Source organism: Gossypium raimondii, chromosome 12, assembly GCF_025698545.1.
Source record: "Gossypium raimondii isolate GPD5lz chromosome 12, ASM2569854v1, whole genome shotgun sequence".
Lineage (NCBI taxonomy): Eukaryota > Viridiplantae > Streptophyta > Magnoliopsida > Malvales > Malvaceae > Gossypium > Gossypium raimondii.
Window position 1 is genome coordinate 5,848,424 of NC_068576.1, and position 72,089 is coordinate 5,920,512.

General features: G+C 31.9%; 5 protein-coding genes, 1 long non-coding RNA gene and 1 pseudogene across 7 annotated transcripts; 1 reads left to right on the top strand and 6 right to left on the bottom strand.

The window, feature by feature from the left end:
• Positions 1-2,170: 2,170 nt before the first annotated feature.
• LOC105763014 (uncharacterized) lies at positions 2,171-7,489 on the bottom strand. Of its 2 annotated transcripts, none has more exons than XR_001124069.2 (4): positions 7,077-7,489; positions 4,215-4,315; positions 2,998-3,369; positions 2,171-2,922 (listed from the first exon to the last, which is right to left on the bottom strand). It is a non-coding gene; the product is annotated as an uncharacterized LOC105763014 (long non-coding RNA). The 2 variants fall into 2 exon arrangements; XR_001124070.2 differs by having other exon boundaries at positions 4,240-4,315; positions 7,077-7,485.
• Positions 7,490-12,743: 5,254 nt separating this feature from the next.
• On the top strand, positions 12,744-13,402 carry LOC105763013 (pathogenesis-related protein 1). Its single transcript, XM_052624928.1, has one exon. It carries the CDS (start codon positions 12,799-12,801, stop codon positions 13,285-13,287), a length of 489 nt encoding a protein of 162 aa, XP_052480888.1. The 5' UTR covers positions 12,744-12,798; the 3' UTR covers positions 13,288-13,402.
• A 3,638-nt stretch (positions 13,403-17,040) lies between these two features.
• On the bottom strand, positions 17,041-17,836 carry LOC105763017 (uncharacterized). The gene has a single exon (XM_012581038.2). The coding sequence runs from the start codon at positions 17,827-17,829 to the stop codon at positions 17,209-17,211; it is 621 nt and encodes a 206-aa protein (XP_012436492.2). The 5' UTR covers positions 17,830-17,836; the 3' UTR covers positions 17,041-17,208.
• An 8,188-nt stretch (positions 17,837-26,024) lies between these two features.
• Positions 26,025-26,931, bottom strand: LOC105763015 (uncharacterized). The gene has a single exon (XM_012581037.2). It carries the CDS (start codon positions 26,856-26,858, stop codon positions 26,139-26,141), a length of 720 nt encoding a protein of 239 aa, XP_012436491.1. The 5' UTR covers positions 26,859-26,931; the 3' UTR covers positions 26,025-26,138.
• A 1,327-nt stretch (positions 26,932-28,258) lies between these two features.
• On the bottom strand, positions 28,259-29,872 carry LOC105763016 (cold-regulated 413 plasma membrane protein 1-like). The gene is made up of 4 exons (XM_052624927.1): positions 29,577-29,872; positions 29,041-29,148; positions 28,889-28,959; positions 28,259-28,759 (listed from the first exon to the last, which is right to left on the bottom strand). Exons 1-4 carry the CDS (start codon positions 29,753-29,755, stop codon positions 28,506-28,508), a joined length of 612 nt encoding a protein of 203 aa, XP_052480887.1. The 5' UTR covers positions 29,756-29,872; the 3' UTR covers positions 28,259-28,505.
• Positions 29,873-41,434: 11,562 nt separating this feature from the next.
• On the bottom strand, positions 41,435-43,090 carry LOC105761933 (allene oxide synthase 3). Its single transcript, XM_052624926.1, has one exon. It carries the CDS (start codon positions 43,049-43,051, stop codon positions 41,558-41,560), a length of 1,494 nt encoding a protein of 497 aa, XP_052480886.1. The 5' UTR covers positions 43,052-43,090; the 3' UTR covers positions 41,435-41,557.
• Positions 43,091-51,967: 8,877 nt separating this feature from the next.
• On the bottom strand, positions 51,968-53,638 carry LOC105761934 (allene oxide synthase 3-like; annotated as a pseudogene).
• Between the last annotated feature and the right edge of the window lie 18,451 nt (positions 53,639-72,089).

Consider the following 72,089-nt stretch of genomic DNA (forward strand, 5'->3'; position numbering starts at 1 on the left):
TTCAATCCCACGACTTAAAAATCTTTTATTAGAAAAATCAAAACTTCTAGATTTCGTAATTGGAATCTGGAAAATGTTGTTTACAACTCACTCCTTTTTCATCTTATCAAATCTAGACTCTAATAAAGAAGGAAAGAATGAGTTTTGATTATAATAAAGAAAGAAACCAAAGGTGAGAAGAATGAGAGACTTGTTAACTTCTCATCTAAATTTTGGGTCACTTTTGATAAATCTACACAACGAGATGATAGTTTAACATCCTTAAATCTTAGGCCGATTTCACGACTGAAAATGGAGATAGGAGAGGGAGAGTTTGAAATTTTGGTTGTAGATGTAAGAAAATCGAGGCTTAATTTGGCAAAGATTTGGAATGTTAAGGTGGAATTTTGGTGTTGATTGACCTTTGGAGAGTGGTAATCAATTTCTCTGACACTTGATGGTGGTGGAGGACGGTCTTTTTTGGCAATAGTTTTTAGTATACTAAAATTTATCTAGTTAGAATTATTTATATTTATTAAAAGTTTTGAAAACTTATAGAAATGTGGGATTATACAATTTTTTTTATTTAAAAACTTATGAAAATGTATATTAAAAAGCGTGGGGTAAAATATTGGAGCTTTAAAAATATTCTGGTTTTAGAAGGAAAAAGTTAAAACCGAGGGGAAGAAACGTGTAAGTTGCTAACCAATGACTAAAAATGAGAAGTCATTCAAGTGGAAGAAACGTGTAAGTTGCTAACCAATGGCTAAAAATGAAGGAGAAAAGTCATTTCACCTTTCAAACCAATGGGTTTGAGTCTTGGTCTTGGTCTCGGTCTCTACCACATTACTTTCATTTCTTTTTCATATTACCCTTCTTAGATGATACACCACGTTAACTTTGCTTAATTTTATTTTAAATTTGACTAAATTTTAAAAACTTATAAAATATATAAGATTATAAAACATTTGGGTGAAAAATAAATTTATGTAGCAAATATATTTATAAAAAATAATATAAATAACAAATGAGACTTTGATCGAGTCAAAAAAATAATTATAGAATTTAAGTGTACATTAGTGTTAAACCCTACTGGTGGTGCAGTTAAAATAGATTTAGGTAAAGCTGCTTCAAGAGGTGTCTTGCAAGATTGGAAAGGTAAATGGATTTCTGGTTATAATAGATGTTTGGGTAAGTGTTCAGTTTTTTATGCTGAACTATGGAGAATTCTGGATGGTTTAAATATTATGTTGAGTAGGAACTTTGAGAATGTTTTGATTCAAACTCATAGTATAGAAGCAAAAAAGGCTATTAATGATTGTTTCTTGTCATCCTCGAATTATGCATTGATCAGGCGAATATGAAAAATGTTGAAGGAGGTTGGAAATTGATTTTTACAATATATTCCCAGAGAAAATAATAAGGATATTGATTGTATAGCTAAAATGGCCTTTGATAGAGAAGAAGGTTTGGAAATCCTTAGGGATCCACCTAGGGGATTCCTAGTGTCTTGATGTATTCACCAAAAAAAATCACACAAAATTTGAATAAATGTATTAAAATAAGGCCACGTTTTGTTCGCTGTAATAGAATAGAGGCGTAATAGGTAATTCTTTTGTTTGGTTGAATGGATTGGAATAGAGGCGTAATGGTATTCTTGTGTTTGGTTGAATGGAATAAAGGTATAATAGCATAAGGAAAAAAGCTAAAATGACTAGAATACCCTTAGCGAATTTTTTTAGGTAGATGATTATTGTTATTGTTATTAAATTTTAATAAGATTATTAATATAAATAATAAATAATTTAATCATATTTTAACATAATTGTTATTAAATATAATTTAATAAAAATCATAATATATAATACTATAAAATATAATTTAAAATAATTATTATTAAATATAATTTAATAATAATATATAATTTAATAAAATTCTTATTCTTATATGAATATACTAAAATCATAATATATAATACTATAAAATATAATTTAATTAATTATTATTAAATATAATTTATAATCCACTTTATTATTTTTAAACGCAATACATATTTAATGTGCTAAAATATCATTTGTGGAACAAATAATTTAATTATTCTACAATAAAAAATATTAGCAGTAATAAATAACTTTAGAATTATATTTTGCATAAACATAATTTTCATATATTAACAAAATGTTAAATGAAATTCATGAAATTCTATGTCACAATCCATATGTTATACAGTTTTGCCACACCAAAAAGTTAGAACATTGTAATGACATACCATCCCAAATATTACAAACAGAAAAAGTTACGAAAATGTCATCAACAAAACCATAATTTTTAATGGTCAGCAAGAAATCTTCTAACCCATTCCAACCGTACATCAGAAGGTAAACTAAAGAAAACGAGCATTTGAGTTGGATGATCTGGAATTTTACTCAATGCTCGAAACCGCTCATCCACAGTTAAACCTTCTATTTCACATAAGGTTGGATATAAATTTGTAGCTTTTTCTTAGATGGTCTGGAATTCTTCTGACCTTTGTTGAGCTACCACATCGGAGGCAATACTCCTACTGATTTGTTCGCCAATGGCCCGCATGTTTTCAGCCAATAAAGTGGCAGCATCATTAACTGAAGAAGAAAAATGACCACTTGCATCAGAATTCTTTTTTTTCCTCTTTGAAGATGAGGAACCAACTTGGTTTCTATCTGGTTGCGGCTCCATAGCAGAAACATCCATGTCATCCAAAGAGACATTAGCATCGCAGTCATAGTATTCGTTTCTTTCTTCATTAATATACACAGTAGGTACATCCTCAGCATCTATTTCTTCAAGAACGTCAACGGCTGTTTAAACATCTTTCCCAGTCGCTCAATCTTTTGCGTATATGGCAGTAAGTTGGTCGTAGTAAGGGAAACTACGATGTCTGAACTGACCGGCTTCTTTATGACTCTATAAAAATGAGGAAATCATATTAGTTATAAGTTTGGTAAAAATAAGATAATAAAGAGTTGAACTCATTCTTACCTTTAAATAAGAGTCCCAAACCGCATCTTCAGTAACAACGACCTGCCTATGATCGTCCCAACCAAAACCGCTATTGTTTTGGCCATTAAGCATGTCATACACGATTGACCAATCCTTTTTTAATAACCTAATCCTTGACTATATATTAGGTCTAGCCTTCAACATTGTATTGGGTAAAGCCTTTTCTAACATTTTTTCCAACTCGTTTAAGTAACCGGCTTTGAACCCCGTATCAGTGTTAAATGTTCCAACATTGTGCAAGTCCACCATGCAGGAAACCAATGCTGCATCTTCTTCTGGAACCCATTTCCTTTTGGTTCCTTGAGATGATTGGGAAGGAACATTTGATTCTAAAACACCTGACATAATTATCTTAAGAAAAAAAAACAAATTAAAATTAAGTTTAATATCATGAATCAAAAGGTGAACACTTTATAAAATTAAAATTGAGTTCAATATCACGAATCAAAAACTCAATACTGTATAAAATTATAGCACATGATGAATGAAAAGAAATCAAATTATAAAATTATAGCACATGAAGGAACTTAACTGTATTTTTTGACAATGTTACTGAATTTAACATTAACAAACCACATTTTTCTTTAAAGAATTTTTAGAAGCACTTTCAATCATAATAACAATGAATATTTGTTTTTCTTTAAACAATTTTACAAGCACTTTCAATCATAATAACAATGAATATTTGTTTTTAATCAAGTTGTTTACTTGATTATATCTAATGATCCAATTTTAATATATTATCCATATGCTTTTTAATCAATTTGTTTACTTGATTATATCTAATGATCCAATTTTTATTTTATTTTATTTACTCATGATTGGATTAGGTTTAATTTATAATGGTTCAAAAGTTGATATATATGTAATATTATTAAAATAATATTTTAATTTTAATTATTTAAAATATTTTTAATTAATGCGTTGTATATGAATATACACATTTAATTAATGCGTTGTATATGAATATATACTAGTGCAAGAAATCCTATAATTTCGTACAGGTCTCGTAATTGCTCGATTAAAATTTTCGAACTACCTCAACTTAAGAAATTCGATCCCAAATTCAAATTATTCAATACCAATAAAAATCAACTTATTATATCACCACTTGCAAAATATAACTATAAGAACATTACTATGGAGTACACCATAAAAAAACAATCCAATTTACTGGAATTGCAACTATAAAATACCTCTTGAATTGCAACTATAAAATACCTCTTGAAATTCAACTAGAGCTTCAGCTTGCCAACGATTTATGTCTGGAGCAAATCCGTAGCTAACAGTCCAATACCTACAAAAGTTCATATAGAACATCAATTTACTGGAACAACAGTGCTCAGATACACCAGGCGCAAGAAATTTAACAATGGTGCTAATATACAAAAGAGTTTACACTTCTAAGCATTCAGAAATCAAATTAAAACCTCACTTGTAAGTCACTTCCAAATTCTATAAAGCTTAAAAAAGAGATAGTATCCAATTAAAGCCTCACTTGTAAGTCAAAGAACATACTTACAATTATTGCAATATAATTTAATCAATAACAATTAACGAAGGTACTCAAACAACTAACTAAACCAATTTCGCAAGTTATTCATAATTACATGTAAACAAATTGCCAATCTCCTAGTTTTCCATGCTCATGGTCGTGCGGTAAGATGATAATTATCATGATTTATCATTTACATATACCCATAAAAAAAATCAAGCTAAGGTAACAGCAAAGGAATCACAGTCAATCAGCCAATCAACCTAGTGACAGACAGCCGCATTTTAAGTAGGCTATTGAGTGAAAAATTGGTTCCAACAAAAGAGAAGAACCCCATTAAAAGATGGGGAAGGGGTCTTGCCTATTTTTCAGAGGACAATTGGAAGAGAATATGGGTGTTGGCTCTTTGGTTCTCAATCTGTGCAGGCTTGTTCAACTGGAAATTCAAATCCTTTAGCACTATACCAATTCAAACGTACTTACATAAAATGTACATTTTTCAATTATAACATTCAATTTAACTATCATTATGATCGAATAACTATCAATCAAATAACTTATTAACCTTATTTATGTGGTTAAAAGTTCAAAATTTAACATCAAGTTAAAAGCATAGTAAGTAAGTGCTGGGAGGAAAAGAACAAGCAAAAGAAAAGAAAGAACAAATAACAAGGGCAGAAGCATGAAATTCATTCAACAATATGAGGTCTATATCTATAGGTTCTGTAAAATACAAACAACAGGTTGCCATTCAAATGCCATAAGGATTTGGTTAAAAAAAACTTAGACCTAAATCGTAGACGCATTAAGCATCTTGTGAACCTTGAAAATATTGACAGGAACAAATATAGCAATAAAGAAACTTGTATGTCACTAGAATAACTCATCTTCTTAAGATCACAACCAAGACAAAACAATGGCGGTAGAGTCCACCCAGTAAATTTGAGGCAACCGATAACTTCCAATTAAACAACCGGTAAAATTCTAAGTTAAAAAATTTGGCAACCTGAAACAACCAGAAATTTGTTTAAATCTTCTATTTAAAACCTTTAAGCCTATCTAGAATGTGGTTTTTTTGCAGCTAATATCAATGACAAAAACCTGCAGCTAGAAAATTAACAGTATATTTCACCGCTGCAGAACTATTGGGTTAAAATAATGGATAAATAACATTGGTCCTTAATTCATACACTAAAAAGGTGAAATCCCCTGCTCTGACTAAAAAAAGCTTAGATCAGTGTTTCTAGACCGAATTGTGCATTTTCAAGTTCCTGTTTACTTTGATATGCATTTTCTATTCAAAGCTAATGTCGAATCATTTCCAGAACTCAGATCAAAGGAAAAATAAAGGCCAAGAGATGTATTTCCAGTATTAGAAACAAAGTTAAATATTTTTCATCATGAAAATCACGATTGAAAATGACCCAAAAGAAGTTTAGAAAAGATATTTCCTTGGGTATATATATAGCATTATCAACTAAGAAAACATAGCCTGCAGAAAGAATCACAAAAGGTCAGTTTGAGTACATAAAACGTGTATAAAATTTAATTAGTTTTACACCATTTTTTCCCATATATGCAGCGGAGAAACTAAGCTAACTTTACTTTTTTAGTCACAATCTCTTTTTTCTGACCCATGGCGGAGCTTTCAAGTTTTTTGCCCCCTACCAATCAGAAGCGTCAAGTTTTATTATTGAAAACGACATAGTTTTCTCTCATTACAAATCTAATCATAAACGAATATAGAACCCAAACCACATGAATGTTGATCGAAATTCAGCACCTCCAACTTTTCTTTTTATACTTTTCATTCGTTTGAGAAAGAAAATGATAATCACAGGAACTTAGCCACCACTTGGAAAAGGTTCAAGCATCTAAAGATGGACAAAGAATTCAAATATATACAAGGAAGAACAAACCCGAAAGTGGAACTCAAAGAGAGCAAACTGAAAACCCACAGCAGATTAGAGATCAAAGAAGATAAAATCACTGGATGATGAAAAAATCAAAACAGAGAAAGAGCATATCGAAATGGAAGTATTCAAACCATTTCTCGATGCAAAAAAAAATGCAGTAATTTTATCTCAAGCTAGTAACAGAAATATATATATGGAAGAACAAAAAGTAATAATAAAACAAAACAGCAAACGTAAAAGAAAAAAAAGAAAAATGCCAACCAAAGAAAAGCCGTAATGCAGTCCCCAAAACATAAAATGAAATTGAAGGTAAAAGCTTGAATATTAGATTGTGAAATAGGAGGGAGATCCTCGAGTGTCAAATAAAAGAATAGGAGGATTATACAAAATTAGCTACCATTGTTCGCATGCAATGGCGCCGAAGATCCTTATGTAACAGCTTATAATGAGCCTTTCTGATTTTTCAAGATTTGAAAATATTTGTCGACAGGATTTGGATTTCACATTTGAGCAAATATAATTAGCACAGAGAAATACCATTCAATTTCCATGAAAATCAATCAAGAAACCAATGCAGTCGGTAATTTCCATGAAAAGCAAACATTGTTTTTTACAAGTTTCAGACAAAAAAGGAATTCAAAACATACCCAGAAAGGATGGAAATCAACGCAACCTTGTCAGAATTTGGAGATCAATAACCTTGACAGAGCCCTAGTTCCTGCTCGAAAACGATGAGGCCAGAAGAAATCGAGAGGGAGAGGGTAGAGGTGGAGGTGGCTTTCAGGTTTTGAGGGTAAAACAAGGAAGAAGGAATCGGGACAACCTAAAACGCATGGAAACTGACCTTTCCGTCTGGAATAGAAAGCATCAAATATGACGAATAGGGCATAATGTAATCATCCCGTAATAGGGCATTACATCCAACCAAACGTCGGAATAGGTAGGGCCTACCGAATCGGGCTGTAATGGTATCCCCATTACAGCGAACCAAACAGGGTGTAAATCTGGAAAAACCCAACCTTAACTTTTCTACAACATTTTTTGGCGTGCAAAGAAATGTCTTTTTTTTTGTTTATTCACCATTTTGGAAAGACTCTTTGAGTTAAATAAAATTAAAGGTGGGTTTGAATGGGCAATGCGTTTACTTGCTGTTAGTGTAAAAAAATGGTGGTGGTTATCAGCAGTTACTACTTAAGCAGATTAACTACTCTAAGTTAATCAATTCATTCTTCTATTAGTTAGTTATCTTCTATTAGTTAAATATTCTCTTGATATTGTAATTAGTGTATAAATGCACTCTCATTGGACCTACAATGTTATGAATCAAAGATTATTTCTTCTCTATTTCTTGTTCTATTATGGATGTTACAGTCATGTAATATTAGTGTGCCTTGTACTAATGAGTTTACTTCCATTTGTAATGCGTGCACTCTTGAAAAGAGTCACAAATTGTCATTCTCTTCAACTACATCTGTATATTCTGCTCCACTTAACCTTGTTATTACTGATCTATGGGCCCCTACTTCTTATTTTTCAACTGGTTTTCAGTATTATATCTCATTTGTCAATGCTTACTCAAGACATTCTTGGATATATTTTCTAAAAAATAAAGCTAAAGATTTGTCTACATTTCTCTCCTTCAAAAAACATGTCGAGTTACAGTTAGAGACTAAAATTAAACAACTTCAAAATGATGGGGGTGGTGAATTTTGAAGCTTTGATCCAGTTCTTCAAAAATTTAGCATCAGGCATCGCTACTCGTGTCCTCATACTTCTAAATAAAATGGTATAGTGGAACGTCGTCATAGACAGATAGTAGAGGTTGAATTGGTGTTGTTTGCTCAGACATCATTACCATTGTCATTCTGGATTGATGCTTTACTTCAATAGTTTATCTAATAAATGTTTTACCTACCAAGTCCCTAAATGGCCTATCACTTGTAGAGAAATTATTCAATCAGAAACTATATTACAAGTTTCTCAAAGTTTTTGGGTGTTTATGTTACCTTCTCACACGATCTTACAACCATCATAAACTCCAGTTTAGATCTACACCATGTACATTTCTTGGTTATGCAACAAATTACAAAGGCTATAAGTGTCTTGCCAAGAATGGTCGTGTTTACATCTCAAGGCATATGCAATTTGGGTGTGTTCCCTTATGCCAAATACTCCTCTCAAGATACAACCAGTCTTTTGTTGTCAACAACTGATAAAGTACCAATTTCTTTCCTACCCGTCATTATGCTACCGTCTCCTATTGTGTCAATTGTCCCACTAGCATCAGTAATTCCTCCAAACATATGTGCTACTAGTCAACCCTCATTGCAACCTCGCATTGAGGGCCCCTTGAGCTCAGCTTCTTCAAGCACTCATTCTAACAACTTTCATCCTATGGTTACTGGAGCAAGGCTGGCATATTTAAACTGAAAGTATACATTGTGACTACCACCGTTAGTCTCATTGAACCCTTTAACATCCATGAAGCCATGAGTATTCCATCTTGGAAAAATTCAGTGTATGATGAATTGCATACATGCCTTAGCTCGTAATGGCATATGGGACTTAGAGTCTCCCCCTTCTGATAGGTCACTCGTTGGGTGTAAATAGATTTTCAAGAGTAAAAAGAATCCAGACGGTAGTGTGGCTTGAAACAAGGTACGTCTTGTAGCTCAAGGTTTCTCACAAGGTACAAGTATAGACTATCATGAAACTTTTAGCCCAGTGGTAAAAGAAAACACTATCCGAACAATTCTAGCTTTGGCTGTATACAACAAATGGTGGCTTCGGCAGGTGGATGTCAATAATGCCTTTTTAAACTTGGATTTCATTGAAGAAATTCATATAAAACAGCCTCCTAGGTTCGAACCTGTTGATGAAAAGGGTAATTTACTGACTTGCAAACTTAAAAAGGCACTCTATGACCTTAAACAAGCTCCTAGAGCTTAGTTCCAGAAGCTCCATGACTTCTTAATTCAACAGTTACTTTTCCATTCATCCAAAGCAGATTCCTTTTTATTTGTTAAACGGACCCCTTCTGGTAACAATGTGTTTCTACTTGTGTAAGTGGATGATATTATTCTCATAAGAGATTCCAACACGGACACCGAAGTAGTCATTCAGTCTCTACATAATCAGTTTTCACTAAAGGACCTGGGAGATCTTAGTTATTTTCTCGATCTAGAAGTAACATAACACGATGATAATGTGCATATTTCTCAACACAAGTATGTATGAGATCTGTTAGACAAGGCAGCAATGGGACAAGCGAAGTCAATGGCCGCGCCTATGGTAAGTTCACCTACTTTATCTTCTCTAGTTGGTTCACCTTTTCAAGATGGCACTCAATATAGATAGATAATTGGAGGGCTTCAATACTTGTGCTTGATGAGACCTAACATATCTTTTACTGTTAATAAGGTGAGTCAATACATGCACTTGTTATATGATGTGCACTAGACAGAAGTAAAATGAATTCTGAGACATATACGAGGGATACTGGATCATGGATTGATATTTCAACCATCAATGGTCACTTTGACAAGGTTTTCTAACACTGACTATGTAAGTTCTCTTGAAGATCGGAAGTCAACGTCTGGTTTTTGTGTCTATCTTATAAACAACTTGGTTGGCTAGTCAAAAAAAAAACAAAAAACAAGGGGTTGTTTCTCGATCAACAATAGAGGCTGAGTACAGGAGTTTAGCAAATGCCACTACAGAGGTTACATGGTTTCAATTGTTGCTAAATGAAATAAGGATACCATTAAAGCGTGTTCCAGTTATTTGTTGTGATAACTCGAGCACTGTCTCACTTATTGCAAATCCAGTAATGCATGCCCGGGTCAAGCATGTGGAGCTTGATTTACATTTTGTTCGAGATAAGGTATTAAGTGAGAAGCTTCAGGTAAATCATGTCCGTGAAAATGATCAGGTGGTTGATGTGTTAACAAAGCCACTAACCATTGGTGCTTTTTCTCGGTTTTGCCACAAACTAAATGTCGTTTCTTTTGAAGATTTTCAGCAAGGAAACGCAGGGAGAATATCAGCAGTTACTACTTAAACAGATTATAACTACTCTCAAGTAATCAGTTCATTCTTCTGTTAGTTAGTTATCTTCTATTAGTTAGTTATTCTCTTGATATTGTAATTAGTGTATAAAAGCACTCTCATTGTACCTACAACGTTATGAATCAAAGATTATGTCTTCTCTATTTCTTGTTTCTGTTAGTGGTGAGATTAGATACTGTAATGTGAGACAAAAAGTAAGCTAAATGCATCATACCGAACTCAATCGCCCATCCAAATCCACCCTAAAATAACCCCAGTGGTAATATGTGTGCTGAAAAGAAGAAAAAAAGAAATATTTCAAATAAGTATAGTTTACTTATGGTTTGTTAATATTAAGATTGCTGTAGCTACAACTATATTTTTATTTTAGAAAAGAACACCTTATTACGTGCCAAACATTTTTTATTGGCAATGTATGAGAAAATTACATCAAGAGGGTTGGATTTGTGAAGATTTTAACTTTAAAAAAGAGAGAGAGTGATTTGCTCAATCAACGGGATTGAATTGATTAGGAACACTCGACTTTTGTGAAGGAATGGCATCATTCCATAAAATAACAATTTAATTAAGCCAAGTAAGTCAGAATATCTCATTTTCCATCCTCTTTTCGGGCCTCTTAACAAATTTTCGTCTTTTTAATTTAAGGTTTTTTCTTCGTTGGTTCGGTACAATAAAAACAAATTTTTATAAGACTAAAAAATTTATCAAAACGTGAGTGTATGTGGAGATCACATTTGCTTTTTTATATAATGTCTAAAATTATTTATATTACTCGAACCCACGTTTGGATCCTCTTACACTGGTAACAAGATCGATGCTAACTTAGCTAATACTCAATCGGCTCACGTATTTAAAGTATAGATGTGTTTAATAATAACATATAATATATAATGAAATATATTGTTTAAAACTAAATAATCATAATAACACATTAAATATATACGATGTTAAAATGAAAAAAATTAAAATGAAATTTAAACACATAACTACATCATATTAAGAATACTAAATGCATTACAATTGTTTATTATGATGTTATCATCAATTCAAGTTAACTTGTGACACCGGTTCGATTAACAACGCTATCAATACATATAACTATCGGAGATAATAAAATATGCATAATACAATTAAAATATACATATTATATTAATATAAAATTTTGGTTTTATGAGAATTTAAGTTTTATTGTTGCAAATAGCATGGGTTCAAATCTAACTTCATGTTTTTTTTTTAGTTTTAAAAAAATAAAAAGACTAAAATATTCTCGAATAATATAACTTATTTTAATTACAAAATATAGAAAGATATTTTGTAATTTCACTAATAATATTGATGTTCAATTGACTCAATTAAAACTTAAATAATATCTCTATTTCATACCATCATTTCATGTACCATATATATGCTATTGCTTTTATTTGATTTATGTTGTGAAGAAGCCGAGGATGTACATCCTATTAGCAATGTGATGTAAGAAAATTATAATAATAGCCCCCAACTAGTTTTAGTTATATTTTGTCATTTATTTATTAATTTTTTAATTTAATCATTCAACTTTTCAAACATTTTTATTAGTTGCCATTAGTCGAGGGATAGAAAACTGACATGGGCCTTTTTATTGGCTTAGTAATAAATTTAGCTTTCTAATGTTTACATATTTTATCAATTTGACCATAAATCTAAAGGAATCAACAAATTTAGCCCTCAATTATTAGATTTTTGTTACTTTATTTTGAATTCTAAAATTAAATAAATTTAGCCCTCATCATTTATAATTTTTTTCAATTTAGTTCTACTTCTAAAAGTTTCAAAAAAATATTTTTTAATATTCGTTAACATACCTCCACAACCCACCGAATAAGAAAAGTATTTAACACCATTCAATTGTGCTCATTTCAAACTAGTGCCATCTTTGTGAATATGGTTAAAAACCAAATTAGCTTAAATCCAATTATCTAAGTGTATTTTAAATTAATATCATATTATTAACAAAATTTGAAACTATTACATAACAATTATTTTGAAATTTTATCTTTTTTAAATATAAAAAACTTAATTTTCGAGTACAGAAAACAATCCAATTTAAAATAAATTGATACAGTTTTCGTTTTCTGGATTCATAATACAATTATTAGTTTGATTCATGAAAAGTAAGCGTATGGTTTGAACATTCAACTGCATGCCAAACTAATAATTGTCCATAAATACCGCCCTCAAAACACCTATTTTCACCACTCATACTTACAATTTCTCAGCATATATTTTCATTGCAATATTCTTAGCAGAATCAAACCTGGCATGGAGTTTTCAAAGGTTTCTACCCTAGCTCTTACTTGTCTCGTGGGGTTAGTCTTGGTCCTTCCCTCCCATGCCCAAGACTCACAACAAGACTACCTCAACGCTCACAACACAGCTCGAGCGGCTGTCGGCGTTGGTCCCATGACTTGGGACAACACCGTAGCTGCCTATGCAGAGAACTATGCTAAGCAGCGCATCGCTGATTGCAACCTTGTGCACTCCGGTGGACCTTATGGTGAGAACATTGCTTGGGGCAGTGCTGACCTATCGGGAACCGATGCTGTAAATATGTGGGTTAATGAGAAGGCCAACTACAATTACAACTCTAACAGGTGCGCAGCAGGTAAGGTTTGCGGGCATTATACTCAAGTGGTTTGGCGCAACTCTGTCCATCTTGGTTGTGCTAAGGTGAAGTGCAACAATGGCGGTACTTTCATTGTTTGCAACTATTCTCCTCGAGGCAATATCGTCGGTCAAAAACCTTACTAAAAACCTTCCTTAATTTGCTTAAAGCCCTTCCAAATAAAAACTTATTTATCTGCAACAAAAATGCTATATATATGTACTGATTTGCCTACTGAATGGCAAATAATAAATAAGGAATGAATTTCTTATCATTTGCTATTATAGTTTCGCTATAATGATGTCTCCCATACATCCTATAATCATATATAATTGATTCTACAAGACCAACTTGCGGAAAAAAGTAACCATGCATTGCAATCAACCAAAACAACAAGCTACACAAGGCTTTATTTTAATATATACTAATAATAAAATCATTCACTAAGTTAATGTCATGAATCAACCGATCACTAACTCGGTTAGAAAAATTACAAAAATATCTTTTGTATTTAAAATAAGTTATATTTGAAGGTACTTTAGTACTTTTTATTTAAAAATAATAATAAATATGCAAATGATGAGATTTTAACCTATGTCAATTACATTAGAAAACCTTAAACCTACCTCTTAACCAAAGTTTTATTTTAAATTAATCTATTTTTTCAATTTAATACGGTGATATTGTATGTATTATTATTAATTAATTTCAAACCTTATGTTTTAATTATTTATTGTATCTTACATTCAAAAGCACACATGTATTCTAAATACATGGTTTCCACACACCGACATATGTATGTATGTGATATACTAGTTGATATTTAAAATTTTTACGTAATTGATGTTACTCTTCAATCGAGTCTCATCTCAATAAAAGATTTACCTAAAATTTCTTATTTTTACATAATGCAATAAATATTTGGAAAAAATTTCAAATGACAATACAACATAAATTAAGTTTACCAACACTATTTTCATGAGGGTTTATGAAAATGGCAGTATTTCCTTCTATATTTTATTTATTTTTAAGACGCAAAATAAATTGTCTCAATTTGGCTTAATAAAAGTTTCAGCCCAACCCAAATTAATCAAATGCCTCAACATTCTCTCTTTGATTTTAGTCCAATAGAAATTTCTTTAAAATAAAAAAACGTAAAATTGTCTCTTTGACTGAGAGATTGATTTTTTTTTCTTTGTTGACTCCTTACAATCATTCAACCAATCACAAAGTAATAAGAAAGAAAAATAAGAATATATAGATTTTACGTGAAAAATTTTTATCAATAAAAAATTACGAATAGAGAAGAAAAACTTCACTAATGTTAAAAAATAATAAATACAATAAAGTTTCGACTACACACGTTTTAAAGGTTAAACAACCCTTTTATAGTCAACGCATAATAGATTCAACTTGTGCGGCAAGGTCCATAATGTGGGGGCTCAAACCTTCGCCCCCACATATCTCCAATTTTGCGCCTCCGTTTTATTTTTTTAACAAATGAGTTGCACTTAAACTTTTCAAGCTAAATTAAACGAGATTTAGAATAAACAACTCTAACAAATGAAAATTAATTTTCTGTAGGCAATCAGGTACTTTATTGTCATTCTCAAATTTAAAATTAATCAAATCCTTAACTTTTTAGTATTTGCTTTCAGTTTATTTTCCTTAGTCATGGAGTTCTCCACTTTTTCTACTTCTGAAAGCGTTTGTGATGTGTTGCTGCCATTGGTTTAGCTCTTCCAGTGAGTTTTTTTTTTTTTTTATCAATTTTGTGCTAATTTAGCTTTACGATTTTCTCTTTTAATGCTAATGGATGAAACTGCTGCTGCAATTGTAAATATGGATGATGGATACCCTCAATCACTTTGTTTTTGCCACTCCCATTTATCTTCATACTATATTGTAGGGCCTGACTCACCAGACAAGACGACACCTACATTTCCTAGTTCATTTTTTTTCTTTTAAATTCATTGTTGAAAGTGATGGTACCCTGAATCAGTTTCGAAAAGGAAATAAGAAAGGCATGGCTAAGTTAAAATCCGTTTTCACTCAAGTTTCTACCCTATTATGTTATTGTTAACGTTAATTATTTCCTCACTAATTTTTCATTCTTTTGAATTTAACCTTGTTCCGAGTTAGTGATGTTGAAAATTTCATTTGTTAAAGTACGTTGGCTTTTCATGCTAGTATTTGATCCATATAGAGATAATTTTCCTTGTTGTTTGGAGAAGCAAGTGAATATGTGATGAACCACCAATCTCACAACCATACATAGATTCGACTTGGACACAGTTGTGGTGGTAATTCTCAGATACTAATCTTATTCCGCTAGACAACTTTAACAGGCTAGATCAGCTATGTTTCACAATGCCATCACCATCACAGCTGCTTCACCATCTTTATATAGTACAAGCTTCCAGTTCCTTCTTGAGTAAATAATTAATTGTTGTTAGAGTGATACCGGAAAACTATTATGCACCTCCAGTTTTGGTGTCAAAGTTGATAATACCAAGGCATACATCTTTGCACGGTACTTTATTTTAGTTTCTGAAACTTGGATTTTGTCAATAGAAATTCAGTAAACTGGTTTTCCCTATACTCAGCTGGGATGCAATGCTTTTAGAAGGGATCATGGAAAATGCTAAAAATGCAAACTTAAAAGCTTTAATATTCAAGAATTTTCTCTCTGTCAGTACCTTTGCAAATTTCGATATGTCTCTATACAAGTAAACATCAAGAGTGAGTTCTAATATAAAATTGATCTGCATGTGTGTGCTTGTGCATGATCAAGTATCATTTGAATAAAGATTGACCATCACTGATCTCAATAAAACATAGATTGTTTTATTCCTTTTCTATATAATTGTTACATAAAATTTTCAATATGCCATAATCTAGCATGTATAACCATCCATATGCAAATAACTTGGTTGTTAATTACAATATAACTGTCTAAAAGAATATATTACAATATAGTTATACATATATCGATTGATCTAAGGGTCCTTATAGTTCCATTAACAAATTACAATATTGTAATTTAAAGTAACTGTCTTAGTAGATATATATTTGCACCACATAGTAGGCAAATTTCACTAGCTTTCTTGAAAAGCCCATTCCTACGCTTGGAAAAAGTCACTTGGCGACTACTTTCCTTTTGTAGTTTCTTCATCTCAACTTTTTGGCGGCCTCTTGTGGCATTGCAATGAGAAATAATAATAAAAAATGAAGTTAGGAGATATCATTAAAATGTAAATTTTGGTATTAATTTATGATTGGGTAGGTTGTAAATATTGTAGTTAAATTTGAGAATTTAATTTTGTAATATTGAAAAAGAAAATTCTAATATATTTTTGGTAAGTCAACCAGAGTTTATCTCCATTTACCTAAAAATAAGTAATTGGTTTCAACTTTACATTTATTAATGACTCTAATTAGCCAAGCAAATTGATCGGAAAAAATGGAAGAAGTAATGAATATAATATGGTTGACAAATTATGGATTATCAAGGAATTGCTAGGACCTCCATTTTTGCACCATATGTATAATCCAGACTTTTATGCTAATTGTACTTCCCTTTTTCTCGCAGGGATTAGAGGAATGGGCATCAAATCAGTCATTTTATTTTTTTCTTTTCGTTTTGAATAATACTATTTGGGAGTGGTGGATAACTTAGTCAACGGTAGCTGCATACACACAATTCCAACCAATGGCAAACTTGATTCATAGCTCATAATTTCAAATTTTGATAGGGCCTTCCATCTTAATTTCTCAATCCCATATTCATTGACTGGAGAAAAAATCTCTAAGGCTGCTCAAGAGATAATGGCCGTTCTTTTCCATACCAATGGTATAACATTATATAACAAATTGATATAAAATTAAATTAGACTTAATTAAAATGCTAAAATTAACTTAAAAATGTATTCTGAAACCCAATCAACAGGTGCTGTCAATCCAAGCACATTATAATAATATAGATAAACAAAAGAGTAGTCATCTAAAATAACCATAATTTAGAGTTGTGAAGATAGCCTAAAACTGGCACTAATTGAGGCCAGTAATCAATCAAATTGCTCTTCCAGAATAACAGTCAACTTTGAGTTAAAACTACTCTTTGTAGTTCTTGTTTTCCTTCTCACTCGGAAACCTTCACCTCCACCTCCACCGCCGTGGGTCACCAAGAAACTAGACTTTTGGAGGTTGTTGTTAAGAAGCAAGGGAGGATCCATCTTTTTATTAATCCCACACCCGCACAAGTTGTTTGCAATACCAGTAGCGTGACCTAGGTTAAGAGCTTGAGTTGCCTTGACAGCCAAGGCTCTCATCTCCTGGGTTCCAAGAGGGCTATTTAACAAACGCAAAGGCAAAACAAAGTAGAGCTCACCTGGTTGAAGCTGATCATCGGCGTCAATGGCGCAAAGGGTGGTATCGAAGTCCATATCATCTGAACTGCACACGAAACAGTGAGGGTTTCTCTGTAATACATGTGAAACCCTAACCGGGTTTGAGAATTCTTGAAGGCTACCGTCTTGGAGGATTAGCTTTGCTGTTAAAACTGATGAAGTTGAGTGGCATATGCCCATTTGGCTTTTTAACAGAAGTTGAGATTTGGGTTTCACTGGCAAACTTAATCCAGTTACAGTTTTAAAAGAATAATAATAAATTCCACGAGATGCATACATGCTTTGTCTTCACATCATTCCGTGTGAGATTCTTCCCCCATTTTCCGTACTTGCCATGTTTATTTTATTGACGATATCCTTTTACATCATAAATTGGGTCTTCTTTAACCTTGGAATTTCACATCATTCAAAATATCTACGAAACTGATAAAAATATACATAAATTCAACATCATTCCCAATTAAATTATATATTTTAAAATTAGCTTCTTTTTTTTATAAAATTGTTATTATTTAAAAGGTAAATTATATATTCCCGACTTTAAAAAATTACAGAATAATTATTTGACTTAATTTTATATTATCCTGTCACATAATAATTAACAAGAATATTAACCCAAATCACCCTATCCCAGTTCCCTTCCCTCACTCACTTACCCCCCAACCCCACACATCTTGCATTAAAAAACAAAAAGCATGGCCTGACTTAAAGTAGCACTGCTAATTTGGCATTGATATTCATCAATCTCTCTCTGTTTCTAATTGAAAAGACAAATTATGGGTTTACACATTTCCTTGTTTTAAAAGAAAGAGACAAGCAGCAAAATGACGAGCGCATAAATTCTTCAGTTTCTACACAAGGAAATAGCTTTAAAAAGCAAAATTAACAGTATTAGAGTACTGCAGTTTTTATTAAAAAAACAAACCAAGATAGGAAAATTTATTTAATAAAAAAAAACAGAAGATAAAGTTGCAATGAAAATTTACCTTCTAATATTACATGTATTACATGATATTTTACGTATTTAATATTTAACCAATTATTATTCCTAAAAATATTTTTAAACACTAAGCGTAATTGAACCATAATATATCAGTTAATATTTTAATGACTCAAATATTACCATAACTAAAGATTTACCAATCATAATTAAAATACTTGTACAATATTAAAAATTGATGTATTATAAATTAATATCCTTCCTTCTTTATCAATAAATTTAATAAATATAAGTTGTGGATAATTAAAATTATTATAAAATAAGAGTTGTTGGATGTAAATGTATTATTTATAAAATTTTATGTATATTATATAAATGATTACAAGTTGATTTTAAAATTAAATTAATATAGATTTTTTTAAATTTCGGTTAATAAAAATTTTAATACTTCAAACATATATCAAATATAGTCAAATTAATCAAGTTAACAACAGAGAACAAATTGAATAGATTTGAAAACATGTTTAAGAACTAAATTGAATAGATCAAAAAATTTTATCTAGAGATTTAATTGAATAACTCGAAAACTGTGACCAAGGACTAAATTGAGCAGACTAGAAAATGCCTCGAGGGGATTAATTAATGACTTAGAAAACACACTCATTTACTAAATTGAACAAACCGAAAAATGCATCTAGGGACTAAATTAAAAAATAAAGTAGGAAATAATTTTAAAATTATAAAAAGAAAACATAAAACTCCCTCAATCTGTAACACCCCTTGCCCGACCCTATCGCCGGGTTTGAGCTACAAGATGCCACATTCGTTGCCAGAGCAACTACAATCAATCAAAAAATATACAAGCATTTATACATATGATCAAGTGTTAATAAAACATGTTAAACAATCATTTTCGGATCTTAATCGAGCCTACGAAATCTCAAAACCAACCCGAGGTCTAATTAGGACTAAACTAAAAATTTACAAAATATGATAAGAGGGCATTGCGATATCCAAAGCTTGTATCATGATCCCGAAGACAGTAGCCAAACATCAAAATATGTTCGGTGGGTATCGCAATATCGAGGGCTTGATATCGCAATCTCAAAGACAGTAGCCAAACTTCCCAACATAAGGACTAGAAAGTTTACAAAATAATTCAAGGCCAAAATTGCGATATCCAAGGTGTGGTATCGCAATACTGAAAACAGTCCACTAAGTCCCCATTTTAGGTAAAATATCATTTGGTACCTATTTCAAAGCTTTCCTCAAACCTACACATTTAATTTAATAATTCACCATTTTAACTTGAATCAACCATCCCAAAAACATGCCAAAACAAACCATTAAATCATTTCTAATCAACCAATGGATTATAGCTTCATTTTAGCACAAATTATACCATTTTAAATTGTTCAACTATAAACATTCATCTAACCAACTAACCATTCATCAATCAACTTCTCATCTTTGCAATTTATGTTCAACCATGATAATTTAAGTGTCATACATAACTTAATCACATTATTGAAAACATACCATTTTATATAGGCTTTATCCTTACCAAAATCAAGCATTATAAAGGTTGCAAGCTAAAACTTATCATTTCAAATTAACATATACAAATACTTATGTACATGCCACAAAATTGGATTTAAAACGATTCAAAAGCAACTGAATCAGTAACGGGATAGTGTGAGCTTCTCGACAATTCGATAGACATGTTTCACAAGTTGGCAATCTACAAGGAAAAACGGAGGCAAAAAAGTAAGCATATTGAATGCTTAGTAAGTCCATATGAAATTTACTTAGCTTACCTTGACATTGCAACAAACTAAAATTTAAAACACACTGGTATTCAATATGGCATCCTTTAGCATACTTTCAGGTAACTATTTCATAACATCAAATACACCATATAGATTACTCCATTTGCATTTCATAATCACTGAGTAAGAAATCATATACTTTCATTCAATTTGAATTCATAACTCATTCAATCTTAATTCAAGTCAATTCAACATTTTCATTACGTTAAGTTAAGGTTTCGCCCGAGAGAACTATAGCAAATTGAACTTAGATGTAAGACCCTTAATCTCTATCTGTCACTAGAATAAGGTTATGGAGCATTATCGAAGTTTACAGATCAATTATAGAAAAATCCATATCATTTACTATTCATATACGAAATCAATCATATTGTCCCTTAAATGCATTTAGATCAAATTGGGACTAAACCAGGAACTTAGAGAATTTTTTACGAAATTTCAAAATTTTTCTTAGATGCAAGGGATACACGCCCGTGTAGCCAAGTCGTGTGGCTCACTCGGCCAAGTGACACGTCCGTGTCCCAAATCGTGTGGGCATTCGATGTGAGGCACACAGCCGTGTCCCATCTCGTGTTCAAATTAAGGTATCTACTGACTTGGGTCACATGGCCAAGCCACACGCCTGTGTGCTAGGCCGTGTGAACAATTTATTTTACATTAATTAGGTGCAGGGGTTACACGGCCAAGTCATACGTCTGTGTCTCTACCCATGTGAAAATACCTAGGCATTCTATTTCTAAATTTTAAGGATGCAGGGGACACATGTCCAAACCATACGCCCGTGCTCATGGTCGTATACCACACATAGTTGGGACGCACTCCCGTGTGTCTACCCGTGTAGACGAAAATAGGTCATTTTCAAGGCCACTTTTCTCACCCAAATTTGCCTTCAACCTACAACAACACTTGAATACATTTACCAACCAATTCAAGGCATTAAAACCAAGCCCAAAGCCAATCTTATACGTGATATATCATCACATGTATTTAAGTATTCAAACTTACCTATTTGTATAATCATATAAGTTTATCAAAATTCAATCTATCATGCCAAGCACATATATATTAAACATGATATAACCTCCTACATATACATCAAACATACCATCACTAGCCATTTCAATGACTAGTTACAACCAACCATATACATGCCATCATTGACCAATTTAACCTATACATGTCATTATACCAAAATAAGTTTGCTATTTACCATAATGAGCTAAAGGATACTGTGATGTTGCTCCGACCGCGTCCAACCTTCACGAGTTTCCAAGTACTATAAAACAGAGAAAAGAAAACTGAGTAAACATTTAATGGTTAGTAAGTTCGTGTAATAAGAATTTAACTTACCAATCATGTTCATTTAAAATAAGCATACATAACACACCCAAATCAATGTAATTAATAACCTAAATACACATAATCCTCAATAAGCATGTTAGTTATGTAATTCATATAAATACCAAGAAATGTGGATGAGCTCATCAATATTCCATTTCCATATACATATATTTGTTATTTCAAATCTCCAATGAACATATACATATCATATCTTTGTATATCAAGTATTTCTCACAATCATTCATCTATAATTCATATTATCTCATACTTGAAAATTTACCCGTTGAATTATTTAAAATATCGATGAATACTTGGGCAATACACACGAAGTGTACAATACAGTAAATCCGTCAACTCATATCTAGGAGTGCTCATAAAAGCTCATAAACGGGAAGCTTATCCGTGCTAAAATAGGAAGCTCATAAAAGCAATATTCAGGAAGCTCATACGAGCTTATAACGGGTAGCTTGGAAGAGCCATTAATTGGGGAGCTCTGGATAGCCATATATCGAGAAGTTCAAGCGAGCCATATCGAGAAGCTCTAGAGAGCCATTAATCAGGAAACTCACAAAGAGTCTTTAATCGGGAAGCTCAAAAGAGCTAAGGTGTGCCCACAACACATGTAGGATCACAGCCTATCGGGATGTCCAAAGAGCTATAACAAGAAGCTCGCAAGAACCATTTAACATGAAGCTTATGAGAGCTAATAACGGGATGCTCTTTCGAGCTATGGTGTGTTTGCAACATATGCAAGACCACAACCAATACGGGAGCCTTGTATCCAATCGATTTTTATGTATTCAAACGGGATTTAATATTTATCGGGCATTATCAGATTTTATGATTAATTTTATAAACATACCAATTTCACAATTCAGCATTCATAAATACAAAATTTAATTCAAATATGTAATATACAAAATCTAGTTACACGAACTTACCTCGACACTAGCTCGTGTACGAAAATCTACTAATCCGATACTTTTTGTTTTTCTCGATCCAATTTCATACTAGGTCTATCCAGATCTATATGAGTAAATTTAACATCAATTTAATACATTTCATATTCAATTCAATTCAATTTACATCCTAGGCAAAAGAATCATTTTGCCTCTATATTTTTTAATTAATTCCAATTTTGTCCCTAGACTTCGAAGATGAAATTCATGATATTTAATCTTCATTCCAAGCCTAGAAATTTCCTACATAATAATAGCAATCCCATGAATTCCATAAAATTCAAAATTTTCCATGAATTCAACATCTTTTCAATTTAATCCATAAATCATGTTTTCTTTAAAATTCTTTAATAAAACACTTTTAAATAACCATTAACACTTCAAATTCATCATCTAATAACTGAAATCATATAAACTCATCAATAGTAACTCCCAAAATTTTCAATGAAATCAAAAACCAAGGTAAAGGTTACTTAAACCTAATTGTAACAATCACAAAAACATAAAATTTTCAAGAAACGGGTGAGGATTTGACTTACCTGAAGAAAAAATTGAAAAACCAGCTTAAACCCTCTTCAATGTCTGTTTTTAGAACTAAAAATGATGATGATTTCTCTAGAATTCTTTAATTTCTCATTTATTTCATTAAATTGTGCCCTTAGTTCACACCATTTTATCATCTTTTTAAGGCTTATGCCGCCCCAGCCATATGCTTTTGGCATATTTATGCCTTAAATCCCTCCTTATTTATTGGTTAAACTATTTAATCACCATTTCTTTTAATTAACAAGTTTTGCACCTTTTTCAAATAATCCTTTTTAACAAATTAGATACATGAGACTATATTGCTCACACAAGATGACATTTATGAATTTGTGACCGCTCCCTTGTTGTTCTCGCGTGCTACGAGGGAAATCAACACAAAAACATGTAAATAATCAGGGAATACTAATGTACGGTGTTTGTAAGTGTGACAAGTCAGATGTAATATTTGTAGTGTTATAATGGAACACCGGAGTATTCCAAGGATCAAACCTAAGACAGTCAGCAATTTAGTGATTTCTATTAAAAAATGCATGCAAGAAAAGAGTCTAGCTAGCTATTTGCTAAGCACTATATTACGGCAGGCCATAAATGAAATTAATTAAAACTTATTAACTACCTATAATAGAAAATGACTGAATTGTAAATAAGGCAAAATATAAAACTACCGAATAAAATATAACAGGGAGTGGTTGGTTGATTTCCATGTTGTTAATAACCTTTGAATTAAGGATCTAAATTGTTAACACTTCTAAATTGGTTTCATTTTACCTCTCGATCTCAACTTTACCAAATTAGACAAATTAGTCTGGTTTATCTCTCGACCTCACCCGACTAACCCAGGACTAATGAATTGGTGCCCAATAAGATTACCTCTCAGTTTCACTTATCTTGATATTCCCTTAGGGGCATCAATACTAAGTTTCGAAGTTTATTCAATTTAGTCTCAGTTTACCATTTATTCCATAAAACCTAAAATCAACTGCCTAACATTTCCATCAATCAACCACCAAAGGTTTAACTACCCATTACGATATTAAAGCTAACAAATATGAAAGAAACAACCATGAAAGCCATTAACATAAAACTCAATAAAAAAATGAAAGATTGGATTTTTACTTGAGAAATGTAAAAGCAAGTAAACTAACAACAAGGTAAACAACAAAGAGCAATAAAGTTAAGATTTTTGGTAAATGATCAGACCAAATTTGAACGTGAGGGACGTCGCTCGAATCTCAGTGAAAGGTGTGTGTTCTTTTACAAGTGAATCGGGCCAAAACCGTGCTTAGGATAGGGCCACACGGTCTGCCACAAGGGCGCGTAGGCCACCCATATGGACCACACGACCCCTCACACAGCCATGTCCCCATTGAAACCTTAGGTTTTTCGATTCTCACACAGCTTAGGACCTTCCATACGGCCGTGCCCCCTGTTTTTAAGATTTTATAGCTTTGCCCCTCTTTTTCAAATTTTACAATTTTGCCATTATTTTTCAAATTTTATAGTTTTGCCCCTCTTTTTTATATTTTGCAATTTTGCCCATTTCTTTACAAATTTTACAATTTTGCCTAGAATTTTATGATTTGTTCAGTTTAGTCCCTAATTGATTCCTGAACTATTTTAGTATATTATATTATTCAATTAATTCCCCGATACTATGAATTATTTTAGAACCCATGAATTGACTAACCATATTAATATAATGATTATATAATTGAATGAATTGTAAACAATACATATGATTATTGCTTTGTGTTTGCGATTGTACATATAGTATGCTTTATGACACTATTAAATCAAACACTTAATAAGCATGACTTTTTCTATTGAGTTGAACTATTATGAGCATATTAATTGCTACTGTATTGAACTATTATAAGCATATTGATTGCTACCATATTATTCTGATAAAAGCATAATTAAATACTAAAGTATTAATCTGTTTGAGTTGGCCTTATTGCATTGCATAGGGTGTGACTATATGTACAAAGAAAGTGTTAGCAGCTTGTTTGTACCGTTTAGTGGTTTATCCACATCATATTAACAGCTTTTATCTGCACCGATTAGTGGTTTACCCTCACCATATTATCGAATATTTAACCATTCTAAAGAACTTTGGTACAAAATAAAAAGAGCATGTGCACGATGATGGATAAAAGGAAGCTTACTCCAAAAATTAAATAGGGAGCCGAGTCAAATAAATATGTTGTCGGTATGGCTAGTAAAGTACTAAAAATTGATGTGTTTTAAAATATTAAAAAATTGATATAATAATTTATTCAAATTTTATTAAAATATTTTGGAAATATAATTTTTACAAAAGTTGATCAAATTATGATATATAATGTTTATGTCAAATTTTAATATTTTAAATGTGATTAGCGAATGTATACTTTATTTCAAGATACAACAGCTTTTATTAGTTTTTAAATTTGATGATTTTTTTACAATCTTATAGATCTTATGATAATTTCTATAATTTTTACAATATTTTACACTTTCTAATATTTTTTTATAATTTTTATAGCTTTTTAATAATTTTTAAAAAATGAAAAAATACTTTTAAAATATATATTTATAATTTTATTCATATATTTATATATTTATAATTTTTTATGTTTTTAAAATATAATTTTAGATTTTTTTCGAAAGATGATATCACTATGATGTCAGTGTATGCCATGTGATAATTTATGATTCATTGAATATCTCATAGAGAATAATGGTTAAAAACTAAACTAAGCCTTAGATTAATATAATTGGAAGGATATTTTTACTGATTAAATTTCTGCCCTTTTATATGAGGAAAACTGTTGGAGTTTTGACAACGTCAAACAAAGAAAGAAAAAAAGAAGGAAAGAATTTGAAGAAAATAGAATTTATTCACAACAGAAACTAAAATAAACATTGTGGATGTCATATTTGGTTTTAGTTTTACAGGCACCAACATTATAGTGCATCAACCAGACAATGTTTTCAGGCTCTAGACATCAAAGTTCCAATAACCCCAGCAATAAGAGCGGTTGGATCACCAAGTACAGCTGAGATTATGAATTGCAAAGCCAAAGCAGCCATTTCACAACATTTCTTAACCTTACCTTTACTCCTTTTATGAGGGGTTTGAAGTGTGTTCTTCAAGCTCGGAATTTGGCTCTGCAATTTCCTGGAACCTTTACCACCTCCGAAGTATAATTCATGCCAATTCTCCACTAACATTTCTCTAACACACGCCACATGCAAGTTATACTTTTTGCAAGCTGACTGGTAACTCCAACTCCTCCCTTTTCGACCACATCTATGACATGGTGATCTTACCTTCCTATACAGATATAGTTTCACTTCTCCATCATCTAACACCATTGGTAGCTTTGCACAACATGGATGTAGATCGAATCCACACGTTTTGCAATGATAAACGAAGCCAGTAACGTCCTTTTCGCAGGCATTGCAGTAACGAGGGGTGTCACCAGGGGGCCTTGAGAGGAACTGAAAGGAACATTTTGTGTAGAAAGGGTGAGAAATCGAAAGGGATGGTACGGTACAGTGCATGTGGAGATCGAAATCGCAGAAGGAACAACGATAACGTGAGCCTATGCCAACTTCTTTGCACCCATCACATTTGAATGGAACTTCAGTGTACTCAAATTTTAGAATGTGTTGGGGGTGGCTGAAATGGGAAATCTCATTGTATTTCATGGTTCTTTTTTTTTTTTCCCTCTTCAGTGGTCTCTAAAGAAATTATGGTAAGGTTTGTAGTAAGGATTATGAGAATTTGGCTTGAAACTGAAGCTAAGTAGGGAATTAAATGCTTGAAGATGGTGGTAAGTGATTGAAGGGAAAGAGCAAACATAAGGCATCTTTGGTGATGTCCCACAAAAGAATAGGAATTTTCACTTTTATGTGATCCACTTAATCAAGTAATATTATTGAAATGGTTACGCAAAAAGATAACAAGTATGAATTAATTAGGTAAGTAATGAAGGGGTTGAGTGGAAGATTTATCTAGAGGGATCATATACTTGCTGAAAACCTAAGGATCCAATAAAGAAATAAAGAATTTTAGCATCTTAAAAAGATGATTTTAAGACATAAGCAACATTATCATCAAGGCATTATTTTTGGGATTTTTAATCTCTCCAACATAAGCTAAAGCATCTAACAGCATTGTGTAGAAGTAACCTAGGAATGTTTCAATCCTAAAACCCAGTTAATATTGTTTTATTTTTATGGATATGGGCAGGATACCATATAATCTAATGCTAGAAGGCATAGAATCATGGTCTTGAAAAAATATTTCTGTTTGAAATTCAAGATTTGGAGGATAATGATATCTTCTTTTCTGCACCTTTTTCTTATTTGATAGAATTTATGCCCATTTCTATGATTGGAATCTGTTTGCAAACTGATGTGGCAAGTGATTATATGGAATTTATTCTTAGATTAATTAATGATTAAGATAATAATAAGTTGACAATTAACTATGTTCTTCATTGTTCTCTCACAGCCTATTCGGCGGAGGGAATATTAAAGTGATCTGTTGAAACTTGAGAGAGCTTCTATTTCTATCTTCCTCAATTATTTATAATTTTTGCTCAGGAACTTGCCTGAACATTCCAATAACAACTTATTGAAAACTAGCCAAGTGGTATGGGAATAGAGTTATCTCTCAGCCACTTGCAACACTAGACGACCCGATCAGCTTCATTCATTACCAAAGAGATAGAGAGTAGTTGGGTTTTTTAGTTTGTATACTTTTGTTGCATTAAAAGGAAAACCCCTTTTCCATGAAATGTAGAATTTGGTGAAGAATCCAATACCGTTTTGGTCAACAATGAATCGTTGCGTCGTGGTAGCTTCTTATGTCTCATTGTTGTTTTGGTTGAATGATTTCTTATATGAGGAATGCTGGAATACCTGCTCATGATTAGTAAGTCAATAGTTCCATCAAGGTGTTCCAGCATTTTACTTGCCTGCAACAATGGAGAATGGATGTTGTTCCACCACGGGACTGAAACCAGAGATTGTTTAGGTAAATTCCCCATCTTATTCAATTTTACAGTATTAGGTAAGTTATATAAAATATAAAAAAAATCTCATAAAAGAAATTAATAATTACATTTTTTTACAAATCTTTAAAAATATAGTAACATAACTTATTACTGTTCCAAAGTCTTTTAAATAAGGTATGGTTACAAATTCAGAACAAGCAAGCAGAGTAAAACAGTGTTATGGAACAACAATAACAATGAATTTTGGTAAGTCTCAACAAATTAATGGTGCAGAAAAAACAAATCATGAACTTGACGAAACTAAAACACACACAATCCAGAAGCTGAGCTGAATCTAGAGGATGTCAGTGACCAAAGCCCAAGCAGGGTAAACCAACAGAATAATTATGCCAATTGTGTTGGATATTCCATTGGCTTTGGTGAATGAATTTCGAAACCCACCCGATGCTCTGATGTGCTCCTGAAGTAGATAACAAGCTATGCCTAGGCATATCACCACACCAATCCAGTCGTTCCTTATTGTGCTTGAAAATAAGCTCGGTGCCACCACTATTAGAAGTATCAATGCTCCAGGAAGTTCCAGCCAATCTGCACCAGTTCCGGTTTCAAAGGGTTACTGCAACTTTTCTTCATATTTTCAATCAATTTGAAGAATCGTAGGTTTATTACTTATGTTCAAATACGTGCTATGCGGGGTTATCAGATTAAATATTATACCTGGGAAACGTGTAGGGAAGAACAAGCGCAAGACGACTGCAATAAAAGCAATCCATTTCCCAACTTCTCCCCTGAAGGAGGACCAAACCATATGTATTTAGAAAATGGAAGGAAAAGAGATGGCTTGAGTGATGCCCACAGATTGGATTTACCTCAAGATGTTGAACAGGAAGGAAGGCAGACTCAAGAAGATGTATGGGATTAACAGTGCTGTAAGAATATTGGTTTTCCAGTTTGTACGGTCCAATATCAATAGATAACTGCATCAACCACAAGGTTGTAGTAGAACATTGTAAAGCAATCCAATTCTTCAACTGCTTGCCAAAATCATGATAAAGAGACCTATATACTATATACTATAACACTATAGTTATTAAGTATAGTCTATATCAAACAAGAAACCTTTCAGACAAAAGGAAGAACTCACGAGAAACAGAGTCATGATAAAGAATCAGAAAAGGAAAACATGCAGAACCAATGAATGGAATCCTAAAAAAATATAAAGTTTATATCCGCAACCATTCTAATTGGGAAAAAAAAAAGAAGAAAAGGCTTCAAATTTCAATCTAATTCAACGAGTATACTATCAAAAATTCAAATCTCTTCACTCATAAATTGGATCAACATAGGTTCGTTAAGCTAGTAAAAATGTGAAAATGAAGAGGTGAAGAAAGAAAGGGTGGCATACATTGCAGCGAAGGAAGCGATCCATTCAAGAAGGGTGGTCCCAAATCCCCAAGAACCCAATTTGATAGCATGGTTAGCAAGCTTCTTAGTAGCAAAGATTAGATCTTGGAAGTCGGATGCGATGAGATCAGTTGCTTCTCGCTCACTCCTCATTGCCAAATAACTCTTCTTTCCCACCATTATTTTCCTCTCCTCTCTTCAGCTTCTTGATTACTAATTGTTTACCAAAATGCCCAAATAAAAAAGACTTTTTGGGGGGAGAAAACAACAGGAAGCAGACAATGCCACAGATGAACAGTTGACTGTGTGGGTTGGAGCCTAGAAAGTAGTAACCAATGGGAAGGCTCCAGTGTTAATTTTAGGAACCATATTTTTGGATTTTGTGACACGTGCAAGAATATACTGCGCTTAGATACTTACAAAAGTTGCACTCCAAATACGTGTCCTTCCTCTAGTCTTTTGGAGGTTTAATTTTAAAATTAAAATATATTATTAGTGACTAATTTTTTTATTTTAATTATTTAATTAAAAAATTATAATGCAGTTATTCAATTATTTAAAAAAATTTATTTAAATTATTGGGTTATTATTTTTAAAAATTTACCAACGATCTTCAAGTAATAATTTGATAACCGATATGGTGGATCAATAACCATGAACATATCTTAAATCTAAATCAATCTAAAAGTTAGTGTCGTAGATCGAAAAAAGTTATTTAAATTTTGATTTGTAAATTCGTGATATCCAAAACTATTTTTTGAAAAAAACTGAACTGTAAAAAAGAAAAAAATAAGGCTTCTAATTGGTATAGATAGTGTGAACATAGATCATCATATATCACGGGTTTTAACAATTCAATAATATAAATAAAAATTTTAAATAATTTAATGATCAGATTGTAACGTTTTTAATTAAGTGATCAAAATAAAATTTACCTATAATTTAATCACTTATTTTTAATTATTATGAGGTAGATTAAGATGCACCATTAAATGTAAATATTTTTCTTTTTACTGATTAAATAATATAATTATTTCCTATTTGCCACCTGTTGATGATATTATCTATGGGTTCATCCGGTCATTGTCTACACGTCATCTATGCCAACTCACCTCTTTCATTTTTCTTCTCCCTCTTATCCTTAGTAGGTTAAGTCCATTACGTGGCCCGCTTGACAACAGAATTATTGAAACCAAAAAGAAATTCTAGAACTGTGTTTATATTAATTTGACAAATATCTTTTATTTAATATATTATTTTTAAAATTGATTTATTAATTATATTTTATAGAACATCAGTTTTTCTGAATATATAAAATATCAGTTCAATTCACCTCATAAACTATTTATTAATATTTTTTTTTAAAGAGTATTTGTTAATATTTACTTGTAAAATATATACAGCACATTCATAGACTTATTCATAGACCGGGCCATCCATCCAGACTTAAAGACCCACTCAGAAAATGAGAATGTTTGGACAAAAATATGAGGCTCAAAAAATAGGTTTAAATAAAATTTAAGGTCCATTTTTCTATAAGAGCTGAGCCTTGGACAATTTTTTTTACTCGAACCCGGCCGGGTATATTATGTTATCAAAAATATTATATTAATTATATATTATATTTATATTAAATCACTAACCCAATAACAATTAAATTCATTACCCAAAATCTAAAAAAAACACCCAACTAAATAACCCAACCCAAAATATAAAATTTTGAAAATTATATTTAATACAATAAAATATTTATTATATTTATTTGTGTTTTAATATAATAAACACTTGTTATATTTATGGTAGTATTTTTAATATAAATATATTTTTATGTATTTTTAATGTGAGAAAATTTTATTTTAGCATCTTTTAGTGCATTTAGTGTATTATATATATATTTTTTAAATTAAATAAAATTTAGTCTAAAAATCAAATTTGGGTCAGTCAGGTCTTACTCGAGTTTACCTTTCTTAAATTGTGTCAAGCTTGGGCAAAAAAGTAAGCTCATTTTTTGGGTTAGACCCAAGCTTAAAAATTTGATTTAGATACCTTGCATGGGCCCAACTTGAACCCGGCACATGAGCACCTCTATAGATCCACTATGTGTAAGTAAAAAGACTTTGTCTAATAAATTTATAAAAACTTGAAATAAAAATTGAACAGTAATTATTTGATACACCGTCAGTAGAGTTTTTTAGATTCCATAAGTGGATTAATGGCATGCCAAGTGTCATATTTATTTAGGCTTAAGGGTGTAAAATGCCCTCAAACTTTTTTCAAAAAAGCAATCAAGCCCTTACTTTTTTTTTTTTGCACTCAATTGGATACTTGAACTGTCAATATGCATCAAAAAGACCCTTTGACTGTTAACTTAATGATTAACCGTTAAAGTTAACTGCCTCTACTTTTTTTCCAATTAAAACCACCATGTGTCACAACCACGGCATGTGACGAAAAATGATAAAAAAATAAAAACTAATAAAATTTATACAAATTATAAAAATTATTAAGTTTTAATAAAAATATTTAAAAGTTATTAAAAATTAGAAAAAATTGTAAAAAATTGTAAACTTTTATAAAAATAATAAAAATTATAAAATATATAGAAATATAAAAAAAAATTATAAAATTTTATAAAGTCATAAGAAAATTATAAAAATATAAAAAAAATATAAAATTCATAAAAAAAAAATTATCAAACCAATTTCTACCCAAACTTTAGAAATACAAGAAAAAGTGGGTGTCCTCGTAGCTATTGCAACATTTTGCTACACCATAGCATGCACCATTTGATTCCTTATGTTGTTTCCTTGTCAATGTTTGTTATGATGTGTAGTGCACGTGTGTATCCAAAAGTTATTCGATTTCGTATGTTTGTAATGATCTATAGTGAGTATGTACGTATGTATGTATGTAACACTCCCCATGGAAGCAACTCCTACAACAATTCCGATGCAAAGCACTTCATCAAGTTCTATCAATTTATTCAATGGCATAGCTCTTTCCTCTACTTGATTTTATTTTTTTTTATAATATTTTTTACAATTTTATATTTTTACTATTATAATTTTTTATTAATATATATTTTATAATTTTTTACAGTTTTTATAAAAAAATTATATATTTTTTTATAAATTCTTTACTATTTTTTGTGATTTTTATATTTTTCTATAACTTTATTGATTTTTATTTTTATCATTTTTCACCTCATGTCATGTTGTGTTGCGACACGTGATGGCTTTAATTGAAAAAAAATTTTGGGAGTTGTTAACTTTAACAGTCAAATGACCTTTTTTTTTATGCATTTTGGTAGTTCAAGTACTCAATTGAGTGAAAAAAAAAAGTAAGGGCTTAATTGCTTTTCTTGAAAAAGTTCAAGGGCTTTTTACACCCTTAAGCCATTTATTTATATAATTAATTTTTTTAATTTTTTTAATACACTCTATAATATATTGCCAAACCTTAAACCCACTTACAGAGTCTAAAAAACTCAACAAACAATATATCAAATAATTTTCCAAAATGGAATAGGATCTTCGTTGAAATGATAAAGTTGAGTTTATAAGTATAATGAGGTCTTAGGTTCAAATCTCGTCATGCATATATATTTTTTCTATAATACTAAAAATATAAAAAGATGACACTACCCTCGAAATAATATATGTTGCTTTATAAAAATAAAAAGGGTTTTGATAATTCCACAACTGAGTTAAGATTTCGTTAATGGGTGACACTAACTTTGCAAAACATTTAGGTAGTGTTTGGAAAACCACCTAATAATTAGATTTAGGTGTAATTGCATATAATTACACAATGGTGGCATGTTTGGTTAACCATTTTAATTGGTAGGTCTCACCGATCAGGTGTAATTGGAACACTCTAATTACATTTTCCATTCCTTAGGGGAGGGTGAGAATTGGAGTAATTACATAGATAATTACTTCCAAAACCAATTTTAAAAAATTATTTTTATAGAAGTTATAAAAATTATATTATAAGTATGAACACGTATGAATGTTTGGGATGATTATGAAAAATATTTATTATATTATAAATACTTAAAAATTATATTTTAAAAATAATTTGTGTATTTTATGAAGTTATAAAAAAATCATATTATTAAAATCTTAAAATTTTTCTAAAGATGTGACAAAAATTACTATAAAAATAATGTACATGTTATAAAGATGTTATAATATATTTATTTATAAAAGTTATGAATAAGTATAGACATAATTTATTTATGTGTCTATGCTATATAATATACTTATTCATAACAAAATGTTATAGTTTTTTTTATCATAGCTTATTTATAAACAAATAATTTTCTAGAAGTATGGTAAAAATTATGCTATTTATAAGAAATGAAATTTTGGGTAATTTATAAAACCTTTTTTATAAAGGTTATATATTATAAATTTAACAGTATTTTATTTAATTTATGTATTATAAAAAGAGATATAATCTAGTATAAGTTTTTCTCTAAATTGAGTTTATATACGTTTTTGTAATTAAAGCTACAAACAATTTAGAATGTGAATCCAAATATTATAAGGTTGATGATAATTATGCAGATGGAAAAATTTTCTTACACCATATCGTGGGGTATGATACCATTGAGAGAATGGTGTCGGACACAAGCACTAGGGGTGTTCAAATTTCGGTTAAAACCGAATTAATCGACCGAATCGACCTAATTCGGTTAATCAGTCGGTGGCTGAACTTAGTTCGATCGGAGTTCGGTTAATGATTTTTTGAAATTTCAGTTATCGATTGATTTGGTTCGAAATCGGGAATAGGGTTGGTGAAACGGGGTTAATGGTCGGTTGAAGGAGTTTTGTTCACGTTCTATTTATGCTAATATTCTTTGGAATATGGTGTGTTGGTTGGGATTTGGAAGTTTGTTATCATAGTTCTGTTAAAGGTCAGGAGTTCTATTTTGACCTAAGACTCTTGGAGTTTTGTTACCGAAATTCTGATTATGATCACAATCTGTTAATTATTCATGTAATATATGCGAACATGAAGGTAACTATATGATTAAATAATAGAAATGAATAATGAATTTAGTTTAATAATTTGTTTATTATTTAGCGAAAATGCATGAGTTAATTAATTTATAGATAGTATAAATAACTTGCTAATTTGATTTAATTTTAATATTATAATTATGTTTGAATAAATGGATGGTAAGTTTCTAAATTCAATTAGGTACTTATTAAACTATTCACGTAACTTAATGCGTAGGCGAAAGAAAGTAGATAAAAGATACAAGGAGTACTTATTCATGAGGATAACATCAACTCTCAAAGCTTCAAGACTCTTTTGATATATGATTTTGAATTTAGAAAATGACATGTACATCAGTTAACTTAAAGTTTATGTTTAAGTTCTCTAGTAGTGGCACCGAGCAAGACTTAGAGATTGAAATTGGAAATTTTAATGTGACATTCCTTACTTTAATATGTTAATAGGTTAGGTAAGCAATGTTACATTAGGTTGTGTCACAAGTCAATCGGGCATCAATTTAGTTAGAGAAACTGTAAAAATGTCCTTTTGAATTTAAAATAATTTATATTTTTCGAAGGTACTTTAGTTTTTTTTTTTTAAAAAAAACTAATAAAAATATGCACATAGTGAGATTTGATCTCATGCTAATTGCATTAGAAAAACTTTAAATTTACCCTTCAACCAAAGCTTTATTTTGTTATTTTAATACATTTTATTTTAGTATCTATACTATTATTTAAACCCTTACCAAGTTGGTGTCACAAGTCAACCGGCAACAAATCGGTTAGGAAAATTACAAAATATCCTTTTGAATTTAAAATAAGTCATATTATTTGAGAGCACTATAGTCTTTTATTTAAAAACTAATAAAAATATGCATATGGTGGGATTTGAGCTCATATCAATTGCATAAACAAAACTTTAAATTTATCATTCAACCAAAACTTTATTTTGTTATTTTAATACATTTTTATTTTAGTATCTATACTATTATTTAAACTCCCGATGAGTTGTATCATGAGTCAACCAGACACCAACTCGGTTAGAAAAATTACAAAAATATCATTTTGAATTTCAAATAATTTATATTATTTAAGGATATCTTTTTATTTTTAAAAATAATAAAACATCCGTGAGATTTGAACCTATATTAATTACATTAGTACTCAACCAAAACTTTATTATATTATTTCAAAATAAATTATCCATCCAATAACCGGGAGGAGAAGAGTTTGTGTTATTTAAGAACTCTATCCTTATGGTGATTTTATTAGACCTTAAGTCAGGGTTAATAATATAAAACTCAAGTCCTCTTGGACTGACAAATATGACGCAAGTAACCATTTATTCAATTTTTTTTAGAGAACCACTTGTTATTATTAATATTTCCTGTTGAATTTTGACTTTTTTTATACTTTTATTAATGCAAATGTAAATTGATAATGCATCACTTCAATCTCCTATACTTGCAATTTGTTAATAGAATTTCAATTTAAAACATTTATGATTGTTTTGGTTGTACACACCAATGCATTGCAATAATCCATTGAGTTGTTAGAATGATTCCTATGATCCATACTTCATGTTGAGGTAATTATTTATTTTTTATTAAATAATAGAGTCAAAATTTAGGTTCTATACTTCTATTTTAAGGATTTAATTCTCTATTTTTCAAATCTAAAATTTAGGTCCATTAGTTGAAATTGTTAAAATTCTTCTCTTAAATTTTTTAGTGTAACATTTTGAAATTAAAAAAAAACCTCACTTAATATACATCTACCAAAAAAAAAAGACATTGTAATGTATATGAAATTAATAGAAAATTTTAGTTGGGTTAATAATTTTAAAAATTCACATCACCATTTTAATTAGAATAAAGTACTTAGGCTAACTAATGAGCAAAATACAAAGAATAAATCTAAAATTTAATCATTCTTATATAATCTCAAAAAAGTAAAGGGATTAGAATTGATATTTATCCATTAACTTCTCATATATATATATATATATATATATATATATATATATATAAAGAAAATAATTGACGTTCGGCATTTGTCACACCTTCCTTTTATATATAATAGTATAAGCACAAATTTTTAGTACTTCCAATTAAAAGAAAAGAACCAATTTTACAGGTTCCATTTAGACCTAGGTCGAGTTTGGACCAGGTCAATATAAAATTTTAGTTGTTTTCTAGGTTTGGATTCGGTCCGACCTGAAAAATGGATCTAAAATTTTGTTCAAACCCGGTCCAGATAAAAAAAATAGTTAATTTTATGCTTCTAATCCTTTAAATTCATGTTTCTATACTTAGGAGAGTATTTGGGAGCAAAAGGAACGAAAAACGAGCGAGAATCGAAAAATCGGAGCAAGTTTCAAGAACCATGTCAATTTCGCAAATTACACTCCAAACACACGGAAAAATATATTTTTTAGGTTTTTCAGGCATTCTAGGACCTATATATGACAAAGATAATAAGAGGGAGTGAGCCGTCATAGAATACTCAAGAAAACAACTCGGAAAACACCATTGAAGACGACTCTAAAGCAGATTTCCATCAAGATTGGTGATCTCCTTTTGATTTTTTGAAGTTTATTATGAGTTTCTTTGTTTCTTATGGTTAATTATACTGTCTTTGAGATGTTTTTATTTGCTATTATGAACTAATTTTCTAAATACCTAAGGGAGATGAATCCTATGATGAATTTTGTTTTTTGAGTTCTATTTTATGCAATAAATATTTGAATCTTGTTCTCAATTATGTGTGCTTAATTCTTGGTTTAATATTTTCGGGCTATTAATCCATGTTTTATGTGCTTATCAAAGAAGGAAAAGTCCCTGTTTAAGAGTAGATCTAGTATAATTGAGTGGAGTTGCATGCAATCTTAGAAATAGGATAACAAAAATCTACCAGATTAGAGTCAAATCTAATAGGGAAATTTATAGATCGAGTTAATGTGAAAATAGAGGTTTTAATTAGAAAGAAATTTCAATTAATCGACTTACTATTGATCGAGATATAAGCATAATTTAGGGATTTCTACGAATCAATATACTAAGTGAAGAAATTGTTTAATTGATTGATAATAATAGATTAAATCTAGGTGGATTCTTTCTTGGGTATTGTTTTGCTTCTTGGTTGTTAATCATTTGTTTTCCTGATTCGTTCTTTGTCGTATTCTTTAGTTAATTAATTTAGTTAATTTTAGTTTTAATCAATCACTCTAATTTGTCGGTTAAATAATCAAAGGATAGTAATTACTAGTACTTTTAGTCTTCGTGGGAACGATATCTTTGCTTATCGTAGCTATACTATTAATTGATAGGTGCACTTGCCTTAGTCAGATTTTTAGTTAGTTTACGACTGCAATCGAGTGACCCGACCCATGATCAAGCTTAGTTTCATTTGTAAATAATCAATTTTCATATGATAAAAATGACATACATGATCATAAATCATATCAACTAGTAATTTATTAAAATTATATCTAATTTTGAATTACTTTTATTTCATATTTTAATAAATTTTTTTCTTCTCTCGATCGTTTTAAAGATAGAATATTTTACCAACAAACAGTTGAGTGCAATAATAAGACACATTACATTCCCAAGGGTAGGATGCATGTTCTAAACTTGGAGATGATATTATTGAGAGAGGTAGCCACAGACCCCAAACATAAATAATAAAATGGACATAAAAAATACAAAAAAGAAAAAAAAAAATTTAGTGCCGCGTGAATAGTTGCCTAGATAGTAAGTTGCACCGCTTGCTTTCCACCATCTTCAATCTTCATGTTGTTTCTTTTCTTTCCTTTTATTTCACGTTCTTTCCCTCTCTTCAATCTGTTGATATATTTTGTGATATTTTTGTTGACTTCATGAGCTGTGATAGATAGACACCAATGCCTGATATTATTGAACCTCCACTGACCATCAAAAAATACTCTTGAAAAGTGGGTTGGTTGTAGATCCTTGAATGGTGAATTTTCGTTAGCTTATTGATCTCATTTTGTTTTCATGATATTTTGAAATAATAAATAATTTTACGAGCCAATTCGGACTCATGCTGCTTTAAAGTCTTATGTGTTTTTGTATTGTTTTCCTTTGTTTAATAATTCTCATTAAAGTTTTTGCCTTATCTTGTACAAGTATTATTTTTGCTTATGCAAGTGTTAAGTATGGATTTGTTGTTATCCTTTTCAGTTTGGTGGATGTTTGGTTTTTTTTATTGATTCTACTCGTCGCCTTGGACTATCTGGGGATAATTCCCTTGATACTTACAAGTCTTTTAAATATGTTATGTTTAAGTTGTGACAAAAGCGATTGTGAAGATATTATAATGTTATCTAATTCCCAAAAATAGATCTAAAAATAATGTGAGGTGTGTGAGTTCTTGATTGGGGATGGCGTTTCTTCACATCTGTCGGTACCCATAGCTATATTATATTATTATGACCATTAAAAAGATACGACATATCTCACAGTATCTTCTACAGTGATTTCCCCTTTTGTCGTTCGCAAATGACGCCACCCGTATCTCCTCCATATTGTTTGTATGCATTAAAATATTGGGTTCGTATCCCTCGACATCTCCAATTCCAAACTTATCCAATATTTTATGTAATCTTTTATAAACATATCTATTATATAGTTTTGTTTTACCCACCTCATGATAAATTTATATACATATATTATAAAATTTTGATTATCTTGTGATTTAGGGTTCTAATTATCAAGTTAACATTTTACACTTATAACTTTATATTAATTACTTTTATATTAAATATTGATAAGTTGTAAACGTTAATTTAGCTTTACTTTTAAAAAGCATAGTAAAATATTATTTTTAAATTATAGATTTAACATTGTTTTCAAAAGAGTTAAAAGAAAATTAAAATGTTTAATATAAACGCAATGATATTTAAATTCAAATACTCTTTAAGCAATTAATATGAATTATTAAAGTGAGAAAAACCCTATTACTCCAATGAGTAAATCTAGTGAACCAATTCTCTTTCTCTAATTAATCTAAATTATCTTAGGCGACAAGTAATTCAATCGCCTTAAGACCCACATATGTATTTTTTACGTTTATTTAATTTTTATTTAGTTAATTTGGTCACATTCCAAATAATTAGACAACATAATCTCTTATTTTAGCTCCAATTCAGATTCATATCTAATTAAATAGATATCTAATGTGACTAAATTGACCCTAGATTAATCTAATCATTAAACTGGGAAAACACCTATTACTCCAATGAGTGGACCCTTTCTCATTGTTTAATTGTTTGCGGTTCCATGCAAGTTTTCGTGTTAAACATAATTTGTTAAAGATATGTGTTGAGCTAATGGATGGATCAATTGGATGTATATAATTAGGGCTAAATTAACAGATAATTAAGTTTCAATTCTTCGCCTATTAATTGCATTGTTATTTTAGTGTAAATTAGCCAATAAAAAACCCACATCATCTTTTCTTCACTCATCTAACAACAGCTAATGGGAAAATGACCAAAATATTTGATTTCGAAAAATTTAGTGACTAAATCGAAAAATTAATAATTGAGTGACCAAAATAGAATGAAGTCAATATTTCAGTGATATTTTTGTACTTTACCTAAAAAATTAAATGTTAAACAAGTTTTTGAGAAGCAAATGTTAGACATTTTCATTTTGAATAAAATAAAAAATTTAATAATTTATCAAAGGAATAAGATTTGACACATTATTAATGGAGTTTTAAACTCCACAGTTGATAAGTATTAAAATAAATATTTAAAAATAAGAAAAATAGAGGTACTAAATTTTAACCATTTTATCAAATACACCCTTGTGTGTTTTTCAACACTTTCAACCTCAAATTAATGAGCTAAAATCAAAATGAACTCAAATTAAGAATGTTAACATTTAATGGCTTAACAAGTCTCAATTTCAATTTCTATTATTATAAGACCTGAAACACAATCCTACAAATATCTTGTTTTCATTGGATCTATAAATACAAAGTTTATTTTGGCACATGCATCACCTACCACTCATGTGAATGACGCAACACTTGGCTATAAACAGTCTCTTTTTTTTTTTACTAAAATAAATAATTAATTACAAAAATAAACAAATTGAACCGTTTCTCTCAGTGACACCACCCTACTTTTCCTATCATCATTAGTTATTTGGTGTCGCCGTTGTATCAGACAAGTCAATATATATATTTAAAATATTTGAGAAAATACAAGTATGCTAAAAATAAAAATATATAATTTTAATGGTGTCAATAAAAATAAAAAGGATTTGATTGAAAATGAAAAAATAAAGTAAAATTCAAAAATAACCCTAAAAGGAACAAGAGTAAAAAAGAGAATTAAAAGCTTTGGGTCTTCACTTTTGTTGTCACCTTGAGAGAACAAAATATCAGATAAAATGTTTTAATAATACAAAGAAGAAAGGTTGATAAATGTATAGAGAGACCTTTAAAACTTTTAATTATTTTTCAATAAAAAAATTAAAAGTAGTTTCGATTCCGAGTAATAAATTTGAAGGAGTAAAAAAATCAATTTAAAACACTTAATCGAGAATTTAATCAACTAAGGGTAAAAGATCGTGGACTCAATGTGTAAGTAATTTTATCCTATCCTAAATGAGTTTTCTTTTTTACTCTTCTTCTTTTCTTTTAGGATTTTTTTTCCAATCATTTTTTTAAAATTTTCACCAATGTCGCGCCTGACACACTAACAGCATTATTAAAAAATATCTTTTTGTTCTTTGGCATATTCGTATTTTCTCGAGTATTTAAAAAAAATACATAAGCAAAAAAAAAAAAAAGAAGACTAATGATGATGGCATGATTGGGGGAAAGTGGTTGGATTTACAAATTTAAAAACGAAAGACGAAACCTTGTTTGTAATTTGTAAATGTTGGACTTAAGAAATTAACAGGAAAGATGACAATCAATACAACCAATCTTGGAATCATGGTGACGAGACTTTAGTCAGTGACTTGAACGTCACTGATGGAGCGAACATAAACGTCCCACTCTCAACCTCAAACGTCTCATAACGAAGGAAAAGCTCCACCACCATTACTCTACACAACAGTACCACCAGATCTTTCCCAGCGCAATGCTTGTTCCCCGCCCTCGTCTCCTCCGTCTCACGCCCATTCGACCAATAAACATACTTTAACAGCTTCTCTCCTTCCCCAACAAATCTATCACCCACAAATTCCTCAGGGTTCTCAAAAACCTTGGGATCTTTAGTTGCAAACGGTTGATATCCAAATATCATCTCTCCTTTCTTGATCTCAAAGGCTGCATCGTGGCTTTGAATTACAAAATCAACCTTAGCTTTGCCATACTGGAAAGGAACTGGAGGATCGATCCTTAGGTATTCATAAACCACTGATTTGGTCAAAACCATTTTGTTCAAGGCAGATAAAGTAACCCCACCTTCCACTTCGACGGTAGTCCTGATTTCATCAGCTAATTTCTTGTGTACCTTTTGTCCCGCTAATGCAACCCATTTAATCAGCCCAGGGAAGAGGACTTTCATACCACCATAAGCATTAAAACCAGCAAGGAAAACTAGGTTATGGCAAGCTTCATCTCTTTCAATCCCGAACTTACTTTCAGCTTCATCCAACACTGAGCTTCCGAACTCATAAAACACATCGTACAGTTTTTTATAATCAGATTTAACGAGAAAAAAAGGGAAAGTGAATGTGCGCAACAAAATATCTTCGAAATAACATAGAAGATTTGGTAACAACCCTAGTGATCCAAGTGGTGCAAGCTGAAACAATAACCATTTGTCAACAAGTTTTGGTCCTTTAAAACCTATCCCTGTTTCACTAGGGCTTTTGTCACAGAAGAGGCGAAAAACGTAGTTAAAAGACATGGTATCGCTCAAGGTGTTAAAATAAGCTTCTTTTTTGCTAGAAATTTGAGCTTCAAGCTCATTAAAAATCTCTGATAAGCCTGTTTGAAAGAGTGGTATGAACTTATGATGTCGGGCTGAGAGAGTAGACAAAATGAAGGATTTCAAAGAAGTGTGCTTTGGCTCGGAAGGGTCGAGGTAGGCGCAAACACGATGGCCACCAGTGTAGGCCAGGGAAGGCAAGAAAGTTCCGTCAAGAACATCACGTTTTTCAACTTTTGAAGTGTCGAAAAGGACAGGAAAGGAGACAGCATCCAGAAGACAAACAACACGAGGGCAAGAGGCAATTAAAGGTCCAGGAGGCATATTAGTTTTGATGATTGTGGATTTGTGCTTTTGGATTCGGTTCTCAAAGAACTTGTCTCTACCTTCATGGTAAAAGTATGCTAAACGATCTCGAAATGGACCAAAGAACGTATGTCCGCAGTCACCAGGAATTGGTTTCATTGGTAGCTGCAGCGGCGACAACAAAGAAGAAGAAGAAGAAGAAGAAGAAGAAGAAGAAGAAGAAGAAGAAGAAGAAGAAGACATTGTTTAATTATCAGCTCAGGTAAATTATTAGTTTGGAGAGCTATGTCTCTATTTCCTATATCTATATATAATATATAAATCCAGCTCCATAAATATGGATAAAATAAGTGTAGCAATTAAAGGACAAAATCGAATAAGATTACATTGGTTTTAATATAAAGCAAGCTTTTAAAGCGACTTATGAAATAAATAGGGTAAAATAGATATAGCACAAAATAAGAATAGGATTACATTGTTAAATATAATTAAGTAAATAAGGTAAATTATTTAATATAATTTTAATATATTTCTAAAGCCATATAAAAATAAATGGATATTTACCAAAAATACGGAGATATAAAGATTTTAATAATTATATTTTTATTAACCAATAATTGTTAGTTGTAATGGTAAATCACGTGGTATTGTTGGTTCAAACTTGGAGGTAGGATTCATGAATTGGGTTGGGTTCATATAAGGTATCTAGATTAATTTTTCAAACTTGAAAAATGGACTTATTTTTTTTGCCCAACTCGGCCCTCCCTTATTTGATTTTTTTTATATTAGTTTTCATTAATTTTTTTAAATATAATACATTAAGTGCACATAAACACTAAAATAAAAGTTTTCTAACACATTAAAAAATATTTATATTAAAAATTTTGACTAAACTATCTTAACCAGCCACAATTAAAATGTTTTATTTACTAGTAAATAAAATTATTCCCAAAAACCCTAGTAGTCGCCAAGAGTGCTTTGTTAAAAAATCCTAGAGAGTGCAGTAGATGCTGTAGTTTGGGATGGAGGAAAGTGGTGGTGATGATAGAGGGGGGAGGGATGAGATTTCCCTTTTGGCAGAAGAACTTATTCAATTATCGGTAAAGGAATCGATGGTGGTGCCAACTGATAAGCCGACTCTGATTTGTACAATATGGACAGAGAAGTTTTACAATCCTGAAAGTTTTAAAGCGCAGATGAGAAGTATATGGAAGACAAAGAAAAACTTTGAGATTATGATTGTAGGGCAGAATTTATTTTTGTTGGAGTTTGATCTAGATGAGGATCTGAAGGCAATTATGGAAGGGAGACCATGGTTTTTTCGAAAGAGTGTTATTCTGTTTGACAGGTTAACTAAACAGATAGAAAGGGCTCAGATCCGTCTGACGTCTTCACCGTTTTGGATAAAAATAGGTTCGTGCTTACCAGAGTTTGATAAGAAGGATCTTCTACATGCCATTGGTGTTACGTTTGGTGGGGTTATCAGATCTGAAATCAATGAGAATTTATGTCGATTGAAGATTAATTTAGATGTACAGAAACCCCTACGAAGAGGTATTTTTGTTTCAACCGAAAATTTTAATAAATCATGGATTTCTTTTAAGCATGAGAAACTTCCTATGTTTTGTTTTGGCTGTGGAAGAATCGGACACAATCTCAAAGAATGTCAAGTGCTAAACCCAGTTGAAAAAGAGAAAATAAAAAAAGATCCAAATTACACGTTGGCCTTAAAAGCAGAATCGAATTTAATTGGGAAGGAGAATATGAAATTTAATCTTTTTCAAATAAGGTGAGGGTTCAGAGCTCCTATACAGGTGGTATAGAGTTGCTGTCAACCAATTTTATAACATCTATGGACGAAAATAATAAGGTTCGGAGAGCACAAAGGACATCGAAAGAGACTGATGTAGCGGAGCCCATTGAAAAGCAAGAGGAAGCTTCTATAACAAGAGAAGATGACGAGCTGGGTGAAAGCAAATATAAGACGGTTAATTTTTCAAATATTACTAAGAAGACAAGCTGGAAAAGAAGAGCTCAAATTTTCATGTTGAATCAAGAGAAGAGTGATAATGGTACAAGGAAGAGGAAAATCCCCGAAAAAGAAACTGATAACTGTTGTATGGGGTTGGTGTATGATGAAAGGAAAAAAAGATTGAAACAAGGGAAAGAGGGTCGTGAGAACGTTCTATCTGAAGTAACGTTGGATACTATGGTACAGGAAGATGGTCCACAATTTATAGGATCGACGATTGCCAGTAGGCAAGCCGACCGAATACAATGAAAAGCATAAGCTGGAATGTCCGTGGATTGGGGAGTTCACGGGCAGTGAAAAGGCTGCGGTACTTTTTACAGCAGTATAATCCCCACATGGTCTTCTTAATGGAGACAAAAATTGATAAGCAATGTATGGATAAAGTCAGAAGGAGATGTGGATATCTGAATGGGATTGACGTTGAAGCAGAGGGATCGTGAGGTGGTCTATGTTTAGCCTGGAAAGATGATATAGAAGTGGCTCTAAGGAGTTTCTCTAAAAATCACATTGATGTCATGATAAAAGACACAAGGGATAAAAAAGAATGGAGGTTTACAGGTTTCTATGGTATACCTTACGCTAACAACAAAAACGCTTCGTGGAATTTGCTGAAGAAATTAGGGGAAGATAAAATTCATCCATGGTTGGTGAGTGGGGACTTCAATGAAATTATGTATTCTTTTGAAAAGAAGGGAGGGGCACCAAGGGAGGAGAAGAGAATGGCAGCATTCCGTGAATCTCTTGAAGAATGTCAGTTAGAAGACATGGGATATTCAGGGGCTTGGTTTACATGGGAAAGAGGTAACTTGCCTGAAACAAATATAAGGGAAAGACTTAACAGGGGAGTTGTGAATGATAAATGGTGGCAACTTTTCCCAACGAGTTTTATTCAACATTTACCTCAGTCAATGTCTGATCATTGCCCTCTTCTTCTAAACACAAATAGCGAAAACTCTCACGTGGTGAATTTAGATTTCAAATTTGAAGCATGGTAGATCATGGAAGAAACATTGGAAGGAAAAATTAAGGCATCATGGGGATCATCGGCAAACACAATAACGGAGAAACTCAAAAGATTACAACCTGATCTATTGGCATGGGCTAGATTAATCAAAAAAGGAAGACAGAGATTAAAGAAAAAACTCACAAAGGATCTTGATATCTTAATAGAGGAGGAGAGGGACGAGGATACATTAAGCAAAATTATTGACACAAGGGTTCTTCTAAATATGGAAATTGATAAAGATGAACTCTACTGGGAGCAAAGGGCTAGAGCAAATTGGCTTAAAGTAGGTGATAAGAATTCAGCTTTTTTCCATAAGTTTGCCTCCTCCAGAAGGCGAATTAATACGATTTCTTGGCTGAAGATTGAAGGAGGAAGAGAGATTACCGAGTCAAGTCTGATCAACGAAACTGCTACCTCATTTTTTCAAAAGTTATTCACATCAAATGGAGTTGGGAATCTATCACATCTCTTAAATGGCATTGAAAATCGTATCTCTCCAGATGTTAATCGGGCATTACTATCAGCTTATTCTGAAGAAGAAGTGCATTCAGCTTGAAAAGGAATGGGGCCTACTAAAGCACCAGGACCTGACGGTTTCCCTCCTATATTTTTTCAAAAATTTTGGCATATAGTAGGGAAGGAGGTTACAAAGTTTTGTTTGGGAATTTTAAATAGTAATCAGAATTTGGATTCTATCAACCAAACAGATATTGTGTTGATTCCAAAAATCCCAAATCCTACAAGTCTGTCCAATTTTAGACCTATAAGTTTGTGTTCGGTCCTTTATAAAATGGTGGCAAAAACAATTGCTAATCGACTTCAAGGAGCAATTGAGAAATGTATTGATGAAGCTCAAAGTGCTTTTGTTCCAGGCAGATTGATTTCAGATAATGTACTTTTAGCTCATGAGATTTTGCATGCTTTTCGGAATAAGCGAACAGGGAAAAGGGATATATGGCAGTCAAGCTTGATATGAGCAAAGCCTATGATAGAGTTGAGTGGGTTTTTCTTAAAGAAGTAATGTTGAAGATGGGCTTTGCAGGGGAATGGGTGGAGTTAATCATGAAATGTATTAGTACAACGTCTTTTGCAGTGAATACAAATGGGGAAAGAGGAAGAATTTTTCAATCGACTAGGGGTTTACGTCAAGGAGATCCCCTCAGTCCCTTTCTTTTTTTATTTTGCAGTGAGGGTGTGTCATCCTTAATGCGTTTGGCAATGAAGGAAGGTTTGATGAAATGTGCAAAGGTTAGTAGAAGAGGCCTAAAGATTTCATATCTTCTGTTTGCAGACAATTGTATACTGTTCGGGGAAGCATCGGATAGGGGGGCGAGAATTTTAAAAGGAATGCTACAGGAGTACGAAAGGTGTTCAGGTCAATGTGTCAATTTTGATAAATCTACTATTTTCTATAGTTCGAACACATCAGAAGAGAAGGAAAGCAAAGTCTTAACAATATTAGGGATAAGAAGATCAACAAATATGGAAAAGTACCTAGGCCTTCCTAATATGATTGGCAGATGGAAGAAGGAGTCCTTTCAAAATCTAAGAGAGAAGATTCAGTCTAGAATTAAAGGATGGAGCACAAGATTCTTATCCCAAGGGGGAAAGGAAGTTTTCATAATATCAGTACTTCAAGCTATTCCAACCTATGCTATGTCCTGTTTTCTTTTACCAAAATCTCTTTGTGGGGAGTTTGAAAGCATTTTTGCTAATTTCTGGTGGCAGAAAGCACATGGGAAAAAGGGTATCCATTGGTGTCAGTGGAAGTATTTATGCCGATCTAAGGAAGAAGGGGGAATGGGTTTTAGGAACATGGCACAATTTAATGTCTCACTACTAGCTAAGCAAGGATGGAGAATTTCGAATAATCCAAACTCTTTGGTTGCGCAAGTTTTAAAAGCAAAATATTTTCCGAGTGAAAATTTTTTTGATTCGCGTTTGAAATACAACTGTTCGTATACATGGAAGGGTATATGGGCTACGAAAGGCATTTTAGAGAAGGGGCTATATTGGAAGGTGGGAAGGGGTACAAATGTATCAGTTGTAAATGACGTTTGGATTCCTGATTTAAGTTTCACCAAATTATCATCTTTAGTTTATAATTTGAGTGATGTTAAAGTTGCTGAGTTAATTAACACTAATAGTAGACTGTGGAAAAAAGAGTTGATTGAGTCTACCTTTCCAGAAGAAGTAGCTGATAGGATTCTTCGCATTCCACTGGCAGTTGAGCCTCACGATGATCTTCTGGCATGGAGCGGTGAGCCTTCGGGTGAGTATACAGTTCGCAACGCCTATAAACTATTACAAAGTTTGGTTGAAAATCCTAGAGCTTATGAGTTACAAACCGATTACAAGGGCTTCTATAAAAAACTATGGCTATTTAACCTACCTTCAAAAATAAAAATAACAGTATGGAAAGTAACATGGAACTATCTTCCTTTACGGGCAAACATGCAACAAAGGAGATTGACAAACATTACAATCTGCCCGAGGTGTGGGAGTGGGACAGAGACGATGAATCACTTATTTAGAGGATGCCCGGTTTCAGTATCAGTATGGGGAGAATTAGCATGCCAGATTTTTCTATCTGAATATAATTTGGAGTTCCCAAAGTGGCTAGTCTGGGTCTTTGAACAGAGTAATCCAGTCCAGTGTAGGATTTTCTGTTGCACTTTATGGGCAATCTGGGGAGATAGAAACGCAAGAGTGCATAAGAAGGTCAGTAAATCTGGAAAAGAGATAGTAAAATTTGTGAACAGTTATATTCTTGAATTAAATGAGATCGAAACAAGAAGGCCAAAAGTTTTTCCAGTTGTCAGTAAATGGAAGCACCCACCTGATCAGTTTGTGAAGATCAACTTTGATGTTGCATATGATGTGAGATCTTCTCATGCGGCGCTCGAAATTGTGGCCAGGAACAACGAAGGAAAGGTTCTCCTGGCATGCTCAGAAATCCACAATCAAGTCGCTTCAGCCTTTGCTGCTGAGGCAATCGCGTGTAGAAGTGCAACTCAACTCGGCATTGACATGAAATGGGGAAACATTATCATCGAAGGGGATTCATTAACAATAATCAAGAAGTGCAGAACAAAGAGCCAAGATAAGTCATTGATAGGGGCGTATATACATGATATTCAACAGATCTCGCTTAAAACTCAAAAATACAGTTTCGAATATACTCTACGAACAGCAAATCGTCTAGCACATTCTATTGCAATCGAAACAATGAAAAGTAAGAAGGAAGTTTACCTCATAGAAAGAGTCCCCGAATATGCAGAAAAATTGAAGGAGGGGGATAGTGTGAGAGAACTAGACTGAAGGAAATGAAAGGTGAAGATGGAAAATGGAGAGGTTAGAGTGGATAATCAATAGGCTCGGCTAAGAAGCTCTCCTTGGGAATCTGGAATCGTCTTTAACAAGTAATGTCAGATGATAAGAAAAGACGATTTTTCCAAAGCGTTTTCAGATTGGGAATAGTGATAAATAATGAATGCGTTTTACAGAACTTTATTGTTTAGTTTTTCTAGAATTTTTCTGTTTATTTATTGTTTAGTTTTTTCTCTTTTTTTGGGGGGGCTTTTGTTTATTAGGTCTCTGGTTGGTTTCTAGGTCATTGTTTTTCTGGGCTGTGAGTTAAGGCCTGTTTTTTCCTGTTTCTTAAATAAAATCCAATCTGATTATTGTTTTCAAAAAAAAAAATATTTATATTAAAAAATATCATAAATATTTTATTAAATATAATTTTAAAATTTTATATTTTGAGTTGGGTGATGGATTTAACAGTTATTGGATTAGTTATTTAATAAAAATAAAAAAATATATAATAATTATTTAACATATATAATTAATATAATAAATTTTATAATATAATATATTTGGGCCGAGCCATAGGCCTTAAATTTTTAATGATCACCCACCACTGCCTTCTACAAAATTCAAGAATTCTCGAAATAATATCCCTATACAATTACCCACACGACCTATCTAAAATGATTTTCACAACTTTTTATTTTTAATTATCATAAAATTTACAATTTTCTTTTTCACAAAGATATTGCTTTCAATTCTCATGCTTTCAAAATAGTTTTTAATTTTGTAGTTAAATCACATGATTTCCTTAAAACAAAATGGATTCTATCATTTTGGACATTATATTGGAGAACTTAAAGTATGTTGATGCTTGGTATTTTTACTTTTAAATCACTAATCTATTTGACTAATTATTTTCCCTGTCTACCTCAATGTTCATACTACATAATGGAGAAAATCTGGAACAGACACCCATGAGCGTTTTAACATAACAAAAGATGTTAAGAAATAAAACTTAAAGTCATTCATTGGTATGACATCTTAAGTTTAAGCTCAATAACATGCTTTTTAAGCTATGATTGGAACATTCATTCTTTGTTCAGTGTATTTTGTTGAAAAAATAGTATAAAGAATATTAGAGCTAGTAAAATAGGCCCGAGTTTGAAAGTTCATTCGTGCTCATTTGAATTTATACCAATTTGAGTTTGAGAATATTCGAGCCCGTAATAAATCCAAGCCCAAAAAGTTCCAAGTTTGAAAAAGCCTAAGCCCGAGCTCGTAAGAATCTGGGTTCAAAATCAATCTGACCTAGCTCGAGATAAATTCAACCCAAAACTCGAAAAAGCCTTAATTTATAGTTGAACAACCATAATAAGCATTATTACTAAAACTATTAATACATATACAACAATTACTTTATTTTATACTAAATGATATAATATTATATAATATTGTAGGAGGATTAACTTTCAAATATATGAAAAATATAGGGACTTCAAGCATATTTCAACCAGTTAATAATAAACAATAATATATAATAAAAATTAGGGAAAACTTCGTAATTAGTCACCCAACTATTAGCATGTTTTTATTTTGGTCATCCAGCTATGAAAGTTTTCAATTTAGTCACTAATGTTTTAGATAATTTCTATTTTGGTCACTTACATTTTAGATCGTTTCTATTTGGGTCACACTCCATTAAATGGTAAACGAATCTGATGATGTGACATTTTTCTAACCAGTATAATAACACATTTAGTTCTCAATACATACATATACTATCAATTTGACTCTAATTCTAAATAATTCAATAAATATAACCTTCCACATTTACAAATTCTATCATTTGATACTCAAACACATATCATTAAAATCTAATTAAATAAAAAATTTCACCCCTTCCCCAAACCTCCCCCCGTGCCTCTCCCTCCCTCTCCTACAGCTTCCCCCTGCCCTCCTTAATAAAATATTATTAAATACATGTTTATAATTATAATTGGCAATTCATAAAATTTAATTAAAATTTAATATCTTATTAAAATATTATTTTTATTAAATTAGATTTTGAGTTGGGCTTTAATTTTTAACAATTATATTTTGGTATTGGATCTTTTTTTTTAATTTTGGACTTGAGATTTGGGCTATAATTAGTTTATTTTGATTTTGGACTAAATATTTTAGAATATGGGTATTATGTTTATGAATTTAGTAAGAATGATAAAAGTTAGTCAATTGTCAATATAATATAATAATGAACACTAAATGAGTATATTATTTAGGTTTGGGCTTAGTATAATATATTTTGATTTTGGACTAAACATTTTAGAATATGGGTATTATGTTTATGAATTTAGTAAGAATGATAAAAAGCTAGTCAATTGTCAATATAATATAATAATGAACACTAAAAAATATTTTTTAATTTAAATAATATCATAGAATAATAAATTTTACATAAGCATTTTAATTGTTTTATATAAAATATCTTTATTAAATAGATATTATTTATGTTTTTATAAGACAAAATTAAATTGTGTTGTCATCGTATAAAAGTACAATAAATTATTACATTCAAAAATAAAATATTTATAACTTATACAATTTAAAATTATTTGAATCGGTCAGACGTAACTTGGCTCAATTCGAGCCCGAATTCAAAAAAATCTAAGCCCATAATAGATTCGAGCTTAAAAAAATCCAAGATCAAAAAAACCTTCTTTAAAATGAAATTAACTGAACAAAACAAGATGGTAATCAAATTAAACACCCTTTAAATACAATTATTTTTCTCATCATTAGTCATGGACAGTCAAGTAATTGATGAGGCTTTAGTCAAAGTCTTGAACATCACTGATGGTGCAATCATAAATGCCCAGCGGAAAAGCTCTACCAACAACACTCTACACAATAACACCACCGAATCTTTCCTAGCACAAGCCTTGTTCTCCGTCGTGGAATCCTCTGTCTCACGCTCATTCGACCAATAAACATACTTCAAAAGCTTATCTCTGTCCTCCCTAACAAATCTATAAGTGAAAAACACCTCAGGGTTCTCAAAAACCTTGGGATCTTTATTTGCAAACGATTGAAACCAAATAGCATCTTGCCTTTCTTGATCTCAAAGGTTGCATCGTGGCTTTGGACAACAACATCAACCTTGGCTTCACTGTATTGGAAAGGAACTGGTGAATTAATCCTTAAGTATTCATAAACCACTAATTTGGTCAAAACCATCTTGTTCAAGGCAAATAAAGTGATCCCGCCTTTAGCCTTAACGACGGTCCTAATTTCATCAGCTAGTCTCTTTTGTAACTTTTGTCCGACTAATGCAACCCACTTGATCAGCCTTGGGAAAAGGACTTTCATGCCACCATAAGCATTAAACCAACAAGGAAAATCATGTTATGGCAAGCTTTGTCTCTTTCAATCCCAAATTGATTTTCGACTTCATCCAACATTGTGTTTCTGAACTCAAAAAACACATCGTACAAATTTTTGTAATCAGATTTAACGAGAAAAAAATGGAAACTAAATGTAAGAACAAAATATCTTCGAAATAACCTAGAATTTTAAGTGATAACCCTAATGATCCTAGTGGTTCAAGTTGAAACAATAAACATTTGTCAACTAGTTTCGGTCCTTTAAAACCTATCTTTGTTTCATTAGGGTTTTGCTAAAGAACAGGTGAAAAACGTAGTTGAATGACATGGTATCGCTTAGGGTGTTAAAATAAGCTTCTTTTTTTTGGTAGAAATTTGAGCTTCAACCTCGTTAAAAAGCTTTGATAAGCCTATTTCAAAAAATGGTATGAACTTATGATGATGGGCTATTAGGGGTGAGCATTCGATCGAGTCGAGTAAAAAAATTTCGAGTTAGTTAAGTTAACGAATCTTATTTTAGCAACAAACTCAATTTGAATTTTTCGAATCGAGTAAAAAAATTTCAAGCCAAGTCGAGTCGAGTTAACGAATCCTATTATTTATACTCAATATGGCGTTTACATGGACCGATTATTTAACTAATAGATGAAGTACAAGATTATTTAACTACATAAATAATATAATGGTTTTGCGTTTTAACTTAATGGTTTTGACTTTTAAATTTAGAAAAGGTAAACATTTATCAAAACGATGTAGTTTTACCTTTTCTTATTCGGATTTTTTGATAACTCGAATCTCATATTTGAGTTAAACCGAAAAACTTTATTTTTTTATTTGAGTTGATTTGAATAACTCGATTAACTCAACAACTCAAACTATTTAATTCAAAATTTGATTTTTTATTGAGTTTTTCGAATCGAATCAGATTTTACTCACCCATATAGGCTACAATAGTAGATGAAACAAAGGATTTTAAAAAAAGTGTGGTTTGGCACAGAAGGATCGAGGTAGACACAAACATAATGACCACCGTTGTAGGCCAAGGAAGGAATGAAAGTTCCATCAAGAACAGTACGTTTATCGACTTTTAAAGTGTTGAAAAGGATAAAGAAGAGATAACATCGAGAAGATAAAAAATGTGAGGTCAAAGGGCAATTGGAGGTTCGAGATGCATATTAGATTTTTATAATATGGATTGGTACTTTTAGATTCGATTCTCAAAGTACTTGTATAACATCCCTTCCCCGACTCGATCGTCGGGTCCAAACTATAGGATGCCATGTTTGTTGCCGGAGAAACTATAATCAATTACAACATAATTTCTATCGATTCAACATTTTATATTCATTAACATGTTCATTACATCATTATATTATAATATATAATTTTTTTCGAGGTTTATCCGAGCTTGCGAAAGCTCTTTTCATAACCTAAGATCGTTGGAGGACTAAACTGCAAAGTTTCAAAATGTTCTGGGTTGGCGTCACTACTTCAGGGGTGCAATGTCACTACTTCCAAAATAGTAAGTTGGCATCGCAACTTGAGGACTAAAATGTAAGCTTTCCAAACATTACCGAGTTGGCGTTGCAACATCAAGGGTACAATGTCACAACATTGAAAACAGTGAAATGATGTCGCGACCTCAAATAGGGGACATTGTGACATTAAGGGCTGGTGTCACGACATCTATAGAGTGGTGTTGCGACTTTGATAACAGTCTACTACAAGTTCAATCCATTTTTTGTTTCACCCTATCAATCACATAATATGACCAATTTTAGGACCTATAATGGCAAGCATAACAAGTAAATGTTCATCCCAACTTCCCAATTCATCATATCATGCCGACTTATAACCAAAAACTAAATATCACTAGGCTATATGTCAAGTAGTGCCAGCCCCCCCTAAAATGGAAAATTTCTATTTAAGCCCCTTAAAATTTTAAATTTGTAATAGTAAAATTGTACTTTGGCTTCCCCAAAAATGATAAATTTTTTGATTTAATCCTTTAAAAATTATAAAAGATATAGGCTATTAAATAGTAAATTTGCATTTTTACTATCGTGAAAATATACAATTTAATTTCAGCCCCCTTAAAAAATTTCCTGGTTTCATGCCTGATATCAAGCTTAACATACACATACCCATAAGCACAAATCCAACATTGGCATTCATAAATAATGATGACCATTTACATATCAAAGACCCTATATACATGCCACGACATTAGATATCAAAATGAACATATTTCTGCCATCTTGATAATAGTGTGATATCCGCAAAGGTCCGACTTCGCGTGTTCCGCAATCTAGGGATCTACATGTAATAAAAACAATCATAGGTAAGCATTCAATGCTTAGTAAGAAAAACAATTGGGTTGTTACAACTTGTCCCTGCCTTTATGGTAAATTATGCTAATTGATCTTGAATTAGACCAAAGAAGGGATGGCCATAGTCACCGGGAAATGGTTTCACTGGCAGCTTTGGTGGTAATAGTGAAGAAGGTGAAGAAGAAAAAGAAGAAGAAGAAGAAGAAGACATTTTTTAAGGGCTTAAGTCAAGTAAGTGATTAATTTCTCTTTGTCATAGTATATATAGAAGCAACCACTCAAAAGCTATAGGGATAAATATTAAAACTATACATGAACTTTGTCCAATGTACAATATCATACATGAACTTTAATTTTGTGCAATTTCATACATAAAAATTTGATTTGATTCAATTTTCACAAGTCATTGGAAATATTATCGAATTAGCACCATTTATGTTGATGTTGATATATTGCATGCATAAACAATTATATTAATCCAATATGAAAATAAATGTATGTACTTATTTCTTTAAATGCGTACAATTGAATCAAAATTAAAGCTTCATGTATACATATGAATTATAATTTAAGTTCCATGTATATAATTGTTCCAAATTGAAGTTCATGTATCAAATTGCACATTGGATGAAAGTTCATGTATAAATTTAATATTTATCCCAAAACTATTACCTAATATTAATAATAAGTATTTATGTGTCGTTTGATTACTCAAGTAATAACATAAGGGAAAAACTTATTTATTACATAAAATAAAGAATAATCAGTACAAATTTAAACTTGAAATTAGAAAGATGAGTAAAAATTGTTGTAAAAATAAGTGAAAATTTTCCTTCACTTTGTTAAAAATAAGTCATGAGAGGAGCTAAATATTACCAATTAAATTAATTTATTGCTAACTTATAACTAAAATATGTAGAAAAAATAATCCTCTTACCAAACGTGAAATTAAAATTATTTTATCTCAAAAAAAATCTAAATTGTAACCTATTAATCGGGTTTTCACCTACTTCAATGATAATAAGTTACTGAAGTTATTAAGAGTTTGGTAAATAGTTTAAGCTTGGAAAATGATTCGCTATGAAGTGATTGTTGACTGTGTGGGGGTGGTCCTAACTCCTAAGAAAGTTTGGTAATATTGTCCGACGGGAAATAAAAATCTTATAAATTTTAAAATTATACATAAATTTTAATTTAATGTGTAATTATATATACGAATTTTAATTTGGTACAATTATACAAATAAAATTCTAATTGTGGTTCAAATGTATACTTGAAATTTTAATTTTGATTTAATCATGCACATTTAAAGAAATATATACATCAATTTATTTTTGTATTGGATAAATATAATTATTTATGTATGTAATATATAAACATAAAATGATGTTATATCGATAATTGCCAAGAATTGGATCAAATCAAAATTTCATGGAAGCAATTGCACATTAAGCCATAATTTATGTATAGTTTTAGGATTTATCTCTAAAAAAAAGGAAAAACTCCAATAATTCATATATACAATTACATATTAAGCTATAATTCATGTATATTATTTTATATAATAAAATTTTATAGATACATAATATCTTAAAATAATTATTATATCAATACTAACACGATAACATAAGACATGAGTATTTATTCTATACAAATAATTTCATTTTAAAAAATCATATATTTCCATCCTAAGGTTTTAGGTTAACTATCTTTAACGGGTCTTTTACAAAAATATTACAAAAAATAAAAAACCAAAATAATATTAAATTTTATTTCCCAAAATAATACAAAAAAACAAAAAAGTTTTAAAAAAAGCTATTGGAGGATGTGACAACACCCTAGTGGAGGGGCTGCCAGAGGCGACACCAGTGGTGCTAGTGGCAGAGGCAGCACCGATGGTGCCACTGCCACAGGCGGCTCCACCCCCTTATAATGGGGGGACCATTCGGCTAGTGGGTGGAGAAGAAAATGAGAGGGACAAGAGAAGAAAGAAAGAAAGAAAAAGAAAGAAAAGGAAAGGAGAAGAAAGAAAGAAAAAGAAAGGAGAAGAAAGAAAAAGAAAGGAGAAGAAGAAGAAGAGGAAAGGAAGAAAAAAGAAGTACAGGTAAATTTTTTTTGTATTAATTTAAATTTTTTTGTAATATTTGTGTAAAAAATCTATGTTATGTACATTGTATGTGTTTTATTATTTTATTTAGCATATATATTTTATGAAATTTATTTAGTATGAAAAAATCCATGTTATGTACATTATATGCTGATTAGAATTTTTTTATGAAATTTATTTAGCATGTTGTGTAACAGCCCGATTTTGACCCTAAACGGACAAAGTTGTTCCAGGACCACAAATCTGAGTCAAAAAATATTTTTAAATTATATTTGGTATTTGCAGTATGTGAATTGATATGTGTAAAAATTTCGTATAAAAATTTGATCGTTTGAGTACTCAATTTGATAAAATAACTTAATCGCGTAAAATGAAAATTTAGAAGGTCAAACTTAAAATCACCCAATTGTTGTTGTCTTTCAAAAATGAGGGTTTTAAATGGCAATTAGGCCATTTAGTAGATAGTGGGCAGCAATGGTCAATATTTCCCTTAAGTTATATGTTTTATAATTTATTTAATTAAGGTTAATTTAGTCATTAAGTAAATTATAATATTATAACTAAAAATAAGTAATGAAAAGATGAATATTTCATCTTTCTTAGCCGAATAGTGAAAATGAAGAAACCTTCCATGGCTTTTTAAAGTTTCGGCACTTCCATAGCAAAATTAAGGTATGTTTTGGTTTCGGTTTTTGATAATTTTTATGTTTTTGAGATCGTTGCTTTGTGTACTACAAGACCCATACTTTAATTTTAGAATTTGATGGTGATTTTGAGATATGCCATTAATGAATGCTTGAGCTTTGTGATAGTTGATGATGAAATATGAAAGATATGTAAAGGATTAACATGTTTTGTCTTTGAATGTTTAGTGAAATTGAGTAATTAGGGTTAAAATTGTGAAAATAAATTTTTGAGGGACTAAAATGTGAAATAAATGAAATGTGTGGACTTGTATGAAGCCTATGAATATCCGGCCCTAGCATAGTGTGGGTAAATTTTGTGTATTTCGTGTTTTGTGCAAAAAAGACTAAATTGTAAAAAGTGTAAAATGTCAGGGGCGAAATGATAAATTGCCCATTTATGTATTTTTGGATTTAATTGAATGTTTTGATGAATAAAAAGGTTAAATTTGAATATGTTTAGATCAAGAACGAAGAAAACGGAATTGGATCGGGGGAAAACGAAAGTAGTTGAGTAATCGATCGTGTCCGCCGATATCCGAGGTAAGTCAATTAGCAAGTAAATGTTATCTAAATTGAATATATATATATATATATATATATATACATTTTTTACCACACATATGATAAGTTAGAACTTAAAATGTGTAAATTAAATAAAACCTTGTAATTTACCTATATATTATAGTGAATATAAGAATTAATATTAATAAGTTGATGTTAATGATTTACGTTTCATGTATGTTAGCTAAATATGCTATAAATTCAATGATTCAAACAAATGGTGGAATAAATATACATAGATGTGTAAATTGAATGTAAGGCTTAATTCTTTGGATTGAATTTAAGTTATGAGTTAAAGATATGGTTCTAAAGTATATTATAAGTTCTTGTAATAAAATTTAAATACTATGAAATACATATATTTTTGTGCGTATTGTTAGAACATAGTTATATACGTATATTCATGTTCTTGAGCTGGAAAATTAATGTATGAATTTTATAGGTATAAGAGGGTTCGAACATAGATTACAAAAACATTTGTGCTGAATGTAATGTTTTTTTTTTAGTTATACCTACGTGGTCCGAATGTAAGTTTACTATGAAGAATCGAATATAATTCAATGTTACGGATATGCAGTTGCTGAGTAAGACTTATGTAATTATAAATAACTATACGAAAGAGCGTCTTTGTATTTGAGATTCTCAGGCTTGTGCCTAGCAGGCTTAATGCCGGTGAAATATTCAGACTATACGTCTAGCAGGCTTAATGCCGGTGAAATATTCAGACTATACGTATAACAGGCTTAATGCCGGTGAAATATTCAGATTATACGTCTAGCAGGCTTAATGTCAGTGAAATATTCAGACTATACGTCTAGCAGGCTTAATGCCGGTGAAATATTCAGACTATACATCTAGCAGGCTTCATGCCGGTGTACGGAATCAGGCTTTAAGCCTAGCAGGCTATGTGCCGGTGAATTTATTTAAAACGTGTGTTCAGAAAGTTCTTGTTAATGTAATTTTAAATGTAGTTGGACATGTGAATGAATTATATCTACAGGTATGTATTAATTAAATGAATGAATGGAAATAAGGTAAGTTGTCTATTCAGAATGAAATATCATAAGTGTTTGTAATATTATAAGTTACCAATTTTATTTAGAGATGTAAATTGGCTTAGTTGATAACTAAGCTACCATAACGAAGGCTTATATATATATATGTATAATGGTGATTTATCAAAATGTTTGACATTAATGATGGGGTGGTTGTTGTTAAATAATGAACTTTGCTTAAAAGTATATTTGACTTGTTAAATATATAATATGAGAATAATAAAGTTGAAAGTATATATGCAGTTAGTGAGTAGAGAATATTAAATTATTGAGTTATAAATTTATGCAAAGGTTGAATAAAAAATGCTATGTATGGACTCAGATAGTAAATATTATATATATATTTGTATATATATATTCATATAGAATGTCTTGAAATTTGTTTGATTCAAGTATATAGGTGATAAGAAATATAATTATGTATATAAGATTTACTAAATTGACACGGATATATATATGTATAAATTGCTTTATGAAACTTAAGTTTTCATTAAATGAGTATACGATATTATTTATATTCGAGTATACCTTTGATTAAATTTGGTTGCGTTGATAAGGAATGCAACTATGTAATAATTTGAATTGTCCAGTAAGTATATTTAGCATTGTTCTTGCGTGTTTAAGATTGTTCAATAATTGTCTATAATCATGTTAAGTTCAGTAATGGCTTGTAACCCTAATCTGGCGACGGGCACGGGTTAGGTGTGTTACATTTTATTGGTATCAGAGCTACGGTTTAGTCGATTCTAGGACTAACGTAGCGTGTGTGAGTCTAGCTATACATGCTATATTTTATGTTGCGATAGTGTGATGATTTCTGACATCTAAAAATGTGTTTTCGTATAGTAATGGATCCTAATCGAGCAGTAGCCGATGATGTTGAGAGTATAGCGCATGTTCCTGCGCAAGGGACAGAGCAGATAGATTCTAGACCTACCTCGAGTAACCGGGAGGGGGAGTCTAACCAAGCTTTTTTTTTCCAAATAATGAACGACTGGTTTACTCAATATATCCGGACTAATCCGGCTGCACAACAACCTCCACCCTCGACTAATCCATATCTGATACCTGTGGTACCTCAGATGATTGATCCGATGAGATTTAATAAGCTCCCTGTTGATAAAATTAGAAAATACAGGGCTGAAGAATTTAGGGTCACAGTTAATGATGATGCTGAGCGGGCTGAATTTTGGCTCAATAACACTATCCGTGTATTCGAAGAATTGTTATGTACTCCCGACGAGTGTTTGAAATGTGCCATGTCTTTGTTACGCGATTCTGCCTATAATTGGTGGAACACTTTAGTGTCGGTGGTGCTGAAAGAACGGATCACTTGGGAATTCTTTCAGATTGAGTTCCATAAGAAATATATCAGTCAGAGAATCATTGATCACAAACGTAAAGAATTTCTTGAGCTTAAACAGGGTCGTATGACTGTTACTGAATACGAGCAGAAATTTGTGAGACTCAGCAGATATGCCCGAGAGTGTGTTTCGACTGAAGCTACAATGTGTAAACGATTCGAAGACGGGCTGAATGAATATATTAAACTGTTAGTTGGCATACTTGAGATAAAAGAGTTTGTGGTACTTGTTGAATGAGCTTGCAAGGCCGAAGAACTCGGGAAAGAGAAGAGAAAAGCTGACTTTAAAGCTAGAGATTCCCGTAAAAGAACATTCAATAAATCATTTCAGTCGACCTCAAAGAAATTCGAAGAGGATCATAGCCGATCTAAAGCTATTGCAGGGTTTTCTAGACGAGATCGAGATCGCCTCCTGTGAGTTCACGAGCCACTTCGATTGCTAGTGTTGGCAATGTTTGGCAGAATAGATTCGAGTGCAAGCATTATGGTAAATGGCATTCTGGAGATTACAGATTGCATGATCGATCTTGTTTTAAGTATGGATCGAAGGATCATTTTATCCCGGAGTGCCCGATGTTAGCCGAGCAAAACACTGTTCAGAGCACCAAACTGAGTAATATGTCAATGCGAGGTAGACCACCCAGGCATACAGGTAATGTAAGTGGCAGTTAGAGAGGGACGAAAGATATGACAGTTAGATCTGAAGCTCGTGCACCTGCCAGATCATATGCTATACGCGCACGAGAGGAGGCCTCATCCCCAGACGTTATTACTGGTACTTTCACTCTTTATGGTACTAATGTTATTGCATTGATTGATCCTGGTTCAACTTATTCATATGTGTGTGAGACTTTAGTATTCAGTAAGACTTTGCCTGTTGAGTCTACTGAGTTTGTGATTAGAGTATCAAACCCCCTGGGCCGGTGTGTTTTGGTTGACAAAATGAGTAAAAATTGTCCGTTGATGATTCGAGATTCATGTTTTTCGGCTGATTTGATGTTGTTGCCATTCGACGAGTTTGATATTATTCTAGATATGGACTGGTTGACTTTACACGATGCTGTGGTAAATTGTAAAAGGAAGATGATTGATTTGAGATCTCAGAATGATAAGATTATTCAGGTGGAATCTAATGATTTGAATGGTTTACCAGTTGTGATATCTTCAATGTTAGCTCAGAAGTATGTGAGAAAAGGCTGTCAAGCTTACTTCGCATATGTGATTGATTATCATCCAAGAAAGGCTAATGTTGTTGCGGATGCCCTACGTCGAAAATCATTGTTTGCTTTGCGTGTAATGAACACGCATATAGTTATGTCTGATGATGGTGCGATAATAGCTGAGCTAAAAGCAAAACCATTATTTTTTTAACAGATTTGTGAAGCTCAAAAAGTCGATGACGATTTAATTGCAAAACGGACTCAATGTGACTTGAATGTTGATTCAGAGTTTCTAGTTGATGCTGAGGATTGTTTGAGATTCAGAAATCGATTATGTGTTCTGAAAAATTCAGAGTTAATTTAGATGATATTGAATGAAGCTCATGATAGTCGATTATCTATTCACCCGGGTAGCACGAAAATGTATAACGATCTGAAATAGTACTATTGGTGGCACGGTATGAAACGAGACATTTCTGAATTTGTTTCGAAATGTTTAATATGTCAGCAAGTAAAAGTCGAGCATCAGCTACCTTCTGGATTGCTCCAGCCGATCATGATACCTGAATGGAAATGGGACCGAGTCACGATGGATTTTGTATCCAGTTTACCGTTGACACCGAGCATGAAAGATGCAATATGGGTTATTGTTGATAGATTGACAAAATCGGCTTACTTTGTTCCGGTCCATACAAAGTGTTTTTGAAAGTCTCGTCATGGAAGAAAATACTCAGATTCGGACGTAAGGCAAATTGAGTCCAAGATCTATTGGACCGTATGAGATTATAGAACGTATCGGACCGGTTGCTTATAGATTATTGTTGCCACCTGAGTTAGAAAGATTCACAATGTATTTCATGTTTCGATGCTTCATAGATACTGATTCGATCCTATATATGTGATTAGTCCGTCGGAGATTGAGATCAAATCGGATATGTCATATCAAGAAGTACCGACTCGCATTTTAGCTTCTGAGGTCAAAGAATTGCGAAATAAGAAAATTTTGTTTGTAAAAGTGCTGTGGCATAAACATGGGGTCGAGGAAGCAACTTGGGAACTAGAAGATTCAATGAAAGAAAGTTATCCCAATCTATTCACCAGTAAAATTTTCGGGGACGAAAATCCCTAAGGGGGGAGAGTTGTAACAGCCCGATTTTGACCCTAATCGGACAAAGTTGTTTCGGGACCACAAATCCGAGTAAAAAAATATTTTTAAATTATTTTTGATATTTGCAGTATGTGAATTGATATGTGTAAAAATTTCGTATAAAAATTTGATCGTTTGAGTGCTCAATTTGATAAAATAACTTAATCGCGTAAAATGAAAATTTAAAAGGTCAATCTTAAAAGCACCCAATTGTTGTTGTCTTTCAAAAATGAGGGTTTTAAATGGCAATTAGGCCATTTAGTAGATAGTGGGCAGCAATGGTCAATATTGCCCTTAAGTTATATGTTTTATAATTTATTTAATTAAGGTTAATTTAGTCATTAAGTAAATTATAATATTATAACTAAAAATAAGTAATGAAAAGATGAATATTTCATATTTCTTAGCCGAATAGTGAAAATGAAGAAACCTTCCATGGCTTTTTAAAGTTTCGGCACTTCCATAGCAAAATTAAGGTATGTTTTGGTTTCGGTTTTTGATAATTTTTATGTTTTTGAGATCGTTGCTTTATGTACTACAAGACCCATACTTTAATTTTAGAATTTGATGGTGATTTTGAGATATGCCATTAATTAATGCTTGAGCTTTGTGATAGTTGATGATGAAATATGAAAGAAATGTAAAGGATTAACATGTTTTGTCTTTGAATGTTTAGTGAAATTGAGTAATTAGGGTTAAAATTGTGAAAATAAATTTTTGAGGGACTAAAATGTGAAATAAATGAAATGTGTGGACTTGTATGAAGCCTATGAATATTCGGCCCTAGCATAGTGTGGGCAAATTTTGTGTATTTCGTGTTTTGTGCAAAAAGGACTAAATTGTAAAAGTGTAAAATGTCAGGGGTGAAATGATAATTTGCCCATTTATGTATTTTTGGATTTAATTGAATGTTTTGATGATAAAAAGGTTAAATTTGAATATGTTTAGATCAAGAACGAAGAAAACGGAATTGGATCGGGGGAAAGCGAAAGTAGTCGAGTAATCGATTGTGTCCGCCGATATCCGAGATAAGTCAATTAGCAAGTAAATGTTATCTAAATTGAATATATATATACATTTTTTTACCACACATATGATAAGTTAGAACTTAAAATGTGTAAATTAAATAAAACCTTGTAATTTACCTATATATTACAGCCGAATATAAGAATTAATATTAATAAGTTGATGTTAATGATTTACGTTTCATGTAGGTTAGCTAAATATGCTATAAATTCAGTGATTCAAACAAATGGTGGAATAAATATACATAGATGTGTAAATTGAATGTAAGGCTTAATTCTTTGAATTGAATTTAAGTTATGAGTTAAAGATATGGTTCTAAAGTATATTATAAGTTCTTGTAATAAAATTTAAATACTATGAAATACATATATTTTTGTGCGTATTGTTAGAACATAGTTATATACGTATATTCATGTTCTTGAGCTGGAAAATTAATGTATGAATTTTATAGGTATAAGAGGGTTCGAACATAGATTACAAAAACATTTGTGTTAAATGTAATGTTTTTTTTTTAGTTATACCTATGTGGTTCGAATGTAAGTTTACTATGAAGAATCGAATATAATTCAATGTTACGGATATGCAGTTACTGAGTAAGACTTATGTAATTATAAATAACTATACGAAAGCCCGTCTTTGTATTTGAGATTCTCAGGCTTGTGCCTAGCAGGCTTAATGCCGGTGAAATATTCAGACTATACGTCTAGCAGGCTTAATGCCGGTGAAATATTCAGATTATACGTCTAGCAGGCTTAATGCCAGTGAAATATTCAGACTATACGTCTAGCAGGCTTAATGCCGGTGAAATATTCAGACTATACATCTAGCAGGCTTCATGCCGGTGTACGGAATCAGGCTTTAAGCCTAGCAGGCTATGTGCCGGTGAATTTATTTAAAACGTGTGTTCAGAAAGTTCTTGTTAATGTAATTTTAAATGTAGTCGGACATGTGAATGAATTATATCTACAGGTATGTATAAATTAAATGAATGAATGGAAATAAGGTAAGTTGTCTATTCGGAATGAAATATTATAAGTGTTTGTAATATTATAAGTTACCAATTTTATTTAGATATGTAAATTGGCTTAGTTGATAACTAAGCTACCATAACGAAGGCTTATATATATATATATATGTATAATGGTGATTTATCAAAATGTTTGACATTAATGATGGGGTGGTTGTTGTTAAATAATGAACTTTGCTTAAAAGTATATTTGACTTGTTAAATATATAATATGAGAATAATAAAGTTGAAAGTATATATGCAGTTAGTGAGTAGAGAATATTAAATTATTGAGTTATAAATTTATGCAAAGGTTGAATAAAAAAATGCTATGTAATGGACTGTATTAGTAAATATTATATATATTTTTGTATATATATATTCATATAGAATGTCTTGAAATTTGTTTGATTCAAGTATATAGGTGATAAGAAATATAATTATGTATATAAGATTTACTAAATTGACACGGATATATATATGTATAAATTGCTATATGATACTTAAGTTTTTCATTAAATGAGTATATATATATTATTTATATTCGAGTATACCTTTGATTAAATTTGGTTACGTTGATAAGGAATGCAACTATGTAATAATTTGAATTGTCCAGTAAGTATATTTAGCATTGTTCTTGCGTGTTTAAGATTGTTCAATAATTGTCTATAATCATGTTAAGTTCAGTAATGCCTTGTAACCCTAAACCCTATATTTATTTTTGTAGGTGGAGTGTTTGTCCGGGTATCAGGAGGTTGCACACTATCCCAATATACCGACTCATGATTGAACAGCATGCCGGGAAAGGGGTAAACTATTATAATATTCGTGACATCTTACTTTCTGTATCTTAGTCACACATTATGGCTAATTATAACCATGTTATTAATCATGTAGTTTATATGGATGCCATATCGTAGCCCGGTAATTACAGCTGTGATGCCCTCGTCTGCATACGTTCATTCTGAAATGTGGTGCACTAACTCACCAATTATAAATTTCAATATAGTTGAGTGGTACCGTGGGGATTGGGTGCTACGACAGTTTGGTTGCATCCAATATATCCCGGATCTGCCTTGCGAGGTGGGGGCGGTTCACGGCATCAACAAAAGAGGAAAACTGCAATTGGATTGGAGGGTTAAGCACTAAAAATTTGTTGCGCTGTGGAACGATCGGATGGGTCGAAGACCTCAGATGGTTATGGCTTCCGATTTGCAACCATCATTAGAGTACATACAATGGTACTATAGTTGCGAAAAGCCATATATACTTAAAGGGCAGTTGACTATAGTCCCCCCGCACATGTAGCAACCTGGGGGATCGTACCCAACGAACCCGATGAGGCGGAGCTTGCGGCAGATCATGATCCCGAACCAGAGCCCGAGCCAGAGCCCGAGCCAGATCCCAAGCAGTCACATTCACATGGGGATTCACATTGCTATCATCCAGATTTGGCAGGCAATGACTATATTTTGAGCTTCTCAAGGGGCGAATACGCATACGAGTTTGATCTCTTTGGATTCTACGCGCCGAAGTACGACACTCCTGACCTGTATCCACAGCATCATGGGACTCCTTCCGGTTCAATTTCGTCGATGCCGATCAAGCCACATGATTTTTCCTCTATGTTTACCATACCCTCACCTACGCCAAATGAGGATGTTGGTCGTTGCGAACACCCAGAACGTGACCGTCGACCTCCGCATAGGTATACCCCTAGGACCATACCTTGGAATCATCAATTTTAGGGGTTTATTGAACTTTTTTGTACATTTAAAAGTTTGTACTTTTTGTATAAATTTAATTATTCTAATTTTAGGTATGCTTACTACGGAACTTTTCTTCCCTTTTTGCATTATATTAAAGCTGAATTTAAGGTTAAATGACTCTATTTTCGATATAATTTTAATTATTCCAAATGAATTATACTTTTTATAACTTAATTTGGATACAATTTAAGCATAAGCTGAATTTAAGTTAATGGGTGTTTAAACAACATTGCAACATTACATCATTACACATAACAATTTGATAGCATTAGGTCAATTCTGACCCGGTCCTGACGACTGTCCAACATGATAGTTTCGCTGAAGACATTTATTCCGACTATGACCACTTAATCTGCATAATGCACAATGCTTACCGTCTGATTTCTCCCTAATGTCCATTTCATTACGGGTTCTGGTTGATTGCAGACGAACTCTTGGATTCCTGCATAGCCCTCTGTCTGGGAGAAGCTCGAAAGTCATCGGAGGCACCTCCCACGTAGACAGGTTAGGCAGGACGGGGAACTCATTTTCCCAGACACGCAATGTGCACTCGAGCGTGTACATATCATCGACATATTGTTCAACATTAAGGTTCACTTTAGCACACGCTGCCACAGCATGCACACATGGATAATGAAGTGTTTCGAACCTCCTGTACTCGCACCGTCTGTTCTAGAGATAAACTCCATAGGACTTAGGTGGTATACCAGGTCGACGACCGATGGTCTCACTAACTCGAAACGTTTCCAGACGTCGTGAATATATTTCTACATTCATTGACCTCGCCATCTGACGGTTTGCAACCATTGCATCCCTGACATTTTCGACAAACACGTGTCCCGCCTCCATCTGGTCGACTTGTTGCTGACCTATTCTTGGCATCAAGGTAGCCAACCTGTAGAATGTAGCAGAGAAGACAGATGCAATCGGAAGATGACGTGTTTTCAACAACACAGCGTTGACCCCCTCCACTAAGTTTGTGGTTATTTGACCATAACAAAAGCCCTCGTCAAATCTTTGAGCCCATTGCCACGGCTCCATTGTACCCAACCATTGTCGGAAAGATGTGTTTGTTTGACCCTCCATGTCACTCTCAAGTCGAATCATTCTTTGGCAGAAAATATGTGGCTCTAACTCGTACGCTGTATACGTATTAAGAAAAGATTCCAGTAACTCGATAACATAAAACACTACAATTTATATTAAGAAGATAAGGTTATCATTTACCCATTGCCACGATTTGTCTCTTTCAGTCTGCATTCTTATAATCTTTATGGAAGTTAGACGCAATGTGATGGATGCAGTAAACGGATCTCCATGGCACACCGGAATGCCTAATTGCTAAAATTAAACATTTCCCTCTATCGGAGATGATGCAAATATTATTGTTGCTAATAACATACCTTCGTAGGTTAGTGAGGAAGAATTCCCAAGATTCCAAGTTCTCCTTATCTACGATGGCAAATGCTATCAGAAGCACGTTTCTATTGCTGTCTTGAGCAACCACAAGAAGTAGGATCTGTGTAATTTTCCATATAGCCAGGTCCCATCCACCTACACAAATGGCTTGCAGTAGGGAAATGCCCGCACACATGGATCAAACGTCCAGAACATCCAATGGAAAATCCTTTTTCCCCGCTGTAACTGGTCGTCCGGGCCATAATAAGGTCTTGTCTGTAACTCAATCACAGTCCCTGGTACGTACTCACGCATAGTAGCTATCCATCCTTCTAGCTCGTTATACGAAGAATCATAATCCCTAAATAATTACTCCATTGCCATCTGTTTAGCTATCTATGCTTTTCTATATGATACTCGATACTAGAATCGTGCTTACATTTCGGCAATCAGTACCAAAACTTTAATGGTCGGCATGTCCTTCACCATTGGCATGATGCACGTACAGATAGTTTTCGAATCAAATTTTCCATAATCTTCTGTCATACGTGTTGATGTGCATGTATGAGGACCAACAAATTTTCATATCTCTCACATCTACGAACTTTTAATGAATGCAGCTCGTACCCGCCAATTGCAGCCTTCCGCTGCCTTCCAACATTCCCCAATACATATTGTTAGAGTAGACATTGTAACTTTATAATCCACTGATATGCCGTTTAATAGTAAGTACGCACTCTTCTTTACTTTCGAATCTCTGGCCTATGAATAACTCCTCATGATCAGAATTTACAGCCAGCCGGTGAGGATGAACTATTTCAAGGTACTCCAAAAACTCAGCTACATACGCTGCGTTGGGGTCTATGAGCAACATGTGTGGCCTAGGATTATTGTGTATCAAAATACGTCGTATCTAGTTCCCGACCGAAGAAACATTAATGTTTCCATCGTTATTCACATCTTCATCGTCAATATCATCAGGTACATAGTCCACATCGGGATCACCGTCACTATCGACCTCTTCATCACAATGATCGCTACCACCTTCTTCTTCACCACCAACCACATCAATATCGGGTGTAATATTCAGATCAATACCGATCCCACCTATAGTCGATTCACTATCAACGTACGATATTAGAGCAACTGTCCACGGTTCTTGAGCTCCGTGTTCTTCACCATATGCATTGACATCTTCATTTTGCTCCATACCGACTAACTCAGCAAATAAGTGAATCGGTGCATTCTTGTCACTCCCATTCCCACGGTAAAGAGTGACCATTGTCTCCACGTCTTCGTCGTCTACAACTTCCATTTTGGTGAATTTGATCGGATTTGTCGAAACTGTAAACTTGTAGAAAAATTTTGATATCCTTCTTCCACAACGTCTAACAATTTTTGCATTAATCCTTCCCTTCATATCATCTAACGACACATTTCTATTAAATCTCATTGTTATTTGTTACCGACATTCAAATATACATCCAACAGTTGTTGTCAAGATGATTCCATCGAAATAAACGCATACAAAAAAACTTATCATCCATCTTCAATATTCAATCTCTCAAAAAATAAACAAAATCTCAAAAAACAATCTCGAACGGTAAATAAATTAGGGTTTTTACTAATCCTAATAACTAACCATATTAATAGTAATATTAGTTTTTTACTAACAACAATCCTAAGTAACAATAATTATTAATATCTAAACCCTAAAACTAACAATAATAATACTAACTAAAACCATCAATTTGAGTTTTATTAATCTTAACAACTTTCTATAATAACTAAACTAACAACAAAAAATAATAAAAATTATACAAAAAAACATAATAACAAGATAATACATTATTTTTTTTAAAAATACCTTATTTTTTCTTCTCTTTCTCTCTTTTTCTGACACCACCACCACCTCCTCCTCCTCTTCCTCCTCTTCCTCCTCCTCCTCCTTCTTCTTCTTCTCCTTCAGCTGGATAAATGCTGGACTTATAATACAAGTGGTGCCGCCTCTGCCATAGCCACCTTTGGTGCCGCCTGTGACATCCCATTTTTTACTGTTTTATTTTTTTCTTTTTGTATTATTTTGGTAAATAAAAAAATTAATATTATTTTGGTATTTTTTTAAAATTTTTTTGTAATATTTTTGTAAAAGACCCGTCTTTAACTTTTACAGCAAAATTATTTCATGGAGAATTAAGAGTAAAATTATTAACATCTTCCATAAAGGCAAAGACAAGAAAAAAAAAACATTAAAAGAGTGGGAAAAACAAGCACTTCTCTAGTGGCTTATTTTAACTAACTTGAACAAATACAAAGAAAAACTTCATTCTTAAGAATAACTATAGCCCACGACAAAGGGTGAAGGGTAACAGGTTTTAGAGTTTCTTTCAGAGAGCATAGTAGTGACACCAGATTCCTCCAGCGCGTTTGGGAAAATCCTTTTCTAACATCTTATATTTTTACCTACCTTTATTGGTTGTTGCCATTACATTTTCATAAGTTTCGTAAGAAGGTAAAGAAGACAAGAGTGAAAATTATTATAGATTTGTTCCAACTCAAACTTTGAGAAGAAAATTTTAGCTGCTTTGCTTCCATCAGGAAAGTGCAAAATATGCTATGTTGGATTCAACAATAGATTGGAGAGATTCGTGTGGTCATTTACCAAACCATGGTCGTAAAAATATGCTATATTGGATTCAACAATAAATATGCTAAATTTTAGTCCCTCTAGAAATATTTATAAATTAATATAAAGATAAAATTGTATTTTGAAATTCTAAAACTTTTATAATTCATGTTTGGTTAAAAATATAGGTCTGAAATATGTGTTTAGGTAAAAAAATGAGGCTCGTTTAGAAAACGGGCCAGGTCTCGGGTAAAACTTTTTTGGCCCAAGTTCGGCCCGAATTATATATTAAATATATATTTTTATTTTTAATCAAATATATTTTTTATTTTTAATTTAGATTATATTTTGCAAGTTTTTGATGCTATTTTGGTGTTGTATAGCATGGTTCAAGCGTTTTTTTGGTTTGGTAGTATAATATGGTTGTTGGAAATTTGAGTGGATTAATTTATTTCATATTTTTCAATCCCACACGCCCGTGTGTGATAGTTCCAGTCTCCACTTGCTTATGTCAATTACCCACATGACCGTGTGGGTTTTGAGGTTTTAAATTTTTGTCTATTTAAATTGGTATTCTAATTTTTTTAAGTTACAATTTAGTCACTAATAATAAAACTTGAATTAAACATAGTAAACGAACTGAAATTTATCCTGAAAATTTTAGACTTGCATAATTTGACTAAAAGAATGTTAGTAAGCACTTAGATCTAAAATCGGGTTAGTTTTACCATAGGTGGTAAAATGACGTAAATGCCTTTAGGTTAAATTACCTAGGAAAAGTTTAAAATTTGCTCATAATTTACTTCGCCATTAATAAATAACTAATAATTAGATAAGATTGAGGTGTTATAAGGTTAGGGTGTGTCTTGGGTGGTCGTTAGCTAGAAAGTCACTTAGGTGGCTAATGCAATGTTTCGAATTCGGCTGATCTGTCCCGGTCGGCTTTGGGGTGTCACAATCTATCATAGGGTTCATCTCTCTTAGGTATTTAGAAAATTAGTTCATGATTAAAAATAAAAACATCCAAAGGGCAGTATAACTAAAAGAAATAAAGAAATTCATGATAATCTCCTAAGAAATCAATTAGGAATCTTCCATCTTAATGAAAATCTGCTTCAGAGTCAGCTTTAGTGGTGTCTTTGGAGTTGTTTTCTTGAATATTCTAGGAAGGTTCTCTCCTATCTTCTTATTTTTTTCATATATACATCTTAGAATGCCCGAAAAACCTAGAATTCTACTTGTCCAAAATTTGAATGTGAAACAGCAAATTCAATGATATAAGAAATGCATAAATGCTGTACAAGCCCATTTGCCCGG

Bases quoted from the DNA above. Each gene is read 5' to 3' on its own strand.
- LOC105763016 (XM_052624927.1), bottom strand. From the start codon at position 29,755: ATGGTGGGAAAGAAGAGTTATTTGGCAATGAGGAGTGAGCGAGAAGCA. The intron at 28,960-29,040 runs GTAAATCCAATC...GTCCTCCTTCAG, and splicing joins TTCCTGTTCAACATCTTGAG to GGGAGAAGTTGGGAAATGGA. The intron at 28,760-28,888 runs GTATAATATTTA...GAACTGGTGCAG, and splicing joins CTTCCCTACACGTTTCCCAG to ATTGGCTGGAACTTCCTGGA.
- LOC105763013 (XM_052624928.1), top strand. From the start codon at position 12,799: ATGGAGTTTTCAAAGGTTTCTACCCTAGCTCTTACTTGTCTCGTGGGG.
- LOC105763017 (XM_012581038.2), bottom strand. From the start codon at position 17,829: ATGTATGCATCTCGTGGAATTTATTATTATTCTTTTAAAACTGTAACT.
- LOC105763015 (XM_012581037.2), bottom strand. From the start codon at position 26,858: ATGAAATACAATGAGATTTCCCATTTCAGCCACCCCCAACACATTCTA.
- LOC105761933 (XM_052624926.1), bottom strand. From the start codon at position 43,051: ATGTCTTCTTCTTCTTCTTCTTCTTCTTCTTCTTCTTCTTCTTCTTCT.